Below are 72089 nucleotides of genomic sequence, written 5' to 3'. Positions count from 1 at the left end.
ATAGACAAAAAAAAGTATACCCACAAGCAAAAATCAAGAAAATATGTCCCATGCCCCCAGTCTTCTAGTCAATGACATCCTCGAAAGACTATTAGGGAGGGAACACATGGCAAAGAAATCATCATAGACAACACACAAAGTAGATAAAGATCAGCATAACTCAGTCGTTTAAGTGTTAAAGTGCGTGTGTGTAAGTCACTTGGCCATTTCTTCTAGACTTGATTCTGATAGTGAAAAATATTGCGACACCGGAGACTGTAGGTAAACTATCTGTAAAGTGTTGAAAAACACTTGATGTCAAAGTGGGTGGGGGTAGTGTTGAGAAACACTATTTTGTGAGTTGTCAAAGAAACCCTAATGCACAAGAATACCTTAATAGGCTAAGTAGTTGTGCCCCCAAAATGAGGACAAGAAACAATTCCAAGCTAGGAAATCTGTAGAAAAGTAGGTGATTGAGATTGATAGACATGGGTGCAAGGGTTTCAAGTAGTGCTTGTTTCCAAGTTTTCACCACTTGGTAGATTTTTTTAGGACTTTTTTTCAATTTTTTGTATTTTTGATTTTTTTGGTGATACAACAAAGCGCCTATTGCTAGGTTTTCACTAAGAAGATCTTTTTTCAGGACATTTTCTATTTTTTAGGATTTTTTTCAGGATCATATATGATTTTTTGGATTTTTTAGAAGGTTTTAAGAGATTACTAGTTCTCGAGCAAGATCACATCATTTTCTCCTAATGTCTAGCAAGGTATAGGACATGATGGAGCAACGAGCTAGTGGATAAGCAAAGATGGATGAAAAAAGAGTATGAAGCAAGTGAACGTAATCCTCAAGGATTGACTCCTCAAGAGTACCCAAGCTAGGGAAAGAAGTGAAATAGTCATATGAAGCATGTTTTGGATAAGCAATGGAAGTAATGAGAAAGAGAGCATGTAGGATAAGCGGTGAAGCCAACAAGTGTGATAGCATATAAGATAAGCGATGGAAGCCAATGAGTAAGATAGCATGTAGGATAAGCAGTGGAAGCCAATGAGAAAAATAGCATGAAAGTGTGCAATCCAAGAGAGAAAACATGTCAAGAGGCCTATGAGAACCATGTTTGATTTATTATGATCAAGACCAAGGGGTCAACTAGATAGGATAGCAATGGGATAGAGCAATAAAAATAAAGCTCAAGATGGAGGCTATGAGTGAATCAGAGAGCACAATAGAAAATCTCATGGATAAGATAGCCAATATGCAAAGATAGCTCAACATTGTCAAGATCAAAGAGAGAAGAGGGGATAGATGGATGATGGAAGAATTATGCATGATGCCTGTTTGCCAGGTTTTCATCATGGTACTTATCCAAGGTGCCACAAGAAGTAGTTTTCACCATAGGATAAATTTATTTCTCTTTACTTTTGCTACCAAAGTGCCACAAGAAGTGGTTTTCACCAAGGCACATTTTCATTTTTTCATTTTTTTTTGAATTTTTAGAAAGAGCTCAAGATTTTTGAATGTAGATAGTTCTCCTATAGGAAAGATAAGTCATGATAAGCCAAGACCATAGAAAGGTATGCTCAAAGATGTTGATAGGGTGATGAAAGAGAAATGGTAGTAGGAAGAGTATATGGAGGATAAGAGTTCATGTATAGAAAGTAAGTGTAAGCTTTAGAGGATTTCATGAGGGTAGTTGAAATATTGGACAAGATCAACATTGACACACACCTTGAAGGGTATTGGAACAATGGAGGAATCATGGATGAAGTAGCTTGAGGTTTAGATGTATGAGGTGGTAGAAGAGATTTGGAAAAAAGTGGAATGGAAGGCTTTGGAATAATTTTAGAAAGATTTTTGGAAGAAGATGGAATGGAAGCCTTTGGAAGCTTGAATGTCAACTTTGAAGTAGTTTCAATATTCAAGCCTTTTAAAAGAGACTTGGGAATCCATATAGCTTTAGATTTTCCTTTGGATACTTCAAAACACATTTCTTCAATAATGGGTTTAGGAACCCATATTTTCTTTGATTTAATTTTTTTAATAGTGGACCTTTGCAATCTCTTTTGTGCATTCTCCTTCTTAGCATTCACATGTCGATTAGATGGGACATAGTGATCTTCATTTTTAAATGGATTCTTATGTTTATTCTCACTTCCAAAGGACTTGGGATTTGTGGATGAATAAGGATGATATGACTGGTTTAGATGTATAGATGGGTGAAAAGTCATCAAGGATGAGTGTCTTTGTTGATCTTGAGGTATGATGGGAGAGCTCAGAGTGAATGTAGGAGATGGAGGAACATAAGGCCCCAAAATGGATAGAAGGTTTGAATGATGTAGCTTAGATGGATAAGGACCAAGGATAGATTTAGAAGATGCAAAGGGATAGTGGGAAGGGATATCAACATCTTTAGAGTGAGCAACATGGTCAAAGGCATCAATAGACTCATGAGTACCTTTGATAGGAACAACATTTTTAATAGAAGCACTTGAAGCTTGAGCACAATTTTGAAGTGGATTTGGAGAAGTAGAACATGAGGGGATGCTTTGATCTTGACAAGTAGCTTTGGATAGCATATGAAGAGACCTTTTCTCATAATTTTCAATAAGCTCAAGGGAGATAATGGAAGTGGTATATTCATCATACTTGGGGGGTGGACAAGATATAGGATATGGAGGGGAAAAATATTGAAAGAGATGAAAGTGTGCTTGATATTGATCTTTCTTGACATTTATATCTTTTTCTTTTTGAGATTCCTCTTGACATGGAGTCACTTCTAAGGACAAGGGAGAATGAAGAGTGAATGGAGTAGTGCTTGGATTAGGCATAGTAGTGCATGAAGGTTGAGGATGTTTAGGATTAGTAGCATGGAAAAGGTTTGTAGCCAAGTGAAGGTTAGCTTTAGTTTCTTTTAGAGGTAGCCCTTGAGGATACACATAGTCAATGTGGAAAGCATTAGGTTCTTTATTTGATGGAGGCATGTTGGAAAGATTTGAAGTGTTGGGAGATGCACGAGTGTTGGAAGAAGTGGAAGATGTAATAGAGCTGCTACTAGACATAGGTTCATTAATGTAATCTTGCTCATGAAAAGTATCCTCATTGCCATTAGAGGTATCAATAATTCTATTATCAATAAGATCTGGGATTTTATGTTTTAGCTCAATGTAATCTAAAGTAGCATGGTCATTAGATCGATGATGGGCACAATAGGTATCCAAGAATGGATTTCCATAGGAGCTAGACTTAGGAAACATGATGAGCTTGGTGCCAAGAAGTGTTCTCAAAATATCATCATAAGAATTCCCCAAGGGAGTAAAATTTCTCTCAAAAGTATGTCTAGAGTCCTTTGGTTGTTTCTCAAGTGAATAGAATGAATTCATGTCTTCATCATTATCTTTTTCAAAGATAGGTCCATCATGAAATTTTGGCATAGGCTCAGAGAAGGTATCACTTGCTTGTTCTCTAAAGAGGTCTTTAGATCTAGAAGATGAAGACATTTGATGTCTTGAAGTAGAGCATGTAGACCTAGAAGAAGAGGATGACCTAAAATAAGGTGACTCACATGCATATAAAGACCTTAAGGAAGATTCATGTAACAATGTAATCTTCTCCTCCAACCTTTTCTCAAGTTTAGACTTCATTTCCATCATGCGCTTAGAGAGATGAAGGTAAGAAAGATCATTTGTCTCTTCTAGTTCTTTGTATTGCACATATAGATCTTGGAACTCTTTAGTGACATGAAGGATATCATGATCATCTAGATTTGGTTGAGATTTGGTAGCACAAGCTTTGAATTCCATAGTCATAGATAGATAATCAAGCATGAAGGAGACTAGAGGAAGCTAATCAGGTGACACAAGATAACTTGATGTCCAAACTAGAGAGGTAGATTATTCACTTGCCAAGATAGTAGAGAGAGATTAGAGTGACTTGTTAAACAATATTTTCAAAAAACTTATGATATGAATGATTCAAGTCAATAGCTAGGCAAGATGCCCAAATAGCCAAATAGATAGAGCAAGCAGGGTGACAAGTGAACAACTTTCCCAACCCAAGAGTGTAGTCAAGAAATCAAGGTAACCATTTTAGCAAAAGGATAACTAGCAAGCATGCATAGACCATGAAGGAAAAAAAACCAAGAGCACTAAGACCAAAGAGCCACTTTAAGCATGTTTAAGCACTAGAGACATAACAAATCATAGCCAAATGATGAAATCCCCCTTAGTAAGTAACACAAGAAAATGTTTGCACTTGAAATTTTGACTTGGTTGACAAAGTTTGACAATAATTGATAGCATAGAAAATTTTGATGTTCAAAAGCAATTTCTTTCAAAGCAAGACAGTGACACATTTAGTATTCTTCAAACAATCAAGCAAGGGACAAAGCAACCTTCCATGATACAAGCATATGTGAGGTCTTAAAAGAAATTCCTAGAACTATCATCATGTGTATGTTCAAAATATTTTCATAGGTCTAGCACATTCGAGAATACATCAAGAAATATCTACCTAAAAGTCATGGTTCATTACTCAACAACTTGGCCCACACTTGATGCTCCTTTGCCTCACACCAAGTGGTTTCCCACAAGAGATATTGGCTTTATCATGGAAGTGCCATAAGTACAACCAAGGGAACACATATGGTGAGTGTAAATTCTTGGGGTGATCCGGGTAGTCCACTAGGATCGATCCTTGCACCAAGAAGTTGAGTGGCTAAAAAAAGTAGTTACTAACTTAAGGTCTTTAGATAGGGCTTCCGTTCATAGTGTTCCTCTTGCTCCCAATTACGAGACACCTCACCTTGCGATGAGTAATCAATCTCGCTACCACAAGAGTACCTTAAGCATTCTTGCCTAGTGATCTCCCTATGGTCAAAATCCCATAAGCGATCACACTAGGTGAAGATAAACACTATGTCTACCAAAGTTTTGTGTCCTTGATAGCTTTGAGTTTATAGTGGATTGGAAGAGCCAGGTAATTTTCTTGTCCCCACTTGGGTCATTCCTCTCAGGTTGTTCGAGAGCAGGGCCTCTAAAGGATTCTAACTACACAAAGTGGATCAACTTTTGAAAGTCAAGATTTCTGGTTCACCACAAGGGTGAATAGCATACTCTCCTATTGCAATTATTTTCTCCCAAACACACCAGGAAGATTCAGTTACCCCTTGCTTTTGAAACCAAATGGCAAGTCAAGATTTCTGATTCACCACGAGGGTGAAGAGCATACTCTCCTATTACCAAAAGACTCCAATCACAAGTTTTATGTGCCTATAAAAATGAAAAATTATTCAATTCTGCACATGGAAACAAAAATCAAGAAAGTTTGGGTTTTTATGCTTTGGGCAGCCCTGCAAACAATGTTAGTAGCCCTTGCGCATTTGAAGCTTTGACATGCATTCTTTTTATGCAATGTTTCAATTTTTTTCATAAAGATGGCAACCTGCAATCACAACTTGTTAGCACCACAAGTTAGTGTAAAATAACATAAAATGCTGCAATAAAAAGTGGTTAGTTGACTCAAAAATCCAATTTATCTTCCAACCAAGTGCATGCAAAGAAAGTGCAATTTAATCACAAATGCTCTCATTTTACTCTTTGATTTTGACCTAGTCAACAAGATTGGACTTTTTTGCTATTATTTCGGATCCAAAAAGAGAAATTCAAAGATTAAAGCCTTAATAAACACCAGAGAGCTTTTCAAAAATGCAAGAAATTTAAAAAAATCTCCTCATTTGTGCCCTAGAGACCCATTTTGTCAAAATAGGCCAAATTTATCAAATCGAGTTTTTGATCTTTAATAAAATCTCAAAAATCAAAACATAAATAAATTACCCCCCTTACAATTCAAAAATATTTTTGAAAATGTAAGTTTTTCCAAAAAAGACGCTGATTTGCGACCAAAAATGACTTTTTATGAAAAACAAAGAAAATATTATAACTCATGTAAATCACCTCAAAATTATTTGAAAATGATATTAAGAAATGTTGGACATATATTCAACTTGTTAAAAAAATTTCAGAACCAAACTCCAAACGGTTTAAAAGATATGATCAAATATTTAAACCAACTATATTTTTGGCCTTCAAACCAATCTACTTATGGGTTGGCCTTAAAACCCAAGTGATAATTCTACAAAAGCACTTGATTAGATCCAATATGCTACTGTAAAAAATTAGAGATGAAAAATAAAAGCAAATGGAGCTATAAACTTGATTCAAGCCCCATGGTGGGCACCAAGAATGTACACTCGAAAGTGTCCCACTCTAAACCCTTCTATCTAAACGATTCCATGAGTTTGGAATGTTCAAATGCTGGCTTAGAGATCCCTATCCACAGAGTGCAAGAGAGTATATTTCAAGAATAAGAAAGCTCTCAAATGAGCCTTAGAGATACTCTTCTTGCTAGTAAACCATGCAATGGGAGGTTCCAAAGACAAGATGCAAGAATGCAAATATCTTAAGGAATCCCTCAAGTATGTAATGCAAGATGGAAAATTAAACTAGAATGGAGATGCAAAATGCAGCTATGCTAAAACATTTATGAGAGTGTTACAATCCAACTACTAGACTATATGATTTAAGCTACATGTAAAAATAAAAGCTAAGCTAAGCTAGAATGCCATGGATGAGAGAATGTAGACAAGAAGGAGAAGTTCTCCACAAAGCTCCAAAAAAACTTGTTAGAAAACTTGCAGCATAACAATATTCAAAATATGGATTGATCCTTTGAGGGGGAAAGCTCTCTCCCTTTTAAATTCATACGGACGGTAGAGGTCAAGATGAAGATGGTGGATGATCAATGGTGGAATTCGAAAAGAGGAGTGATCTATGTGCACACACAAGTCAACCAATAGAATATAAGTTGACTTGTCACATAAGACAAAAGTCTCACAAGCCTTTTCTTTTAATTGTAAAATAGAAAAATGACTTTATGTGTGCACTTTAAGTGGGTTATAAGAATGGGGTGTTTTATTTAATTAAAAGGAGACATGTTCTTTTAATCAAATAATGAACTTAGGATAGCATAGTCACACTACAGGTTATAATCAAATAAATTGATTATTAGCAATTTGGTCTAGGTAAATGATTAAATTAACTTAGCCAAAATGTTGAAAAGGGGGCTAATAGTCTAGATGACCATTTTTAGGTGATTACACAAGCATGGTAAGTGTTTGAATTGATCACAAGATGTGTTGGGATAGAAATGGAAGAAAATTAGTTAAATTTGTAAGGATATTTTGAGTGGAATCTAGCCAAGCGAATTTTTCCCCAGGGAGTAATCCTTTCTTGTTTTTTCGAAACTGGATGAAAATGGAAAGGTAAGTCAATAATAAAGGAGAGTTATCATTGGGCCAACAAAAAGTATGAAATGACAAGGAGAAATCTGTTAGAACCCTTACATTTACTAATCCAATAGATTTGTCCTTAAATTCGCTCATGTGGCACATATTGTAGAATTTAACAGGCAGATTAAGGGTTTTCATATAAAGAAGAATCTAATAGAAATTCAAATCACTGCTTTGCTGTTATACTGTTATATTGAATAGTGCTTCCGAAAAACTTCAAAGTTTAGGGTTCATTTCTTTACATTATCAAAATTGTTGAATTTCTATCATTCTATATCAGGCAAGATGGCATCAAGATTCTCTGGTTTTGATGTGTTGGGTGGAATCAAGTCAACATGGCAGAGTATCTCTGATACTTCATTACATTTCTTTGATATGGAAGATTTTTAGAGAAGGCTTAGAACTGATCCGTTCACCCTATAATGGAGAAAATCCATGGAAGTGGACTAGTGGAAGTAGCCAAGTTTCTTGTCACAGTACAAGCTTTAGAGCTAATTGTGGAATGTATTAATCATTACAACCCAGACACCAAGTAGAACCTTTTGCCTAATCAAATGATATTGATTTCAATTGATAGGCAAGTGGTGGTGAACTGTTTGTGGATTTTGAAATAAGAGGAGTTCTCTGAGCTAACAATCGGAGGAGCCATGTTCAAATTCTCCCTGAGGAAGATGGTGTGGCAGAAGGAGATCATGAACTCTTGGTTCCAAAAGCCCAAGGGAGCAAAAAGTAAGGTCCCTAAAACCTTGTTTGGAATGGATCTTAAGCCCAAAATTGTGGATATTTTGGTCCTCTTGCATCGACTAAAAGGTGAGGTAGAAGCACTCAATTTTATACAACAATACTTCTTTATGGTGCAAATTATCTGCTGAGACACACAGTATACTGACTAGGTGTTTGAAGTTAGTGAACATCTTTCTAGGGCTCTCGGTGCAACCAAGTTTTATAATTCATTTTATATGTCATCTTTCTTGATATATATGTTGGCTTCCTTACAATTGTGTTTGGGACTCCCCAAAATAGAGAATTTTCCCAAAGACATAAAAAGCTATGAGTTTTACCCATGCTTGCAATTATAGAATAGCTATGTGGAGTATATCCAGGTTAATGATGCATTCACTATGAGAATCAACAGGGAACTCCAAGGGTGTTTGGAGTGGAGGTTCAACCTAGAGGCTAGCGGTCATCAACTAGTTTGGCTATTATTTTATTCAATTCTCATCTTTCTCTTATTTGCATCTTGCAGTGTTTGATGGATTTCCCCTAAATATGCCTAGATATCTAGATGATATGATCGTGCTCATCGAGATTGTTAGGCAAGCAATCCAAGTAAATGTGCCGAATGTCAGTTTGAAAAAGAAAGGGTATGAATTCCCCATAAAAGTTGGAGCATATAGTTGTGAATCCAGATCTGTTATAAAGAACATACTCAAAGAATTTGAGAACAAATACAAACTAGATGAGTATGAAGTGATAAGGCCCATGTTTGATCCAAATGGGTATGCTAGAGATGTGCTTCAAATTGGAAGCGTCATAAAACATGTAACTACTATAGAAGATTACTGGGCTGATTGCTGAGATGAGCTAGAGAACCGAGACCGTGCCTTTGCTAGACTCACAGTAGATCAAATAAAGACCTATGGCATTGAGTTGGATGTGGAAGGGCTAGAAGATGATGGCCAAAATATGTATAGTAATACATATTTGACCAAATTGAGAAACATCCCAATGAGCTCCAAGCTGTGTGTAAATATAGAAGAAGATATTGATGTTATGATGGCCTGGATCATAAAGAGAACTAGGAAATGGGTTGAGTGGATAGCAAAAAAGAGCTGGAGTAGGAGCAAGGCTACTCAAGCTTCTCTAGCTACTGCTACTCCCACTTCCTCTCAAAGTGCCACACCCAGTGTTACAACTTCAGCTACTCAAGGGCCAGCTCAATCTGTAGGAGGAGGTGATCAACCCTTAGAGAAGAATATTTTGATAGCTCCAACTTGCCAAGGAGGTTCTCTACCAGTCATTGAAGCTCAAGTTGGTACTGAAGAAAAAGGGACAGAAGAGCCAAAAGATGGAACCACCGCTCCACCCTCGCCTCCTCACACCACTTCAACTCCATCTCCACATGCTACTCCAATTCCATCCCCCTGTGTTACCCCAGTTTCATCACCTCATCATAGCCCAACTCCATTTGTAGGTGCTTCTCTTTTGAAGCCAACTGGTTCTCCCATCCAGATAGTAGAGATTGGAGATGAGAAGAATAGCAGCAGTGAGTCCACTAAATTTGATGAAGCTGCAAAGAGAACTCAAGAAGAAGAGAATGTCTCAGGTTCATCTCGGCTCCTCTCTCAACATCTGAAGAACCCCTTCTTTGCAACAATAGTAGCAATGACTCCAATAAAGAAAAAAATGTTTAGCATAGAGTCACTTGGAATGGCTTCTAAGGTGATTGATATAAAGTCTTGGCTTAAAGACACCTTAGAAAGAAAAAGAAAGAGGAAAGATGAAAGTGTTCCTATAAAGGATGTTGTGTCTCAAGCAGTACACTTTGGATCAACCATAGTAAAAGCTAAGAAGCAGAAAAATTTGTCCATACTTGGGTAGGATCTAGAAATTGAACATTTGATTATGGAGATTGCAAAACCAAATAAAATAGGGCGGATTGAGGAGATGACACCTGAAGAATTCACTCTACATTCAATTGATCTTGGAGAGGCCAGACATGATACAAAAGTTGGCTTATGGAGATGAGGCAAAGAGATAATAGAAGGTTAGTTAGAAAACCTCAAATTATCAAAGATTAAGATGAACGCTGAGATAGAAGAACTCAAAAGATTCATCAGGTAGCTAGTTGTTCCATTAGCAACCATTAATGGTGTGCCTACTACTGAAAATACTACAATAGAGGAAGTTCAAGCTTTCATCTCACAACTCTAGAATGATAGACATTTTGGTCCAATTGGGAAAGAGTGGATTAATAAACTCAATGCAGATGGAGTCGCTTTGATTGGTCAAATTGGGAATGTTATCCTTCAATTGGAGACTGAGAAAGATAATATCTCATCTAATCAACACACTTTGACCATAGAGAAAGCCAGATGTGATGAGTGTATTTCTCTCCTAAAAATGATTATCCAAATGAAGTCAAAGGAGGCAGTTGAAGTAAATATTTTGAAGAAAGGAACTAAACCCCTGTTTGTAGGGTATGCAATTCAAGCTAGAGATGATTCAAGAAGCTGAAAAAGGACTCAAGGAAATAGAAGATAAAGTGAAGAGAACTTAAGATAGGGCATTTGAACTGATGAAAGGATTACACACTGATCCACAAACTAGTAGTCAAGGGAGAGCCCTTATTGGAGTAGAGGTAATGAAGAAAAACTTCTCCATGTATTTAAGTAACCTATCAGGAATGGCTTCAAGTGTTCAAAATAGAGTGATAGAGCTATAGACACTAGGTAGATGCATACACATAGCTACTGAAGAATTGATAGGACATTTAAATTCTATGAAAGAGTTGGCTTGAGAACATTCCAAATGGCTCTTAAGATTCACTAATGTACATGTGCCTAGTCATGAGGAATTAGTTCCCATTATAGTTTCCGCTAAGGCATATAGGGAAAAAGTTGAAAAGGGAAAGAAGTCTAAATGATTTGATGATGCCTCCTTTTCACTTTCTTTTGTAGCTTCTACCAATTTTGTAAATTTTTTAATATGACAAATTGACATCTTGCCATTTGTCTCCTCAGAAGATGAACCAATTAAAATTCCTATTGTAACGGTCATCTCTCAAAATTTATATGTATGAAGTTGAAAGATTAATGAAGGGTCAGCAAAATTTTTGGTGTGAAGTACTATTTTTTGCAGAGACAATTGAATGGTATTTAATTTCAAATCATTTTCTATTCCAATACGTATTGTGATTAGTTAGTATTTCCTTTCTATATTGCAGAGAACTAAGGAAGAACAAAGTTTCATTCCCCTCATTTTCTAGAATACAAATGAATGTAATAAGCATTGTTATAATTCATTTGACAAAAGGATTTTGTTAGTTTTTCCTGATTCATCAGTTGTATTTCAAATTTGAGTTTGACTTAGTTTAGCATTAGTTGATTATGCAAATGGATTTATGGATTCATAAGATGTGTGGGTACATGAATCTATTTTAGTATTGAGAAGTTATTATCTGCCTAAGTTGGATTTAATCTAGGTCTAACTTGGTTATTCCTCTACTGTTCTCAGGTTAAGAACACACCACAAAGTAGTTTAGGAAGAAAACAAAATTCATTGCAAATTTGTTTTAGGGAGCTGTACCTATTAATTCAGAGGAAAGCTAAATTATTCACAAGAGGCTTTCCAATTATTTGTGATTAGATATTGTTCTTAATTGGGTAATAAAGTGTAATAATATTAAAGTACAAATATATTTACCAACACTTCAGTAGCGAGACCAATTCTTATGGGTAATATGATAACACCCTTGGAGAAGCATTCACCATCATCATAGGCTTTTATTGTGATTCTTTGAGTGTGATCCACATCTTCCTCAGAATAACCCAAACCTTTGACAACTTTAAGAGTACAAATGTTTAGTCCTGCTCCTCCATCTATTAAGACACATCTAACCTTCACATTATGGATAAAGACTTCAAGATGAGGTGTTAGGATTAAACCACGAACAAAAATAACAATTACATGCAAATATAACCAATAATAGAAAATAATACATCACATAGAAAAGAGCACAAAGCGCCAAGATTTAACGTGGTTCATCCAATCCTTGGGCTATGTCCACCAAATAGAAAGTCCAATATTTTTATGATCTAGTGATTACAACTTGATTACAATTTGTAATCCCTTATAGCTCAATACCACCACAAGAACCAATTTTGCATCACACCTTATGAAACAATCCCTAACCCTAAGCCTTTTTATACAAGTATTTTAACTATTTAGGGTTATAATTAATAATTACATGTCAGCCCAAAATCTTGATAAAATAGGGCCTGATAAAATAGGACCCAAATTTTGTTTTTCAGGGTGATGCCCCAAACCCCAAAGAATTTATGAAGTATGTACAATACTTTCCTGATTAGTCACCACAATCTAAGAATCTCCCACTTGGAGACTAATCAGGCTCCACATTAAACAAAAATCTCCCACTTGGAGACTGATCTTGTAGTAATACCATTACCACATGGGGCTCCCATTGGATCAAACCACCCTAGACTCTACTATTTTTTTATTCATATTTAGTCTAAAAGACCAACTGAAGCTGAAGAGGAGTACAACTTCTCCCTTGTTACTACCTTTTTCAACATATCTACTAGATTTTAATTGGTATGTATCTTCTCCAACTTTAACTATCCATCCTCCAAAATTGACCGAATGAAATGGTACCGCAATAGTATGTGTTTGGTCTTTGAATGCAGAGCTAAATTCTTTGCAAGATGAATGAAACTCTGACTATCTATGAACAAATAATTATCCTTCTACGGATGTCCCAATTCTTGAAAGAAGAACTAAAGCCATATCATCCCCTTGGCTACCTCTGTAGTAGCTACATACTTTGCCTTTGTAGTGGATAAAACATTAACCTTTTGTAACCTAGAATCCCAGCTTAGGGCTGCCCCACCAATAATAAAGATGTAACCTATAGTACTCTACCTGGTATCAATATCCCCTACCAAATTTGAGTCAACATAGCCCTATAAATTAGTAATAGAGCCCCCAAAGTGTAAACACTTATTGGATGTTCCTCTCAAATATCTAAGAATCCATTTGACTGCATTCTAATGCTCAATTCCTAGAGGACTCATATACCTATGAACAACTCCCATTGCATGTGCAATATTTGGCCTAGTACATACCATAGCATACATCAAGCTTCCTATAGTTGAAGCAAAGGGTACCTTGGACATCTTATCCTCCTCTTCTTGTGTCTTGGGACACATCTCCTTAGTCAATTTCAAATGACCAAGTAAAAGTGTGTTGATAGCTTTAACATTCTCCATAGAGAAACATTGCAACACCTTCTCAACATAATCAACCTGAGATAGCATCAAAGTTCTATTTTTCCTATCTCTACATAGAAAATGCATGTGCTAATTGGCATTTTGGCCCCTTAATGTGATCCATGTTAGACTCAGCTATAAGCATATCATCAACATATAAACATAAAATAATGTAGTTGTCATCATCCAACCTCTTAAAATAAACACAATGATCTGAATGACACCTACTATGACCATGCTTATGCATAAAACTGTCAAATCTCAGATACCATTGCCGAGGTGCTTGCTTCAAGCCATATAAAATTTTCTTCAATTTGCACACTAAGTTCTCCTTACCTTTGACCACAAATCCCTGTGGCTAAGCCATATATATCTCTTCATCCAAATCACCATGAAGGAAGGCTATTTTAACATCTAGTTGCTCTAAATACAAATCTTTAGTAGCCACTAGACTTAAAATAGTACGGATATAAGTTATTTTAACAAGAAGAGAAAATATCTCATCAAAATTAATTCCCTTTTTCTGTGTAAATCCTTTCCAACTAACCTAGATTTAAATCTTTTCTTACCTCCATCCTCTTCTTTTAACCTGTAAACCCACTTATTCTGTAAAGCCTTTTTACCTGTAGGAAACTTGCACAAATCCCATGTCTTATTCTTCAACAAAGAGTCCATTTCATCTTTCATTGCAGACTCCCACTGAATCTTAGTATCCACCTACATAGCTTCATCATAACTTTTAGGTTGACTAGCATTAGTAAGTAAAATAGAATACAAAGAGGGAGAAAATCTTTGTGGAGGTCTAATTTTCCTTGCTGACTGTCAAACATTCACTAGTGTGTGTGATATTTATTGTTGTGGTTGTTGCACATCATGAGAAATTGTTGGAACATCAGCTTTTGGAGTATCATCCAACACTAGATAATCATCTTCTTTCTTCTCATGTTGCTGCAATAGATCTTTGTACAACACTTTCTCATTGAATATGACATCCCTGTTTCTTACAATTTTATGATTTTCAAAATCCCAAAGCCTATAACCAAACTCATTAATGCAATATTCAAAAAATACACATTTCTTTGACTTAGCTTCTAGCTTGGTTCTATTTTCAGAATCTATGTGAGCAAATGCTTCACAACCGAAGGTTTTGAGAAAATAACAACTCACCTTCTTACCAGTCCATGCCTCCTTTGGAATACCATAGCCCAAAAGAGTAGAGGGATCTCTATTAATCAAATGTACACCAATATTGATAGCTTTTTCTCACATGTGTAAGGGCAACCAGGATGTAATGTCATGCTCCTTGCACGTTCCATTATAGTCCTATTCATGCATTCAACCACTCCATTTTCCTGTGGAGTTCTTGGAACAATTTTCTATCTATGAATACCATTACTGGAGCAATAATCTCCAAATTCATGACTGTAATACTCACCACCATTATCAGATCTGAGACATTGTAATTTTTTACCAGTCTCATTTTCAACCAAGCATTTCCATTTCTTAAAAGTTTGAAATACATCAGCTTTTTGTCTAAGGAAATAAACCCATACTTTTCTAGTTGCATCATCAAGAAATGTAACATAGTAATGAGAGCCACCAAGGGAAGATACCCGAGCCAGTCCCCATACATTGGTATGCACAAGTTCTAATTTCTCTCTTTTATTTTCCTTCCTAGTCTTTGCAAAACTCACTCTCTTTTATTTTCCATATGCACAATTTTCACAAAAATCCATATTAACACATTTCAAACCTACTAAAACTTTCTTTGAATGAAGCACTTTCATACCTTTCTCACTCATGTGCCCAATTTTGTTGTGCTGCAACACTATATCATAATCTATAACAACTATTTGTTCTCCTTGCTCAACTGTAGCAATTGTTCTTGAACATTCATTTTTCTCTAAAACAATTAAAGTAGAAGGAGCAATATGACCTGTACAAAGATATAAGGTGCCTACTTTCACACCTTTTTCTACTACAAGGGAACCTTTTGAAACCTTTCAATTTTTATCATTAAAAGTAACTACACAACCCTCATTACCAAGTTGCCCTGCTGAAATTAAATTCCTACTTAGCCTTGGAACATGTCTTACCTCATGTAGTAGCCAATGATTCCCATTCTACAACTTAATCTTAATTTTTCCCTTTCCAACAATTTGACAGGGTTCATTATCCCCCAAATAAACAAGCCCAAAATCCCCTTGAACATAATCAATGAAATAACCTCTATGAGGTGTAACATGAAATGAAGCACTAGAATCTAAAACCCATGAATCATCAACACTTTCTAAAGATAGAAGAAAAGCATCCTCTTTAGATTTATTACTTACCACATTTGCCTCCTTGTCTCCATTTGATTTATCTCCTTCATTTTTCTTTTGATTTCAGCAATCTTTCTTTTTGTGCCTTGATTTCCCATAGTAGTAGTAGTCATTCAATCCTCTTGATTGAGACCTCCTCCCCTTTGACTTTCCTCTTCATTTCTCACAATTTCCAGAATTACTTCCTCTCTCAGTCATTTTGATCCTACTTTGTGCATTCAAAGCACTTCCTAATGTAGATCCACCTAAAGTTTTCCTACAAGTTTCCTCACTCAAAATAACACCGATCACATCATCATATTTTAGGGTACTAGATCTAGGAATATAATTACTCATAGCCATTACCAAGCCATTCTAACTTTTAGGCAAAGAACACAAATTCAAGAGAGCCCTAATTTCTTCTTCAAAATTGATACCCATAGAAGATAACTAACTAGTAATAGAGTTAAACTCATTTAAATGATCTGTAATAGATCCACCTTCTACCATTTTCATATTAAATAAATGCTTCATGAGAAATACCTTGTTTGAAGTGGAGGGCTTTTCATACAGTGTCATTAGGGTTTTCATCAATTCTTCTATTGTCTTTGATTTTGTAATATTAAATTCTACCAATGGTGCTAAGCATAACCAAATGCTTCCAAGTGCCTTTTTGTCCAAAAGATCCCATTCATCATTTGACGTAGATCCCTGATTCTTGGCTTTGCCTTCCAACGGCTTCCATAAATCCTTCTAATATAGATAGTCTTCCATTTGCATCTTCTATAACTAGAAGTTATACCTATTAAACCTATAAACTCTCAACTTACCCTCATCTACCATTGCTCCCACTCAACTGTGAGACTCCCACTCAACCATGAAACTTTTCTGCAGAGGATAACTGAAAAACAACTAGGCTCTGATACCACTTGTTATGATTAAATCACAAACATAAATAACAATTACATGCAAATATAACCAATAATAAAAATTAATAGATCACATAAAAAAGAACACAAGACACCAAGATTTAATGTGGTTCACCCAATCCCTAGGCTACGTCCACCAAACAACAAGTCCAATATTTTTATGATCTAGTGATTACAACTTGATTACAATCTGTAATTCCTTAAAGCTCAATACCGTCAAAAGAACCAATTTTGCATCACACCTTATGAAATAATCCCTAATCCTAAGTCATTTTATACAAGTATTTTAACTACTTTAGGGTTATAATTAATAATTATAAGTACTTTCTTGACTAGTCACCACAATCTAACATGAAGGGGATCATTATGGTTAGGTCTATCCTTCGAAATATCCCAATGGGAAAAGGTGATATGTTGTGATGCAGATAGGTTCCCCATCATGGCTTGGAACTAGTCAACATCAATGTTATCTGGGACTACTTACTATTTAAGGGCTTGATTCAAGATCTTTTGATGTTGGGGAGATGTACGTAGTAGGTCCAAGATGGATATTTATGTAGGGGTCTTGCAAAGCTGTTCAACAAGGCTATAATTAGATGAAGTAGGAACAACAAGTCTACTAGGGGGTGCATGTCTAGTAGAAGTATTAGGTCTAGATGGAGCTCTAGGTAGGGTTATCTTAGTATGGCATGTAGTGATAGCATAATGAGGGTCTTCATCTTTTAAGGTGAATGTGGATATGCAAGAATTTGATTCATTGAAACAGTTGATGGTGTAGTCATATCCAGTGCATGTGTAATTCACATTACCTTGTGAGTTTGAGTTTGAACTAGAGGGTTTCTCTTTGTCATGATTATTGAAAGGATCTTTGAAGATACTGTGATCAACATTGGATGCTAGTAGTGACAGATCAACTATGATTGCACCATCATCAATAAGGTCTTGTATTGCATGCTTTAGCTAGAAACATGATGAGATTTTATGTCCTTTAGTGCGATGGTAATCACAAATTTTTTTATCATCCCACTAAGAAGCTTTAGTCAATGGCTCATCTTTGATTGTGGGTAACTGTAGGAAGTTATTACTAAGTAATTATTGAAGTGTAGTTTCAAGAGGTATCCTCAATGGTGTGAATTTTCTATCTTTTTTTCTAGGATGCCTTTGAGGTCCATCCTGTATGGAAGTCTCAATTTTTTGTTGTGGAGGTGGTATTTGATTGGGAGTTTGTGAGCTTGTAGGGTTTTGCACCTTTCAAAGTGAGTTGAGGTTGTGTTGTGTTAATTGTACGTGCATCCACAATGCCATTATTAGTCATATTCTTGTTTTTGGGGAAAATTTTTGCCTTGTCATTCAACAAATTGGCATTTGTGTTTTCCTTATTTGTCTTGAGGATTCCCTTAGGGATAAGAGCATCTTTAATGCTATCCCCTTTATTCATCAGTTTAGAAATGGTGCTTGGGCTCTTGATTTTGAGTTCATACATTAAGTTCGAGACTAATTTTTCAATGCACAAGTTAACTTGTTGTTCTTTAGGAATGTCTAGTGAGCATTGACTGACTAAGCTTCTCCAGCGTAGTAGGAATCTGATGAATGGTTCTCCCATCTTTTGTTTAGTTGAGCACAAATAAAAAAGTGTCACCTCATTCATAAAGTTAAAGGTAAAGTAGGAGATGAACTTGTTTGCTAGCTTTGACCAAGATTTGATAGTACTAAGAAGTTTGGAGTACCATTTGAGTGCGGACCCACCTAGAGAATGAGGGAACAATCTCATGAGGTAAGTGGGCTCATCATTGAGTTCAAGACAAGAGGCATAGTATTCTCAGATGTGATCAATGAGATTTCCTTTTCCTTAGTATTTTTCAAACCTTGGAGCATCAAAGTGTTTTGGGAATGGAGGCATATACAAACTTTTTTCAAATGGATTAGGACATAGGTCCCTTTCTGTATATAGAGCCTATTTCTTTTAGACTCCCAATGCCTCAACTTGTTTGGAAATATGTTTGAATTGTTCTAGTAATTTATCATTAGGGTTTTGTACGATAACTTTCCCTTCAAGTCTTTTGTGCCTATGACTAGACCATTTGCTATGGTGGTAGCTATGTCTACTCAGTTCTGACATTTTTGTATCTAATGAGTCTAGTGATGTGTCACTAGGTAGTGGAGGTATGTTAGTACCTCAAAGACAAAAGGGTCCCTATTGTGACACATGTTGGGGTATTTTATGTGGCACTTGTTGTGGTATCGACTATGATTGATGTACCATGTGTTGTTGTTGTGCCATTTTTTGTGGTTATTATTGGGATGCCTATGTTGGTTGCATGTGAGACCATGCTTGTGATTGTTGTTGTAGAGGTATCTGTTGGGGTTGTTGTGACATGTATTTTTGTTGTAATAGATGTTGCTAGTATGTAATTTTTTTCTCAAGGCATCTTTGGTATTCCAACTATTGTTTGAGTTTCTCTTGTTGTTTAGCAAACATGGGTTGTTGTTGTTGGAATTGTTGTTGATACATTGCATGGAAGTCAAGTGGGTTACATTGGATTGTGTCTTAGGGATGTTGGATGCTTGCACCACTTGAGGTTGTTGTTGTTGTGGTTGATGTTCTTGTTGATATGTCAATTGTGTGTTAGAAATGTTATTTCCTTGGATTACTATAGGTTGATGTTGTCGAGGTAGTTGGTTATTTCCTTGAGAATTGATCACCATGTTGGTATTTTTATTTTGGCACCTTTGTGTATTAGAGGTTTATCCTTGGGACATCATGTTGATTTGAAAATGAGGCATGTTCCTTTTGGGAATAGGTGTAACATCAATAAGACTTTTCCTTTGTGCATAAATAGGGATTGTTGCACTTGATGTTTCACATTGTTTACTCATGGGAGGCTCCATAACATTTGAAGTCATAAAACTTGGTAGAGTTAGGAGCAAAGGTGTCCTTTGTTGATTTTCCTCCAAAGGAGGTATGTTTGGCATTCCTAGAGTACCAGCCCCTTTAGGGATGTCTTATTGTTGCATCATGTGATTGAGATAAAGTCTCAACACCCTTTTGGGATACTTAGGAAGAGTCATGTTTCCCTTCATTGGTTGTGGTTCATCAAACAAGGGATTAATGTTGATGTGTTCAAATGTACTTTAGAGGATTTCTATGGTTGATTCTTGATGGGACCTTATAGGCACCATTATTATGTTTGAAAACTCCAAAGGTTATTTTCCCTTATCTAAGTCCAAATTGATCATGGGTTGTATGTTTTCAATTATTGTGTTGGTTTTATGTTTGGACTTAGGCCCCTCCAAGTTTGGGTTATATTTGATAATTTCTTGGGCTACCAAAAGTTTGAAGTTCTTGCAATTTTTTTTTGTCTTGATATGCCCTAGCCATTTCTTCATCAGTGATGCCATAATTAGTATCAGAGTCATCACTTAGGTGTATAAAATCTTGTTGTGTGTTTCATGCATTAGGGTTGAAGGTACTTGTGTTGGATTTGATGAATTCAAAGGAATGCATTTGTTCATCCTTGGGTGTGGTTGGTACACTTCCACCTCCGAGTGGTATAGACATGAATATAGGTTCAAAGTTAGGACTCCATTGAACCATCCCATGTGTAGGGGAAGTGTTTGGAGGAAACCTCATAGTAGGTGCATTTCTTAAGGTGTGTTGGATCATCTCTTGATTTTGGTGATCTTGTGGATACATGTTTAAGGGGTTTGCAAATAACGGTTGTGATGCCTTGATTTGGTCTTTGTCAAATTTTTGTTGGATTTTTTTGCTCTTCTTTTGTTTTGGATGAGGTTTTGGTTGTGTTGGCACCTCAAAAAATAAGGGTTGGTAATGTTCTTTAGGTCTCTAAGTTGATTGTGTCCTAGTGAGTTCTGGCATGATACCTAATAATGCAAGTGCAGTGGGGGAAAACCTAAATGGACTTTCTATCTCCCAAGTGCACACCTAAACTACCAAGTACACTTAGACAGTAACTAGTGCACCCTAGGTGCACTTGGGGCCTTGAAGGTAAGTAGTTGGTAAGTATAAGGTATGCAGTTGGTAAATAGAGGTGTCAGGGTGCCTAATGTGCAAAAAATGAACGAGATGAGTGATTTTGAGGATTTGCAAAGGTTTTGGGATGCTATGAAGGCTATGGAAGTGTAAATTAGGGTTCTAGAACCTAGAATGAAACCCCTAATTAACAAGTGTGCTCTAACACTACCAACTATTCTCTGAAACTACCAACTATGCACTTGAAGTGTGCTGTTGGTAAAATAGGGGTGCAATTGGTAAAACATGTCAAAACTTGATACTTAGGATATAAGTGTGCAAGATATGAGTTTTTTTTGGGATTTTTGGGTGTTTAATGATGTTATGCAACCTAGGAAAATGCCAAATGAAGTAGGGTTTTGATATGCAAGGTGCAAATGTCCCAGTGAAACTATGCAAATGCAAATGTGAATGAAGCTTTGAAGGTTGACAAAAGGAGATGGAAATGACCCTATGTTATGCAAGATGGCAATTAGGGTTGGACCTAGGAATTTCTAATGATGCTAGAGGTTGGTGTATGCAAGGTGGACTATGCAAGGGATGGTTTCCTAAGCTTGATAATGACATTTGGGATATGCAAAATGAGGGTAAGTTATCAAGAAGACAAGTTGGTTGATAGACAATTCTATAGGGTTTGATAGTGATAATGGTGCTAGGATTTTAAAAAATGCAAGATGAAGGGGATATACCACTAGGGTAAGTCAAAATGACATTTAGGGACACTAAGAATATACTAATGATAAGGGTATATGCAAGGTTTTGAACTTAGGTGAAATCTTTAGAAAGTATTTTGTCTAGGAGTTTAACCTTGTGATAATGGACTTTGGATCTTGACCAAAAGGTGATAAAAGACAAAAAAGATCAAATTGATAAAGATGAAAAGGTCAAATATATCAAGACATAGACAGAGTTTGACCAAAGAAAATGATAAGAAAAGATAAAAATTCTAGTCAAGATCCATCATCCATCAACATTAGGAGATACTCTAGGACTCATACTTTGTTCAGGTTTTTGACTAAATTCAAACGTTTTGGGTTCAAAATGATGTTTTAGGGGGCTAAAAATGATGATGATTTTGAGCGAATATGTAATATGCAAAGGTCCTAAGATGAAAAATGAGATTTTGCATGGAAGATTTCATTTTGGGTTAGATACAGAATGAGGACCTATAGTGGCATCTAAATGCAGTTTTAGGGTCCCAAAATGTAGTTTGGAGGCCCAAAATGGTCACATAGGTGCCCAACTACACTATGATAGCACCAAGTATGCTATAATAGTAAAAAATATTCCTATGGTGTAGTTGGGGCTCAGAAGGGCATAATTGGTAGTTTCAGGGAGTTGGGAGACTGGGTTGGAAGGTTGCTGATTCTAAGGGTGGTGGTTGTCAAGTTGCTATGCCAAGAAGCTAGGATGATAGGATTGATGTTATGATGTATGAGGAGATGTATAATGAAGGTTACAATGTAGGGAATGATGCCCTAAGTCAAGAAAAAGAAGGTTATGGGGTGCAAAATGCACATCAATGCATGCTAATGCAAGGGGACCTATCTAGGTACCTGTGAACACCTCTGAATCTTCAAAATGTTGTCTAGAAGCCAAAAATGGGTTCTAAGACTACCAAGTGCACTCAAATAGTACCAAATTTTCCTATGGTGCAATTGGGGCTAGTTTGGGTGCAGATGGTAGTTTTAGAGTGCAGTTGGGAAGCTAGGCTAAAACTAAGGCAATTTTAGGTGCTATAGTTTCCAGATTGATGTCACAGTGAGCTAGATAGCAGAGGACAATGCTAAGACTAGAATGAAGGTTTAGAATGATGTGTATGAAACCTATAATTCTGGTTAAAATGTTCAAGATGAGGGCTGGGAATGAAAAGATGCAAGATGGACAATGCAAAGTGCAAATTTAGGGGTTGAAATGCAAAGAATGTAGGTTAAACCCTAATGAATGCACTATGAAAGATGAGGAATAGTAAGAGAGGACTAAAAGATACAAGATTAAGCCTATATGATGCAAGTATAAGGCCTAGAATAGGGTGAATACAACTGGGTTCTATGCAAGGATGAAACCTATGTTATGCCAAGCACATTTAGGATCACAAGTTGCCAAGTTTTCTAAGCCTTGAATGTATTGGACCAAAGTTTAAAATGTTTAGACAAGAGTTGCAATATTTTGATAGTGTTTGATATTTTTACAAGGTGTAAATTTGAATGTTACCTTTTATCTTGATTAATGTTTTACACACACATGAGACACATTAAGACAAGAATAGCTGTTGTTAAAAGTGAACAAATACACCACAACCTAGGCTTTAGGATTGTATCCATTTAATTCCTACTTGAACCAAATTTTAGCCACACTTATCTAGAGTGGACAACCTAGGATCTTGGCACCATAGGCTTCCACTTATAGTGCACTCACTTCTCAGGGCTACCAAGATCCACTTCCTAAGGGGCATGACTTCCTAAGGGACTGTTGTCTCTACTAAGGACCACAAGAAAGTAGGATGTCTTCACGAGCATGGGTGATCCATTGAGCCTATGGATAGAAAGGATTGTGGCCACTAAAACATGGCTTTTATTAAGGGAATTATGTTCAACAAGTGAATGATAAACTTCCCTAGAAGGTCTCCCAACCTCGAGAATTAGGGTTTGATGCACCTCAAGGGTACTAGAGGAGAGCTACCACTCAGCAATACCACTGACACAACTTTCCCCATAATCAAGTTTTATATAGTAGCTAGAACATTGACCTAAATTTTGGCCCATCACCACTTTGAAGTCATCCCCTGGCATACCCAATATCAAGTGTCTTGGTCCAAGGTAGGCTTCTTATAGAAATCACATAGATTTCTCTTACACCCAAGAACCATGAATGGCAAGGGGAGAGGATATGTCCATGTAACCCCTAGGGTTTTAAATACCATAAAAATGCTAAGAAAAAAAGAAAAAGTTTATTTTATGCACTAAATGAAGTGTTATCTAATCTAGGAAATCCACACACATGGTTTTGATAGACACAAGGTCTTCGAAAAAGTCCTACAAACAAGCATTAGTAGTTTTCAATGATTAGTCTTTATCCAATGATTGCCACATGCTACAAATAGACCATCAGTAACACAAAAACATCTAATCTAGGTCCTAAAAGAAAATAGAAAGCATAAGTGTAGATTCTGATTGAAACAGGTGCTTTTTGTGAACCAAGTGTGCTTTGATAGAGCAGACTGCACCCCAGAAGGCCAGAATGGCTCAGAATGCACCCAAGTATGCTCAGACAGTGCTAACTATACCCATGGTGCACTTGGGGCTTAGAAGGGCACAGTTGGGAGCCTAGGTGTAGATTGAGGGGAATTGTGCCCTATATAATACCCAAAAACCAAATTTTTGAAAGCTACCTTCCCAAGTGTGCTTAGACAATGTAGACTACACCCATAGTGTAGTTGGGGCTGAAAAGTGTTGGGCCCATTTGTCGTTGCACCAAAAGCCATGACTGTTAGTGAACATGGAGCACCACATAATTAACCACCTGTAGGCAGGGGAGTGCATCGCATCACCCAACAATCTCCCCCTCGACACACATACCAGGTGCTTATGCGGGTCAGGAAGGCACCAGGGAGATTTGAACCCATGACTAGGCCAAAACTAGGCTCTGATACCAATTGTTGGGCCCATTTTTCGTGCTTACGCGGGTCAGGAAGGCACCAGGGAGATTTGAACCCATGACTAGGCCAAAACCAGGCTCTGATACCAATTGTTGGGCCCACTTGCCGTTGCACCAAAAGCCATGACTATTAGTGAACATGGAACACCACATAATTAACCACCTATGGGCAGGGGAGCACGTTGCATCACCCAACAAAAAGGGCACAATTGGTAATTTTTGGGCATAGTTGGTATGTTAGGAACAACAAATAGGGGTTATGGTGTCTCATAGGCCCCTAAAACTGCCTTCTAAGGGTCCCAAGCACTAGGATTGCAAGCTAACATAATGCATAAAATGAAAGCATATAACCATGTTACTAGAACCCCTAATTAGACTAGGTGTGATAAAGGAGAGAAAATAAGGATTATACCCCTCCAAGTGAGCTCTTTCCTTGCACCTACAAGCACAAACACAAGAAACCCAAGTTATTTAAGCATGTTCACGTAGGGTTCACCAATTGTAGGATCTAGAAAATGGGCTAATGTATAACATACTATGAGAAAATCACAAACTCAATAAACATTTGTTAGCACCCTCTAGTCTACCATGAAAGCCAAATAGACAAAAGAAGAAAACAAAGTTAAAACTCCCTCTTTCATTTGTAGCTCCCATGTCCTTCTTTCTTCTCCATATGATGTGGCTCCAAATTGCCTATAGTGCACATAATGTTGAAGCAAAAGTCTATGATAGGGATAATGCTATTAGAATACTAGAAGATGTGATTTTAGTGTGAGAGATGGAGTGAAAATACTCAAGAGCTAAGGACTAGAAATGAGAGAAAGAATGCTCATTTTATAATCAACACAGAGGATGAGAGCATTGGAATTGTCACCTAGGATATGTGACATGGAAAGAGATTCCTTGGAGAATCCATGATGCATATGACACAAGATGCCAAATGTTGGATTGTATGATGCTTGGAAGTCAAACTTGGCTGAAGATGGAAGAGAATCTATGACACGTTATACGATACCTCAAATCCACTTAAAGCCAAGAATCTATGAAAATGGAAGCCAAATATGGATGCACATAAGAGAATAAGATTATTTGATTATGAAATATCTTACCCAAGTGTCAAAGGAGAATCCACAAGGTGTCACACCCATGTGTCATGATGATGTCAATATTTTTTGGAATATTTGATTAAAAATCCCTTATTGCATATAAATAGAAATTAGTGAAAAATGGAATTAATAGTGGAAAATATGACTTAGGAAATTAAGAATTTCCATAATTTATGAATGATGAACCAATTAATTAATAAAATATCAATTAATTGAGAAGGTTAATTAAGAATAATAATTAGTAAACTGACATAGGATTAAATTATGGGTTATTTAATCCTATAGAGAGAGTTAGTAGATGAAGTATGATGATAATGGGGATTGACTAAGATGATGATGAATAGACCAAATCCATGGTAAAATTTATTGATTGATCAAAATTGATAACATTCCAAGGACACATGACATGAATTAAAGATACGTAACATTTAACTGACATTGTAAAATGCTATAGGATCAAGATTGGTTAATAGGGTTGATCATAATAACATCAATGGACACTGTCAATGTTATTAAATGGTTGAAAATGCTATGATCCAATACTAAGAGACTCAAAAATGTCAAAGAACAGATGACATGAATGATAGTTTGACATAGCACTGAGAGCCATGACAATACTAAGGTCAGATTGATAAGATTTGATAGATTGATAGGTTCCCAAGGCACTGAAAGCCACAAAAATGAATAGGATTGGACAAATGATGATAGATTTGGGATGTCTGACATGTTTTGGGTTGATTAGGATTGATTTTGGGTGATTCTAAGTTGATTTGATATGATTCTGAGTTGGTTTGATATGATTGCGAGTTGATCTGATATGATTTTGAGTTGATTTGAAATGGTTTCTAATAACATTGAAATGGTTCCAAAATGATGTGAAATTTATGTGAAAGAGGATATGAATGATGATAGACACTATTGAGATACAAACAAGTTGGCCAAAAGATAAAAGTTAATGGAATGAGAAAATGGGATGAATTAGTATGAAAAGTGATGTTGATTAAGGGGCTTGAGAGTATTTTCAAGGGTTACCACTCAAGATAGTGAAAAAATAATGAAAATGATATCTCAATTTTTTCACAACAAATATACAAATCCAAGGCAACCAACAGTTTGAAAATTAGAGTTGAAACGCAAAAGTTATGGCCTTCAAAGTGCAACATAGGGGCTCTAGGAGTAGTTCTAGGCATATTGCTGCCCCAAGTGTACCCAAAATGCACCCAAGTGCACCTAGTGTGTAGTTGTTAAGCCCAAGTGTGCTGTGATAGTACCAAGGCACCATGGTGCACTTGGGAAGCTCAAGTGCACTCTAAAAGTGCAGACTGTGCCCTAGAAGGCTCTAGGGGTCAAAAACAACCCGACTAGACTCAAAATGACCTAAAAATTTGTATGCATGTCCAAAATGATAGAAAGAGGTCATATCATGGGTGAAATTAGTAAAAAATGATCAAATATGGTCAAACAAAGGTCAGACTAAGGATGGACTAGGTGGAAAGCCCTAGAAGGTTGACAACCAATGTATGATGATGCATGAATGTAAGATGAAGATGATTTGGTGTATCAGAACACATGATCATGGTGGTGAATGAAGATATGAATGAAAGAAGACTAAAGAGATGAGATGAGGACTAGTTAGAATGAGGTGAAGATTTCTTCTTTCAAGAAGTGTGCTATGTGTCAAGTGGAGCTTCATTTTGAGGAAATTGTAGATGTGAACCATTTTTGGGCATCTAAAATTTGATTATAACCCACAATATGACCACTTTATCCCAAGTCCAGATTTAATTAAAAGAAGATGTCCCCCTTTTAATTAAAATAAAATTCGCTAGTCATCTCTTATCCTAAGTGTGCACACATAAAGCATTATTCCTATTTTAGAAATAAAATAAAAGGCATTTTTGCCAACACATAAATGCACCATTTCCTATGTGAGAGGAATCTTTTATTTTTAAAATATCTTTAATTCTCCTCCAAAAATTTCAAACCCTCTCAAAAGTCAACCATTACTTGTGATTGATTGAGATGCTTGTGCACATGGATCACTCCCACTTTCAAACTCCACCCTTGATTACATTCATCTTGCCTCTTAATCTCTATGGTATCTTTTTCTTTAAAAGGGAGGGCTCTCTCCTCATTCAAAAAAATCTAAGTCTCTCATGTTATTGTTATGCTGCACGTTTTCTTGGTGATTTTGGAGACTTGGAGCATTCTTGCATTTTTTGCATTTTAGCTTAGCTCTCATTCTACTTACATTATGGCATACTTTTTAGCTTAGTTTCATTTATGCTTTAGCTTAGCTATCTTTTTTAGCTGGCATTTGCATTGGATTTTACTCTAAATTATTAGATATTAGCACTCTTGCCTCTACTCTTTGAATCTCTCATTCTATGGTGCACCTTGCAAGGGTTGTATAGTTTGGTTCATTTGAGAGCCATCATCTGATAGCCTTTGCATGTCATATAGAGAGAGCTATAAGCTGACTCTTGAGACTCCCTCTTCCATGGGTTCTCTCAAGAATAATGGTTTATAAAAGTGTGACACTTTTATGCACATGTGTGTGCATAACTCAAAAGATCAATCATCTCTATCCTAGTGTTTAGAAAATAACTAGTACTGAACACTAGGATAGAGATGATATCAAAACTAAAGAAGAGTACTAAAACCAAGAAAAGAAGATAGATCAAGAGAAAATAGATAGTTTTAGAAGAAAGCACTTTGCAAAAATGATAGAAATCAAAATGAGATAGATGCATAAATAAGCTAGATTTGATTAATTTAGAACAAAGAAAAGTTCATGATGATAGATAAGAGATTAAGATGAATGAGTGACCACTAAGCAATGAAAATATGACCCATTTTGACTAACTTTGAACAAGAAAGATAAAGTATAAGAATTAGGTCAAAGAAAGAAGAAAGAAGAAATGAGATGAAATAGAAATGAAAGAAAAGAGTGGAAGAGAGTAGAAATGATGAAGAAATGAAGAAATGATGATTTCCCTAACAAGATTCAAAGATTAAACATCAATAGGTTAGCCAAATACATAGAAGAAAGAAGAAATTTTTGACTAGAAAGATGAAGCTTAATTTGGATTTCGATCCTGAAAATGGATTCAAGATGTTGAGATTAGAAAAGATAGGTCAAAAGCATAGATGAGATGGTAAGATAGAAAAGAAGAGATAATATAAGATCAAGAAGAGGTAAGAAAAAGATGTACATAGTTAGTTGACACATCCATGAAAGATAAAGAAGAGAGCTCTCTCAACACACAAAATGCAAAGATAAGCTAGAGTGAACCCTAGAATGCAAACTAGTATGAAAAGGTGCAATTGCAAGGGTTACATAAGAAGGTCCTAGTTTGTATCATTGAGTCTTATTAGGGACATCATAAGATCATACAATCATCACTAGCATAAACAATGATGATATGAATATGATCTATATCAGATAGGTATGTGGGAATCCAACCTATGCATCAAAGACATATAGATCAAGGTGACTATGCAGTTAGATTTCCTAAGTTTAATATAAAAATATTACATATGTATCAAGGCATAAGCACCAAGATAACCCCCAAGTGTGGTCTTGCAAAATAGTCAAGGATAATACATTTATAAGTCAAAGTGTCAAATAGGATAAGCATGAATGCTTAAAACACTATAGACAAATAAAGTATACCCACAAGTAGAAATCAAGAAAACATGCTCCATGCCCCCAGTCTTCTAGTCAATGACATCCTCAAAAGACTTACTAGGGAGGGAACACATAGCAAAGGAATCATCATAGATAACACACAAAAAAGATAAAGATGAACATAGCTTAGTCATTTAAGTGTTTAAGTGCATATGTGTAAGTTACTTGGCCATTTCTTCAAACTTTATTTTGATAGTGAGAAAGATTGCAACATTGGAGACCATAGGTAAAATTATCTGAAAAGTGTTGAGAAACACTTGAAGTCAAGTTGGGGGTAGTGTTGAGAAACACTATTTTATGAGTTGCTAAAGAAACCCTAATTCACAAAGAGATCTCAAATAGGCTAAGTAGTTATGACCCCAAGAGAAGGACAAAAAACAATCCCAAGCTAGGAAATGTTTTGCAAAGTGGGTGATTGAGACTAATAGACATAGGTGCAAGCATCTCAAGCAACACTTGTTTCCAGGTTTTCACCACTTGGTAGATTTTTTCAAGACTTTTTTCATTTTTTTTGTATTTTTGTATTTTTTAATGTTTTTTGTGATACATTAAAGCACCTATTGCTAGGTTTTCACTAATATGATCATTTTTTCATGACATTTTTCTCTTTTAAGGAATTTTTTAGCATCATATATGAGTTCTTTTGGATCTTTTAGAATGATTTAGAGATGATTAGTTCTCAAGAAAGATCACATCATTTTCTCTCAATGTATAGCAAGGTATAGGATATTATGGAGTAGAAAGCTGGTGGATAAGAAAAGAAGGATAAAAAAGGAGTATGAAGCAAGTGAAAATGATCCTCATAGATTGACTCCTCAAGAGTACCCAAGCTAGGAAAATATAGCCAAATGAATAAAGTTTTGGATAGCAATGGAAACAATGAGCAAGATAAAATATAGGATAAGCAATGGAAGCCACTAACTAAGATATCATATGGGATAAGTAATGGAAGCCAATAAGTGAGATATCATGAAGTGTGTAGTCTAAAAGAGTAGCCATATCAAGAGACCTATGAGAACCATGTTTTATTTATTGTCATTAAGAATAAGGGGTCAACTAGATAGGATAGTGATGGGATAGAGCAATAAGAATAAAGTTGGATATGAATGAATAAGCAAGCATAATAGAGAATCTCATGGATAAGATAGCCAATACATAAGGATAGCTCAACAATGTCAAAATCAAAGAGGAAGAGGGAAAAGGGGATAGATGGATGATGAAAGAATTATGCATAATGCTTGTTTACTAGGTTTTCATCATGGTACTTATCCAAGGTGCTAGAAGAAGTGGTTTTCACCATAGGATGAATTTATTTCTCTTTACTTTTGCTAACAAGGTGCCACAAAAGTGGTTTTCACCAAGGCACATTTGAATTTTTATCTTTTATGTTTTTGAATTTTTAGAAATAGCTCAAGTTGTCTGAATGTAGATAGTACTCCTAAAGAAAAGATAAGTCATGATTAGCCAAGACTATAGAAAGGTATGCTCAAAGATGCTGATAGGGTGATGAAAGAGAAATGGTAGTAGGAAGAGTATATGGAGGATAAGAGTTCATGTATAAAAAATAAGTGTAAGCTTTAGAGGATTTCATGAGGGTAGCTAAAATATTAGACAAGATCAATGTTGACACACACTTTGAAGGGTATTGGAATGATGGAGGAAATATTTTTAGGTTTAGATGTATGATGTAGCAAATAAATTTTGGAAGAAGATGGAGTGGAAGGCTTTGGAAGCTTTTTATGAAGATGTTTGGAAGAAGATGGAGTGGAGGCCTTCAGAAGCTTGAATGTAAACTTTGATGTATTCAAGTCTTTTAAGAGGGACTTGGGAATCCATAGAGCTTTAGATTTTTCTTTTTCTTTGAATACTTGAGAGTACATTTCTCCAATGATGGATTTAGGAACCCATATTTTCTTTGATTTAGCTCTTTGGGTGGTAGACCTTTACAGTCTCTTGAATGTTTTATCTTTCTTGGCATTCACATGTCAATTAGATAAAACATAGAGATCTTTATTTTTCAATGAATTCTTATGTTTATTCTTACTTCCAAAAGACTTGGGATTTGTGGATGAATAAGGATGATATGACTAGTTTAGATGGATAAATGGGTAATAACTCATCAAGGATGAGTGTCTTTGTTGATCTTGAGGTATGATGGGAGAGCTAGGAGCATAAAATGTAGGAGATGATGGAACATAAGATCCCAATATAGATGGAAGGTTTGAAGGCTTTAGCTTTGATGGATAAGGACCAAGGATAGACTTTGGATATGCAAATAGATAGTGAATGGGGATATCAACATCTTTAGAGTAAGCAACATAGTCAAAGCCATCAATAGACTCATGAGTAGCTTTGATAGGAACAACATTTTTAATAGGAGCACTTGAAGCTTGAGCACAATTTTGAAGTGGATATGAAGAAGTAGAACATGAGGGGACACTTTTTTTGATCTTAGATTGGTTTTGACAATTGAGTGTCAACACACTTAAGATTTTTACTAAGTTCATGCCAAGCCAGTAATACATGTCGAGTATAATATGTATAGATGCCAAGTTGTAATGAGTATCGAGTCACTCATGTGCTGAGTAGTTCAAGTACTGAGTGAATAGTTGATGTAGAGAAAGTTCAAGTGCCAACCAAGACAAAATTATAGTAAGTGCTGAACATTAGTATTATCAAGTGCCGAGTAACACAAAATTGACCTAGTTGTTTGTGATGGCACAAACAACTATGTAAACTATTTGAATTTCCTATGGCATCAACATGCAACCAATCAAAAAAATGGAAGGAATTGAGTGAGAAAATGAATGAATCTTAATCATAGATTCATACATAACCCTAAGCCACCAAAAGTCTTTTTAAAGGGAGATGAAGCCCCATAATTCAGTGAGTGAGAGAGTAAAATGTGTATGTGAGGAGGTGATGCTAGTGAAGATTTGAAGGAAATGAAAGGGGTGAATTGATTAGTATACATTCAAGGTGACTTAGAAGTGTGAAAGAATTGCAAAATCAATTTGCAAAAAAAAGGAGAAACTATACAACATTGCTACGATATATCAAGAGGATTAAGATGGACATAACTATGATCTAAAATCAACAAGGCAAAGTTGTAAGTGTATCAGATCAAACATTCAACTGTTACTTTCTAACAACTATATCAGCAGGGTGAAATCCTTTTGACTAAGGTTGATTTAATAGTTATTGTAAAATCCTTTAATAGGGTAACATTCCAAGTGAGTGTTCTAAAGTCCTTTAGCTAGACACACTTTTAGCAAGGTGTTAACAATATGTTTATGCATGTATTGTTTTGACTTAAAAAAGTTTTATTGGTTAAAGACTAATACTTCTAATTCACCCCCCTCTTAGAAGTATACATTTCTCATTTTTATTTCCAACAATTGGTATTAGAGGTGAGTTCTTATCAGGAGAAGCCTTATAGCTTGGAGACAAGATCTTAAAATGGAGGTTTACAAGTTGGGAAAGACCATTGAAAATCAGGAGATTGAGATACATCCCTTACTACAAAAATTGAACAAAGCCAGGGGTGCCTTGAGAAGTTTTTTGAAGAGAAGGAAAGAGATTTTTATGGCTAACAATGACACTCAATACAAAGAGATTGACACCAAAAAGTTATTTGCAGATGGTAACTCCTGTGAATTTGATGCAGTAATTGCAGATCTCATGAAAATAATATAGCACAAGCTAAGGAGATCGAAAATTTGGGATCTAATAATCCTCTATAAGCTTTAACAGGGCAGGCCTTTCATAGGGAAGATCATGAGAATTATGTAACCTTAATAGGTGAACTTCATTGCTATAGTAGTGAAGAATTGTGGGTGTCATCTCCATCCCAATTTTACCTTCTCATTGGAGGGTTTCTGAGTAATCATATCTAGTGTCAAGTGTTTATGTGGATGCATTTACTTTACATGTTGTTTCAATATGTTTATGCATGTATTGTTTTGAGTTAAAAAAGTTTTATTGGTAAAAACTAATACTTTTGATTCACCCCCCTCTTAGAAGTATACATTTCTCATTTGTATTTCCAACAATTGATATCAAAGATGAGTTCTCATCAGGAGAAGCCTTACAACTTGGAGAAAAGATCTTGAAATGGAGGTTTACAAGTTGGGAAAGACCATTGAAAATTGGGAGATTGAGATACATCCCTTACTATAACAATTGAATGAAGCTAGAGATGCCTTGAGAAGTTTGCTGAAGAGAAGGAAAGAGATTGCTGTGGCTAAAAATGACACTTAATACAAAGAGATTGACACCAACAAGTTATTTACAGATGGTAACTCTGGTGAATTTGATGCAAAAATTGTAGATATCTTTAAAAAGAATAGAACACAAGCTAAGGAGATAAAAACTCTCAAGTTGGAAAAAGAATCACAAGCTATATTGCTATGTGAGGTGACTGAGCAAAAGAAGAAAGCTATAGAAGACAAGGCAATGATTGAAGAAGATAAAACAATTTTGGCAAATAGTTTGGAAGAAAAATCAATAGAGCTATCTAGGATCTCAAACATGCAATTAGACATCCTAAGAAAAATGATGAATTTCCATCATGAGTTGAATGTCAAGGACATTAAGATAACTACATTGAAGTTGTAGAATGAACAACTGTAGAATGACCTGAAAAGAGGAAAGGAATTTGCTGAAAGTTTCAACAAGCCAAATGAAGCCATAAAGTACTTTGATCAACTACTAAAATCCCCTAGATCTAGTAAAGACACAACAAGATTGGGCTACATAAGCACTGAAGAAGGAGAATCATCCAAAGTTGTTAAGAAAAGAAACAATAAAAGTAAGAATTCTAAACCTACTTGTCATCACTATGAAAAGAAAGGGCATATAGCTAATGTTTGTAGGAACAATAATACTAGTCAAAATGCTAAGCCAAAGAACATGAATCATTATTAGAAGTACAAAAAACAAGGTCATTAGGCACATGAATGCAAAACTTGTTGAATACAATTGTTTAACTATGTGTTGTCTTTGATGTTACACAAATGTCATATCAGTTGGTAGATAGTGCTTACCGAGCTCACTTGGTTAGCAAGGCAATTTTTTTTGTCTGTCGAGTATTTCTGAAGATTACTCTACAAAAATAGTGTCTATAGAGCTCACTCAAGCATCGAAGGAGATTATGGAAGAGAGTAGTGTTAACTGAGCTCTCATGGTTAATGAAGGAAAGTTGATCAGAGTCAGTGTCTACTGAGTTCACTCAGTTGCCAAAGGATTTGTCAAGTTTGTAGTGTTAACCAAGCATTTTTTGGTTAACATAGGAAATCATTTCAGGATTAGTGTTTATCGAGTTGGGTCAGCCAATGAAGGATCTTGTTGATTTGAGAAATGAAGTTTAATTATTTCAAGTATTGATTCTAGCTGACTATGTTAATGTTTATTGGTCATTGTAACTTTTAATTGAGTCAACTTGATAATCTAAATGGTATAAATATAAAGTCAAGTTGATATTCTAAAGTAAGAGTGAATATGCAAGTGTATTGATTGTTTGGAGAGGAAAGTGTGAGGGAATTTAAAGGATGGTCAGATATCCTTGAGGAGTAGCAAAGTTATATTTGATCAAGAAGGATCTAGTGTGAAGAAGAACATAGATCTACAATCAGTAATTTAGTTGCATCTCATTCAGGTCATTTCATTGTTACTTTCTTACCATTGTAGCAGTGATTCCAAAATCTCTTAGTAGATTTGGTTTAATAGCCAATTGTAAATCCTCTAACAAGGTAAAAGTTCCATTGAATTTTTCTAAAGACCTCTTGCAAGGCCACTCCTAACAGGGTGATTAAATGCTAGTAACAAGGTCACACCTAACAGTGTGTTTTGTAACCTTTAACTAGGCTGGCTCCTAACAGGGCTCACTTTAGAAGAGTGAAAATTAGTAGCTAGTTACTTGGTGGTTTTTTCCATATTGAGTTTCCATGTTAAATATGGTGTCTCATGTGTTCATTTTATTTCTTTTATGCTTGCGTGTTAATCACTATGAATGTTTAAGATTAGTAATAAGTAACATACACTGCATTTACCAAGTTACAACATTTTTAGTATGTTTGCTGAGTGACAACAATGAATAGTTTTTGTTAGACATCTAAGGGATCTATGGATTTTTTTTGGGATAACTAATTCACCTCCCATCTTAATTACTCCATCTATATTTCCAACAATTGGTATCAGAGCTTTTGTTGCTTGCAGGAAAGGTTTCAAGGACCTACGCTAAAGATCAAGATGTCTTACAAGAGATAAATTCTAAGGCTTAATAGAGATAACTTTTCAGCACAATAGGGTCTCATGAGACTTCATCTAGCTTCCATTGGTAATTTAGGATGCAAATACCTTGATGAAGAATACACAACTCCTTCTAGTACATTATCTGTTGGTGACATTGTTGAGAAAAAGACTCATAACACCATGATGATAGACATTGCATTTGCTCTAAGCTATGAGGAATTTGATGATATAAAGCATGGAAAAATTTCCTTTGAAATGTGGAACAAGCTAAAAGATACCTATGGTGGTGATGACAATGTGAGGAGAGCCAAAGCTGAAAGCCTTAGAGGACAATTTGATCAGATGAGGATGAGAGAGGATGAAAACATTGCCAAGTATGTTGAAAAAGATCAAAGCAAGTGTCAATGCAATCAAAGCTTTTGGAGGAGAGATCAAGGAAGAAATATTTGTAAGTAAAGTTCTTAGAACATTGCTTCCCATTTATGCAATTAGAGTATCTACAATACAAGAAAGAAGGTGTGAGACAAATCACAAGATAACTTTGGATACCTTGGTAGGAAGATTGACAACCTTTAAGCTAGATAACTATAACAATTATGTTCCAACTTCCAAGAATATTTAATCTACATTTGTGGCCAAGCTTTTACTTAAGGAAAAGGCAAGAAAATAAAGGAAAATCATTAAAAAAATGAAGAAGAATTAGAGAAAAGTTCTAATAGTTTCTTGAAGTTGTTAAAGCTCTACTTACAAGGAAATATTTTAGAGGTAGAGGAAAATACAAAGGTAAAGTCCCTCTAATCTATTTTTCATGTATAGAAATTGGTCATATTACTACTAGGTGCCCAAAAAAAGGAAGTAAGAATGAGAAGAAAGGTCACAAGTGCAATGGCGAGAAGGATTTCAAATCATTCAAGGATAAAGGTAAGAAAACATGTTTTATGGCTAAGGATTCTGATAATAGTGAAGATGAAATAGTTTACATTGCTATGAAAGATGAATTTGATGATGATGAATATAAGATGAAACTTATCTCTCATGTGAGCAAAAATGATACATGGATCATAGACAGTGGATGTTCAAATCATATGATTGGTGACAAAATAAAGTTTGAACACTTTGAAGACTATGATGGTGGTAGTGTAAGGCTTTGAAACAATGAACCTTATTTCATAAAAGGAAAAGGTTGAATCTCATTAACCAAAGAACTTGTATGTGATAATGCCTATTGGGTTGAAAAACTAAAACATAATTTGTTGAGTGTGGCACAACTAATCAATATTGGATTCAAGGTGGAATTCGTGCATGGCAAGGCAAGATTGCTGGATGACAAAGGAAAACTAATTGGATTAGGCAAACAAGCTAAATGTAACTTGTTTTATCTTGATCTTGGTGAGTGCTCATGTTTTATTTCTCAAGTTCAAGAAAGTTGGTTATGGCACAGAAGGTTATGTCATGTAAATTTTGATAACGTGGTGAAGATAAGCAAATTTAGGAAAGTAAGAGGCATTTCTAGTTTGAAGAAACCTAATGTTGGTCTATGTAAGAATTGTCAAATTGGAAAAATAGGAAAGACTAGATTTAAAAGAAAAAACTATCAGTCTAAAGATATTTTAGAAATTATGCATACTGATTTGTGTGGGTCTATTAGAATTGAGAGCTATAGTGGAAAAAAGTCCTTCCTTTTGTTGATGACTACTCTAAAATGATGACTGTTATGTACTTAAGAGAGAAGTTAGAAGCATTTGAGAAATTCAAATGGTATTTTGCAAGAGTAGAGAAGGAAATAAGAAAAAGGCTGAAATGCTTAAGGTTAGATAGAGGTGGTGAATTCATCTCTAATGAATTCAATAACTTTTGCATTGAAAGAGGAATCAAAAGATAGGTATCAGCCCCTCGAACTCCCAAGTAGAATGGAATAGCTGAAAGGAGGAACATATCTATCATGGATTGTGCAAGGACTCTAATGATTGAAAAGAACATTGCTATCAAATACTGGAAGGAAGCTATTAGCATTATAGTTCATACCTTAAACTAAGTACAGTTGAAGAAGGACTCATTTAAAACCCCCTATGAGTTATGGTATGAATATAAACCCAATGTAAGTTACCTAAAAGTATTTGAAAGTAAATGTTATATCTTGAAAAATATAGAAAAGGAAAATTTGATGTAAAAGGTGATGAAGGTATATTTTTAGGATATTCTTGCAGAAGTAAGGCATATAGATGTTTGAATTTGTCTACTCACAAAATCATAGAAAGTGCAAATGTTGAGAATTGATGAGTTTGTAGAAAGGATTGAAGAAGAAAGTAGAAAGGAACCAAAGGATTACAAGAGATTTTTTTACATTGAACTTGATACATTGCTAGACACATCTGTCAATTAGGAGACTACAACTCTGGAGTCTTCCTCAGTCACTAAGTTGCAAGAAGTTCAAACATAGCCACAAGGACTCCAGTCACATTCCAAAGCTACTGAGCCAATTCTTACTGAGTCTGAGTAGCAAAAACTTGAAGTTGAAGTTCAAGAGGATGATAATGCAGTTCATTCAAAAGGAAAGGAACCTATATTGGCCAAGTACATCAGGAGGCATCATGCACCAAATCAGATTATTGGAGATAAATCAGAAGGTACTATGACAAGAACTAAGCTAAAAGGTACTTGTCTACTTGTTGATTTTGAACCTAGAAATGTCAAAGATGCATTGGAAAATGAAAGTTGGATTGAGGCTATGAATGAAGAGATAGAGAAAATAGAAAAGAACAAAACCTGGACTCTTGTACCTAGGCCTAAAGAAAAAAAATGTGATTGGAACAAAATGGATATTCAGGAATAAGTTGAATGAAAATGGTAAGGTATCAAGAAACAAAGCTAGATTGGTGTGTAAAGGATATTATCAAGAAGAAGGCATTGATTATGGTGAGACTTTTGCTCCTGTTGCAAGATTGGAAGGTGTCAGGACCTTACTTGCATATGTAGCACATAAAGGATTTAAGGTATATCAGATGGATGCTAAATATGCATTTCTCAATGGTATTCTTGATGAAGAAGTCTACATTGAACAATCTAAAGGTTTTGTTGATCCAAACAAAAAGGACATGGTTTGAAAATTACATAAAGCATTGTATGGTTTGAAACAAGCTTGTAGAGCATGGTATGAGAGGTTGCATAACTATCTTATTCAGATTGGCTTCCAGAGAACTAATGATAACAATAGTTTGTACATCAAGTAAGGACCAGATAAGAAAATTGTTTTGGTAGAAATATTTATGGATGATACTTTTTTTACACAGAATGATGATCTATGCAAAGAATTTTTAGAGCAAATGAACAAAGAATTTGAAATGTCTATGTTTGGTGAGATTAAGTTCTTTGTTGGTCTTCAGATATAGTAGAGCAAGAATGGTATCTACATCACTTAGTCTAAGTATATCAAGGAGATACTCAAGAAGTTTGGTATGGAAGATTCAAAACCAGTTGGAACCCCTATGTGTACTAGATTAAAGCTTATCAAAGATGATGATTCAAAAGAGGTAGATCAGATGTTATACAGATCAATAATTGGAAAATTATAGTATGTAGTTCATATAAGGCTTGATATTGCTTTTGCAGTTGGTATAGTGGCAAGATTTTTGGCAAAATCCAGAGAAAATCATATGATGGTAATCAAAAGAATCTTAAGATACTTGAAAGATACTAAAGATTATGGCTTATGGTATAAACTTGGAGGAAATTTGGACTTAAAAGTGTCCAGTGATGCTAATTGGGGTGGAAATCTAGATGAAAGAAAGAGTACAAGTGGTGGAGCATTCTTTCTTGGAAAAAGGTTGGTATTTTGGACAAGTAAAAAGAAAAATTGTGCATCCCAATCTACAATAGAGGCAGAATATGTTGCAATAATAGTTAATTGTTCTAATATTGTTTGGTTTAAATAGTTGTTAGAAGGCATGAAGGTTGAGATTAAAGAACCATTTGTCATGTTTTGTGATAATACAAGTGAAATTAACATATCTAAAAATCTAGTGATGCATTCCAAAACCAAGAATATTGCTATAAAATATCATTTTGTCAGAGAATTGGTGCACGAAAAAGAAATCAGATTGGAATATGTCCATACAAAAAAGTAGATTACAAACATATTTACCAAGCCATTACCTAAGGATGTGTTCTTGTATCTAAGAGGTAAGTTAGGGGTCATTCCCTTGTCTAAAGCTCACTAAAACAAAGTTTTAGTGATGCATCAATAGGAACCAAGTTGAAGATCTATCAGTTAATGCAACATAGTCAAGGGAACATTGCATATGAATCAGTACTCAAGGTACATTGATACTCATTTGGTATGTGTTGTCTTTGACATGTTTTGTTAAAGAGGGAGAGTTTACTGTCATATCTTTCTAAAATTTTTTTGAGGGAGAGTTTACTATTTAGAGAAGAAGCTATGTAATACCTTCATAGAGGGAGATTACTACATTAGAGAAGTTTGTGGCATAAAATCTAAGAGGGAGAAACTTTCTGTCAGGGAAAGTCTTGTTTTCAAATTTCATTGTGCTATGACATGTTGTGTTGCCATCAATGCCAAAGAGGGAGATTATTGAATACAATTATCTAAATGTGTGTTGTCTTTGATATTACACAAATGTCATATTAGTTGGCAGACAATGCTTACCAAGCTCACTTGGTCAACAAGGTGATTTTCCTTGTCTACTGAGCATTCCTGAAGATTACTCTATGAAAATAATGTCTATCGAGCTCACTCGGGTGTCAAAGGAGATTATGGTAGAAAGTAGTGTTAATCGAGCTCTCATGGTTAACAAAAGAAAGTTAGTCAAAGTTAGTGTCTACTGAGTTCACTCGATTTTCAAAGGATTTTGCAAGTTTTTAGTGTTAACCAAACATCTATTGGTTAACATAGGAAACCATTTCAAGATTAGTGTTTACCAAGCTGGGTCAACTAATGAAGGATTTTGTTGATTTGAGAAATGAAGTTTAATTATTTCAAGTATTGACTCTAGCCGACTGTGGTAATGTTTATTGGTCATTGTAACTTGTAATTGAGCTGACTTGATAATCTAAATGGTATAAATATAAAGTCAAGTTGAGATTCTAAAGTATGAGTGAATATGCAAGTGTATTGATTGTTTGGAGAGGAAAGTGTGAGTGAATTTGAAGGATGGTCAGATATCTTTGAGAAGTAGCAAAGTTATATTTGATCATGAAGGATCTAGTGTGAAGTAGAACATGGATCTGTAATCAGAAATTCAGTTGCATCTCATTCAGGTCATTTCATTGTCACTTTCTTACCATTGTAGCAGTGATTCCAAAATCTCTTAGCAGAGTTGGTTTAATAGCCAATTGTAAATCTTTTAACAAGGTGAAACTTCCATTGAATTGTTCTAAAGACCTCTTTCTAGGCCACTCCTAACAGGGTGATTAAATCCTCTAACAAGGTCACACCTAACAGTGTGTTTTGTAACCTTTAACTAGGTTGGCTTCTAATAGGGCTCACTTTAGAAGAGTGAAAATTAGTAGCTAGTTACTTGGTGGTTTTTCCCATATTGAGTTTCCATGTTAAATTTAGTGTCTCATGTGTTCATGTTATTTCTTTTATGCTTGCGTGTTAATCACTATGAATGTTTAAGATTAGTAATAAGTAACATACACTACATTTACCAAGTTACAACATTTTTAGTATGTTTGCCAAGTGACAGTAGTGAATAGTTTTTGTCAGACATCTAACGGATTTGTGGATTTGTTTTTGGATAATTGATTCACCCCCCCTCTCAGTTACTCCATCTATCTTTTCAATAGAACCAAAACCATGCATGCACCAAAATTTGAAGGACACTGCTACAATTCTCAGAAGTTTAGACACAGAGCCTTTGAATGTAGATCCAAGTCCACATGGTCATCAAACAAGTAAAAAAAAGGAAGAAGCTATGAAAATTCTTATTACTAAGATTACAATACAAGACATAGCTATCATTATTGTCAAGAGTATGGATACATCCCTAAGAATTGCATAAGAACACACTTCAGAGGTAACTACAACAGATGGTTGAGTCAAACTACATGCTTTAGTTGTTTAAAGATTGGTCATATCAGTAAGCATTTCCCAATAAGGATAGAGGCACTTAACTTTGAGTTCAAAAAAGGAAAAGGCAAGGTATATGTTGAGCACATAAGAGGAGAGATGAACAAAAAATGGAGGAAGAAAGCTGGATGCATCACATCAAATGAAGGGATCACTTCACTTGATAGGTCAAGTGGTCACATCTCATCAAACTAATAAAAATGAGGTATGTGGGACTGATATTTAAAATGCTTTATCATACATCAGTTCCAGAAGAAGTTATTACTAAAAAGGATGTATTAGATGAAGGAAGATGCAAGATAATAAGGAAAAACCAAGGTTAAATCTTTAAGTTTTTATCCTACTGTTGAGTGTGAAAAGTTCTCTTCAATTGCCAAGTAAAATCCTAGTATGAGCTGAGCTGTTAGCCAAAGCCAATTGAAGCCGAGTTACTAATAGCTGTCGAATGAAGAAAATTTCTATAGAAGTTGAGCAAGGGTAATTCATATAGCTGTCAAGTGATGGTGAAACCAATGAATGTCGAGTGAAACAAAATTTGCATTAAAGCCGAGTTTACAACTGTACATGTACCATGCAATAAATGCCATATTTTGAAAGGGTATAAAGGAATATTCTACATTTTTTTTTTCATTACAAACACAAAGAAAGAGGAAATAGATTAAAGAAGTGATTGACAAGAAAGAGCGAAGTATTTGCATAGATCATAGCAAAGATTGAGCATTAATTCATCAAATTTTAAGGTATTCTTCACCTACCAAGCTACACAATTTTATATTTATTAAACCCTAGCTTGCGTAATGACCTCAAGCTCTAAGAATCCAAAGGATAAGGAACCATTTGAAGTTCAATTAGTTAGTAACAAAGTGAAACAACCAGACTTTAGGGCCATACCAGAAGTTGCATACAAGAATGATCCAATAGGTCCATTATCAGTTATACCACCTAAGGTTGTTATGATCCAAGACATGAGGAAGTGTTATAACTGCAAGGTAGGAGGGATTGGAGATATGGAAATTAGAAAAGCATATGATAAATTATGTGAAAATGAGGAGTTGAAGGAAGAATTCAAAAATTGTAGAGAGGAAGGGCTTAACCCATGCCCTAGATTTTCCAACTATCTTCAAAACTAAGTGGATCAATATTGTTCTAAGTAGAATACATGATAGATGTATATGGCTAGAAGGTGGACCCATCAAACTTTCAAAGAGAATTGTACATAGGGTTACTGGTTACCCAACCCTAGATCAGTCTAAAACATTGAGGAGCAATTCAAAAGAAGTGATATAGTGAAATACAAGAGTGAAGTGGAACAAGAGAGAAATGAATATTGACACCATTATAGATCCACTTCTTGAATTTGTAGTGAGATTCATATCACAAAAATTCTATTAGTCAAGCTAACTGAATAGTCTTCCTTGTATAGTAGCTGATGTAGGCTACAAGATAGTCAAGAAAGATCATACTTATGATCCTGTAGAACTACAATTGCAACAAATAATGGAGAACCTAGGAGCAATAAGGAAGTCTAAGAGTGCTCAATGTAAGTTTGGTTCCATACTAATATGCATATTTTTCTATGTTCAAAATTAATTCCCATCTTTTGGTAGAATAGGATGGAAGACCAATAGGTCAGTTCCTATGCAAATAAATGAGTACATTGAACAAATGGGAGAGAATTTTGAACCAGTAATGACTAGTTACTTTGAAGACTTCAAGCAATCCATGAAATAGAGGTTGAGAATTCCTATTTCCCTAGTGGAGAAATACTACAATGATATTTTATTTCTTATGGATATTGACTACACCTTCATCTAGGCTGTAGTACCTAAAGTGAGATGGTTAAGGCATCTAGGTTATGAAATAAACATTGATGAAGCTTTAGTTGCTATCACTGCACTACTTGCTGAAGAAGTTGACAAGACTACTAAAATTTTTGGTAACTAACTAGGATGTTGTTAAATCAAAGGTTGAGATGGAACTGAAAACAACATCAACCTTGAAGAAGAAAGACAAAATTGTGAAGAAAATCAAAGCCAAGTTTGGAGAAGGAAATGATGGAGAAGATGATTGAAAAAGATGAAGAGGAAGAAAAGGAACAAGGTCAATAACCTCTTGCATTGACCCAAGGAATGGGTGAGGATCAAGAAGAAGAAGGTGTTAAGGGAGATGGTGTTGAGGAAGCACTAGCCAAGCCTCAAGCAAAGAAGAGAAAAGGAAAGACACAACCAATTGTGCAACGTAAGGCAAAGAAGATTGAAAAGCCAAGTGCAACAAAGCTCATAGCTCCAACAACAAGAGCCACTACAAGGGCAACCACTCAAAAGGCTAAGGAGAAAGCCAAAGAGAAGACTAAGGCAACTGAGAAAACTGGTTTCATGTAGAAGAAACTAAGAAGAAAATATGTAGTACAACTAGAGTCGAATGATGAGAAGATGGAGTCAGAGGACACAAGCCAATTTAGAATGGTAAGTCATGCTCCCAAATCTAATTTTTAAAAAATTTGTGATAATGTTAGAGATAATCCAAATTTGATTGGCTTGAAAAACATTAAATTTGGTAAATTGAGTAGAGAAGACCAAAACATGGTTGAAGAGTCTGTATATGCCATGATGGTAAAATTCAAGAACACCCCTCTTGAATTTGATAACATAATGCCCAAAGATTTATATACCATTGTTAAGAATAAATGGCATTATTACCTAAATATGGAGAAACAAATAAGAGAATCTACATTGGCACAAGTGATGCCAAAATTGTCAAAAGGACAGATAACCAAAGCTAATAAGAAATATGGTAGCATATTTGCACCAAAATATAGGGCATTTAGCATTTTGTAGAATAAAATTGATGATGTTGTGAAGAAGTCCACACAAATGTGGAAATTAATATATGGATTAAAAACTATAAAGGAAGGAGAAGTAGATACCTTTGAGGGAAGGAATAATAAGGAAGAAGGTGAGGAGAAGGAGGAAGGAACAACAAAAGAGAAAGAAGACACTACAGTGAAGGAGACAGAACAAAAGAAAGATGAGGTGGCAACAATTGAGGAGCAACAAACAAAATAGAGTATTGAAGACTCACAACTACCAACTATGAGCCCTCTACATGACAAAAACACAATTGCAAAGAACATTACAGTGAAAAATGTTCCTGAAAAATCACCTCAGAACATCAATCCATTAACTATAGAGGATTTGAAGAAAATACTTGACCAATCCACACTAGAGGAAAGGCTATGTGAAAATCCTATATTGTTCAATATGGATGAATTACAAAAGGATGTAGCTGACATAACAAGGGAAAAGGTGACTCTACAAGAACCACCTAGTGCTATCCCTATAGCTACCAGTGCTCAACCATTGACACAAATAGAGGATAAATCCATAAAGGTTGACACTGCTACAAAAGTTGATGAAGTTTAGACTGCAGAAGAAAAGGAGCCAACAAAGGAACAAGTAGGATAGATAGATGCTTCTATACCTATTGCATAAACACAAGGTGCACCACAATTAATCACAATTGATCAAGGCAGATCTAATGAAGAGAAGGACATACCCAAAGAGAAGGAGCAAGAAGCCATTTAGACTTTGGTAAACTTACCAACAACTAACACTCCTACTAAAGTCCTTCAGAGGCCTAGAACTGATGCAATACCATTGCAAATTTTAGCACCAAGCTCCAGCTCAAAAAAGGTTGCAAAGGTATTCCACTATGGTGATGCACTGTTAGATGAAGAAGTAGTGATACCAAAATATGATTATGTAATCATGAACTTAGAACAAATTAATATCATGCAAGAAGCATTAGAAAGAAAGAAGAATCAAGACATACTCAAGAAATAGTATAAACAAAGGCAACCACTTCAAGAGATCAAATACATCTTTTTAGATTCCTTTAGCTTGAAAACACCTAATTAATCAAAGCCCATATTAGAACAACTATCAGAAATTGTTGAATAGGTGAGAAATGAAGACCAAGAAACCAATGTAAAACTCATGGAATGGTCTGAAAAGAAATTTCAAGGAAAAGTAAATGAGAAGATATCTAGTGGAATAACACTATCACAAGTAGAGTTGGCTAACAAAATAGAGAAAGTGAAGAAATTACTTGAGAATATATTCTCATGTACACAAAACTGTGTGACTCCACACTCTTCATACAAGAAACAAGCCACAAAATTTTTAGTCTGGAAAGGAATTTGAAGATTTTAGGTATGCAAATACCCCAAAATCCAACTCAAGGTGAGAAGCACTTTCATTCAGTGCTTCATACACAAAATCAACTAGTTGTGTTAACAATAGAGGAGGCTAACATAAGAGCCAAGTTGATTAACCTACAAGCCTCCCTTACCCCCCATATGGAAATACTCTAGAAAGAACTAGCCTATACAGAAGTAGTATTAAAGAAAGACCTTGATTTTTCAACATTGGATGAACTAGTTCATCTTGCAGCATAGATAGCCATCCAGATTAAATCTTTAGATATTACATTATAAAAATGGGATGCTTCTTTAAAGATCATAATGGAAGTCCACAAGAACTTTTTGGACCAAAACACAATCAATACATAGACCCTTTGACATTAGTGTCAAAAAAGGGGGAGATATTAATAGATAAATGGGGAGAAGTATATCAAGAGGGGGAGATAATAAAGTAAGAAGCAACACCCAAATGGGGGAGAGCAAACAAAGGGGGAGCAACCAACCAAAGAAATAAACAAAGTATATTAGAAATTTTGGATACAAAATGGGCAAACTAACTCAAGGGGAGTTACAAAATTTTGAAGTATATGAATCTATTATAGAATTTTGAAAATTTTGAAGTTTTGTACACATGATGAACTATATGTATATTATACTCAAGGAAATTAGATTTGTTATGTAAAATTAATTTTTTTTTCCACTCATGTCAAAGGGGGAGATTGTTGATCCCAGATTGGTTTTGACAATTGAGTGTCAACACACTTAGATTTTTACTAAGTTCATGCCGAGCTAGTAATACATGCTGAGTATAATATGTATAGATGCTGAGTTGCAATGAGTACCGAGTCACTCATGTGCTGAGTAGTTCAAGTGCCGAGTGAACAATTGATGCCAAGAAAGTTCAAGTGTTGAGCAAGATAAAATTATAGTAAGTGCTGAGCATCAATATTATCAAGTGCTGAGTAACACATAATGAACCTAGTTTTTTGTGATGGCACAAACAACTATTTAAACCATTTTTGAGCTGACTTATGGATAGATCTCGAAGCTTTGAAGATAAGATCAAATTTGTTTGGATTTCCTACATAATCAACATGCAACCAATAAAAAAAATGGAAGTAATTGAGTGAGAAAATGAATGAATCTTAGTTGTAGATTCATACCTAGCCCTAAGCCACCAAAAGTCTTTTTAAAGGGAGATGAAGCCCCATAATTCGGTGAGTGAGAGAGTAAAATGTGTATGCAAGGAGATGATGCTAGCAAAGATTTGAAGGAAATGAAAGGGGTGAATTGATCAGTATACATTCAAGGTGGCTTAGAAGTCTGAAAGAATTGTAGAATCAGTTTTCAGAATAGAGGAGAAACTATACAACATTGCTACAATAGATCAAGAGGATTAAGATGGACAAAATTGTGATCTGAAATCGATAAGGCAATATTGTAAGTGTATCAGATCAAATATTCTATTGTTACTTTCTAACAATTGTATCAATAGGGTGAAATCCTTTGGACTAAAGTTGATTTAACAGTCATTGTAAAATCATTTAATAGGGTGACATTTTAAGTGAGTGTTCTAAATTACTTTAACCAGGCACACTTTTTGTAGGGTGTTAAAATCCTTTAATAGGGTGGGATCTAACAATTGTCTATAAGCCTTTAACAAGACAGATCATGAGAATGGTCAAATTATGTGACCTTAACAGGTGAACTTTATTACTACAGTAGTGAATAATTGTGAGTGTCATCCCCACCATAGTTTTAACTTCTTATTGGAGGGTTTCTGAGTAATCATATATGGTGTCAAGTGTTTATGTGGATGCATTTAATTTACATGTTATTTCAATATGTTTATGCATGTATTGTTTTGAGTTAAATAAATTTTATTGGTTAAAGACTAGTACTTCTGATTCACCCCCCCCCCCCCCCCCCCCCCCCCCCCGCCCAAAGAAGTATACATTTCCCATTTTTATTTCCAACAACTTTGATCTTGACAAGTAGATTTGGATAGCATAGGAAGAGACCTTTTCTCATAATTTTTAATAAGCTCAAGGGAGATAATGGAAGTGGTATCTTCATCATACTTGGGGGATGGAAAAGACATAGGATACAGAGGGGTGAAAATTTGAAGGAGATGAAAGGGTGCTTGATCTTGATCTTTCTTGACATTTATAGCTTTTTCTTTTTGAGAGTCCTCTTGAAATGGAGCCACTTATAAGGACATGGGAGAATGAAGATTGAATGGAGTAGTGCTTGGATCTTTAGGCTTAGTAGCATGGAAAAGGTTTGCAGCCAAGTGAAGGTTAGCTTGAGTTTCTTTTAGAGTTAGCCCTTGAGGATAGGAATAGTGTACATGAAAAGCATTATGTTCTTTATTTGATAGAGGCATGTTGAAAATGTTTGAAGTGTTGGAAGTTGCACGAGTGTTGGAAGAAGTGGAGGTATCAAGGAAACCATTACTAGAGATAGGTTTATTAATATGATCTTTCTCAAGAAAAGTATCCTCATCACATGAGTCATTAGATATCAATAATCCCATTATCAATAAGCTCTTGGATTTTATGTTTCAACTCAATGCAATCTAAAGTACTATGCTCATTATGTCTATGATAAGTACAATAGATATCTAAGAATGGGTTTCCATATTAGCTAGACTTAGGTAACATGATGAGCTTGGTGCCAAGAAGTGTTTGCAAAGTCTCATCATAAGAATCTTTAAAGGGAGAATTTTTTTTATCAAAAGTATATCATGAGTCCTTTTGTTGTTTCTCAAGTGAATGGTATGTATCCCTATCTTCATCATTGTCTTGATCAAAGACAGGTTCATCATGATAGCTTGGAATAGGCTCAAAGGAGGTATCACTTTCTTTCTCTCTAAGGAGGTCTTTAGATCTAGAAGATGGAGACATTTGATGTCTTGGAGTAGAATATGTAGACCTTGAAGAAGATGAACCATGTGTATGTAAAGATCTTAAGGGAGATTCATTTAAGCATGAAATCTTCCCCTCTAATATTTTCTCAAGTTTAGACTTCATTTCTATCATAAGCTTAGAGAGATGAAGGTAAGAAAGATCGTTTGTGCATAATATCACACTATGCAAGAAAGATCAATGCCTACATAATGCAAGGTAAGAAATATCATTTGAGTTCCCATCAAAGATTGCATCAGTGGAGTTGAGGAAGTGTTGCTCTTAATTTCATTGGTTTCCTCCCTAATTTTTTTAACAATTTAACTCATACACGTGTTGTTACCATAGTTTATGTCCATTAGGAATTTCTCTCTCAAGTTATTTTCTTTAATCTCCCATTACCTTATCTTTGTTATTTTCTTTGATAATACTTGGTTAAAATATGAATTATATAGTTGCATCGATAAATTGTATTAATCATAAAATAGAAAATATGAAAAAATATATATCTCTTTTGTGGTTATTTTTTCAAATAGTAATAGATCAAAAAAATTATCTAAAATTGTGTAGAACTAGCAAAGGCCTCCTTATGAACATACACATTTATCTTCAATTGGGTGGATTTCAATAAGTTGCAAGATTGCCTAGAACATTGGAGTTGATCCTTGATTAGCTTTTCAAAGAGGAGTTTGAAAGGATTCCTGCCATTCAACATCATGCAAAATGATAGCTCAACATAAGTGGTGTTAGAAGGAGGGCCACAAACCATTCAGAAAAGAAAAACAACATGTTATTTTGAAATTCTGCAATTTTTGGAAGTTCAAAAATTTTCCATCCAAAATTGTCAAAAGGTGCGCAAGTGCACTATTTTGAGAGGTGAGATTCTCTGAGGTGTACTTTCCTAGAAAAAACACAAACTAGAAGATCTTGATCCACCATCTCCATTTTAGCAATCTTTAAGGTCTTCACCCAATGCACACGAGTTCCTAGAACTTAGTCATTTTTGCAAGCCTTGCAATAATAAAGGGATACTTCGGCTTCACCATTCACATTAAAAATTATATCATCATTATCCATTCTACATTCTACTTCATGCATTCCTATTATTATGCAACATGAATTTCTTCAATGCCCAAAGTCCACTTGTCAACCTAGCTAGTCCATTATATGACTTGCCCAAAAATCCTAAAAGGTTTTGCCCACAGTTCATCTATGGAGAATCACAAACCATAGGAGATCATATTAAAATTTTCAAGGATATTTTTAATCAAAACCAGATTTAGCATATGGATGTGGTCTATCATCTTTTCCCTTACACTTTAGGGGAAATGACATTCAATTGGTACCTCAATTTGCCACCAGCATCAATAAGGGATTAGAAATATTTTGAGAGAAATTTTCTAGCATAATTAAAGGTCTATATTGATCCAACTATCCTACATCATGAGTTCATCTCAATTAAGATGGATCCCCACAAGACTATTTCATAGTTTAATCATTGCTTCTATAGGATGGAGTTCCCTTACACTATACCACAAGAGGTTGTCATCTAGATCTATTTGGGAATAATGCATTCATTAACTTCTTTTTTTTAAAGAAGGTTCCCACCCAGAGACATTGATATCATTGAAAAGATCTTCAAAGAGGCTGTTACATTCATGAAGCATGTAGATACCCATGGTGGAGGGAACTTTGTGTCTTCCTTCTCTTTGAATAATACAATACCCATACCACCCTTTCTTGCAAGAAAATCTACTATGCCCAATCAAATGCCCCTACTAAATCTAGTACCTTTACTACAATAGGTTATTGCACCTCCAATGCCAACAATTACATATTTAGGTATGAGCCCCAAAAGATTGTATTCTTTGAGAAAAAGACTTCTCCACATGCTAAACTCAAGAATAAGATGGTTAATGAGGTTAAGGCCATGAAGAAGATGATGTCTCTTTTATCCAATGAACTAATGAGAATAAAGTTGAATTCCTCAAGAAACCAAGGCAATTATCAAAGACAACTTGTTGCCCAAAACAATTATTCTCATAATTAGAAAAGAAATTATGGCCCCTATGATAACATCAACAATGAGAATAATGGTATTACAGGTATGGGTCCAAGTGAAAATGGATATGGGTACAATGATGTTTCAGATCAGCCCCAACAAATCATGGAGGAACAACCTTTGTAGTTTAGTACAATGGTATTTGAATCATATGATAAATCTATAGGAGGAAAAAATGACGAAGATGATCAAGAGGAGTTTGTGTTCCCATTCAATGAAGAGAAAGAGAATGGAAAATCTTTGATGCATGTTTATTGCAGCAATAATAAGAACACATGAAGTTTGAAAAGTAGAGAGGAATCTCTAATGGATGATGTCTCTCTATGGTTACATCCCACTCCTCTAGACATGCAGGTGTATAATATTCCAATTCATTATGAGGCTTTAACCAACATTACCCTGATAGTCCAAAAGGAATTACATGTAAAGGATGAGGTTTTGAAAGGTTTTATGGAAAACATAACAAGGAATTTGAAGTATCTTGGAGAAGATCATAATCCAAACAACCTTTTGCTTCCTAAAAATTGTCTCCTCCATCAAAGGATTCATTCAAAGTTGGAATGTTCTAGTTGTCAAGATGTAGTATCTAATGTGTTAGCACAGACAAATCAACTTGCTGAAATTGTTGAAATTAATGAAATTGCCTCAAGTTTTGATGTTGCAATAAGTGTGGATATCCCAATAAATCTTGAGGGTGCAATTTTTTTTGAAGTGCCAAAACTCTATGGAGTTGCAAAAATTCTCACAGTTGCAAAAGATGATGGAAATGTAGAAGATTCTAAAGTGGCTGAGATTTTTGAATCAAGAAGTCATCAAGACGAAGATGCCAATGTTTTCTATTGTAATATTGATTCCCCATTGGATAATGATAAGATACCTCCACCAAAACAAGATATGTCATTGGACAAGATGGATAGAATGCTTAATTTGGTCTCAAGCTTGACTAAGGAAATGCCTATTTGTGGGTATTCTACACATATATCAGATCATGCAATAACCAAGTCATGTAGAATCCATCCATTTGGGTTCCATTCAAAAGTAATTTATCTTGATTTCTTGTTAGCTTAGGAGATCACAATGGAGGGTAAGTATAATTTTGAACATGCTTCTTTTGGACACGAGGGAGGAAACACCTTGATTAATGATATTAATGAATCTTGTAATTCAAAAAGAAGTCTTATGATCAAGTTTTCTAGTCCCAAGGATCCTTAAGGTGACAATTCATGGTTTAAGGCTAATGATGGTGATAATAAGGACCATAAAAAAAATCTTCTATCTTTTGGGTCTTGGTCTCATAGCTATATCACATCATCGATACTAGTGTTTCCATGTACACATGGAGTTGTGTACCATGAGATAAGACCATGATAAGGAGAAATCACAATGTGTGAGTGTACCCCTATGGAAAGGGACTCACTAGATTAGGTGATATCATCCCATTATCCCTCTCAGTTTGATAATTTTAAATTTTAATATGATGCTAAAGGTAAGAGGACTTGTTTGTGGATTAATCATGGCCATGGAGTTTACCACAACTTCTAATTTTGTGTGATTTATACCTAGAATTTGAACCAAGATTGTGCAATTTTATTTTTCTGAATTCAAAGACAAGTCAACATTTTTTAGAACTATATAGGTCGGTTCACTACTATTGCACAAAATGAGAAATCTATTGACAACCACCCCACATTCTTATTTTTCAAAGTTTTATGTATATATGTTTTTTTTTTTGTTTATTTATTTAGTCATTTTAGTTAGGTGTTAGTTTTCTTTGTGTTGAGTCTATTTTGTTTGAGTTTTTTCACATTTTGCTTCTTTTTCTTTTTTAGTCTTTGAGTTAGGAAGTCAATGTGTTTTGTCAAGGCTATTCCCAACATTTAGTCCACCCCAACTAGTCTTAACTTTAGGGAAGAGGTATTTCTTTGTCAAACCATTCAAATGATTTTATTTCTTGTAGAAACTAAAAATAAGTGTTTCTTGTAGTTGTAGAAGACTTCTAGTCTTAAAATTAGAATTATAGATTGATAGCTCTCAACACTTTATAAATTAAAATTTTGATTATCTAGATGTTTTTCAAATCTAGATTGACAGTAGTGAGGGATAATTCAAAACTTACCAGTTCAAACAAAGGGTCTCTTCAAATGTCTACTAAGATTATTATATGGCATGAGAGTTTCTTAAAAGTTCATTAAAAGAGGAACACATGGGTTATCAAACTAAAGAGAAAATTTGGGAAACGACACCAATGCCTTGGCCACACAATCTAAGTGTGGTTAGGGTACAAAAGAAAGAAAAGTTCATTATAGGTGGTGTTAAATCTAAAGATCCCAGACATGTCAAAAGGGTAATTAGATAAAAAGGGATATGCATTCCAAAATGGTGATCCTATGTTATGAAAATTCTCCAAGGAAGAATCAAGTGGAAACACATGAGCTCTGTAAAGAAAGCTAAAGAAGACTACCAAAGACTCAAAAGGAAAGAATTGATAACTTGCCAAGAGCCCTCAAAAAAAATTCTCTCATGTGGTCATACAAGTTATTGATAGACATGTTTTATGAGGATTCCTAATGAATGGACTAGTGGAGCAAAATATTTTCTCAAAGTTGCTAGATACTCATGATAGATTACACCTCTAGATGTCAAAAGAAATGAATACACTAAGCACACATTGAGCTTGAAGATTCAATATTCTAAAGTTTTGAGTTCCAAAGGACTTGAAAATTGCTTGAAATATTTGAAATCTAGCTATCACTTGACACATGTTAGAAGAATGCTTGTTGATGAAGATATGCCTTTGTCATTTCTTTCCTTTTGTTGGGGCTATTTTTTGTGGTCTCACAATGTGCACCCCATTTTGAGTCACAAAATGGGGACCCCCTAGATTCAAAATTCCCTATAAGGAATCTAGTCTGAAGCCTCAGTCATTTTGGACCCTCCTTGGGCTTTAGGTCAAACCCCAGTCTCTAACTAAGAAGGATCAGGCATTTAGATAGAAGCAAAAATCAAGGAATAGACTTCATGTGCATGAAATGCACACTTCACCCCACTCCATTGATGTGCATGTGTGCACCCTTGAAGGTGCACACCTTCAAAGCTACACATTAAGATTCCCCCTTGAAGCTTATAAATTCCACCTTCTTTGCAAAAATGTGCTAATGCACATGTGCACAATTGCACACATGCACACCATGCACACATATTCAAGGTGTTCATGTGCACTAGTGCATGACTATGCACTTCATCACTTAAGAGGAAAACAAAGTGCACACTAGCACACCCTGCATAGGTGCACTAGTGCACAAAGCTGGATATTGGAGGGGAATTTCACTTTTTGGGTAGTTCCAGGGAATTCCTAAAATGTCACACACAAACCCATGACATTCAAGTTCTAGGGAATTCCTAAGAAGTCACACTTCATGATTTCCACAGGGAAGTGAGGGAAAATTTTGAAGCTTTAGACTAATTATCTCCTCAAGAAATCACCTTTGCTATCTAAAAATTCAAAGGGAAACATCCATACATAATTTTTATTTAAAGGGGAAGAAAAACTAGATGCTAGAAATCAAGTTTTATCACTTAGAAGATTTTTTGGATTTGTGGGTCTTGTCACCAAGGTGCACAGGAGCATAGGTGTGCTTTTCTTAGAGGTGCGTAAAATTTTTTCAAGAAGAAGCAGTGCACTAATAATTAATTGCCAATTACTATTTTAGAGCATTCCGCACAACCAAAATGCATCTTGACGCCAATTCAAATCCCAAAGACACCTAAAGAAGGTTGAACTTACATTTTTAGAGCTCCCAAAGACTCCTAGATCATCTCATGGCTTTTATCTTCTTATCTTTTCATTCTTTTATTCTTTTGTGTCATGTAAAGGCTCATGCACCCATTAATTGATATAAACAAGGGTGGAGACCTACTTAGAACCATTTAGAGAGTTAGTTTGTATATAATTAATTTAAAAAAAAAAAATTATTATGAGTTGCATTTTAAGAGCTCTCACTCCTAACACAAAGGGAGAAGATGATTACTTATAAATACATGGATGTAATATGTACTCCATGTTGGAAATATTATGACAAGCTAAGTTACTAAGAGGGGAGGGGTCAATCAGTAACTTTTAAAACTTTCATTAATTAGTAATTAATCATTTATATAAATTTTGATCTAATTTTATGCATGAGAAACTAAAACATGAAAACATACATAACACTTTGACACATAGATTTGGTGACCTAAAAACCTTCTAAATAGAAAGTAAAACTGGGGTGGGGATGATACCCACAAGCTTTAGTACTGTAGTATAAAGTTGGCTAGTTAAGGCTTGTTAGGAGCAATAAGGACTACTAGGTCCACCTTGTGAAAGGATTTACAAACATACAATGAAGTATGTGCTCGGTAAAGAGATTTACATAAGATTGTTATGTCTACCTTGTTAAAGGATTTGACTAATCCACTTGTTAGGATTAAGCAATAGCTAATCTCTGATCTGCAACTTGGTTTGTTGAATGAGATTCCTCTGAGTGTACAAATCACCTTACTGTGATAGATGAATCTTCGCTACTCCTTATACTGCTGTAGCCTTTTTAATTCACACTTTTTCTCTTTTCTAATGATTATATTACTTCCTTTTTGATTCTTTACATTCATTTGATGTGATACAACACATTACATACATATCAATCTAATTACATAATTAAAAAGTTGACCACAATACATGTTTACACACAATATTACAAAGTTAGCCAAAGTGTAGAAACTTGAGCTCTGAAGATTGACTCAGTGAGGTTCTGATACTTTGCATCCACTATCACTTCTTGGCATTGTCATGCACTCGGTAGACATAGAGGCTCAATCCATACTGATCACTTCCAAGTAGTTTTGAACTTGGTCTGCACTGGTGACTCAGTGAATACTGTGAAACTCATCATATAAACTAAATCACTTGGTTACCATTGCATAGCTTGATAAACACTATTACCTCAAGCTCAGTATAAACTAAGTCATTTGGTTAACACTGAGTAGTTTAGTCAACACTGAACTCACATCACATCAACTGTAAACTCAGTAACCACTACACAACTTGGTTTACACTGGTAAACTCGACATACACTAAGATACTCGGTTTACACTGTTGATCTTCACAATAGTTTTATCTACTTAGCATACACTAAACTTGTCCAAAGGACTCGGTAGCAACTGTAGAACTTAGTAGTTACTGTTAACTATGCAATAAGCTTAATTTGAACTCACAATCTGAATAAGTGTATGTCACTAATAACAAACATGACTAGAATGCCAACAATCTCCCCCATTGGCATTATGACAAAACACTTATTAGTTAAAACTAAATTATCCATCACCTTATATCTCCAACTATTTTTGAGATTTTTCAAAATTGTTTTTGTAAAGGATACATTTCTATACATGGTAATGCTACCTCCAAAGATAATATACAGTATACTATACATACAATATTTCTTTACATTTTCTTACAATTTTCTCCCCCTATCTTTTTACATCTTATATCTTTTCCTTTTTTATCTCCTTATGAATTCTCCAATATCTTCTCCTCCTTTTTGACATTAATGCCAAAGAATTATGCTATATGTATTTACATGGTCTTATGTGTAATGCCACTTGCACTTCTATTGAAAGTTCAATCATATGGTCTGCAATAGAGAAATTATTATCATGGATGAGAGTTTTTGAATGTTCAATGTGCTTCTGTAGTGCATCCATGTTGGGGAGTATCATATTTTGAATATCTACCAATGTAGATATGATTCTTGCCTCTTCTCTAAGAAATCAGCCTACATATCTATCAAAAATATGATATTCTTAAAATGTGTAGAGCTTGAACTTGGGTCAAGCTGCAATTGCTGATCACTTTCTTTGAAATATTCATCAATCTTGGACAATTTGTCCTTTATTTCTGTAGTAAAGCTTGGAATATCACATAGTTTGCCAAAAAGTAAAGTTACATTTGTACAAGAAGTTTCTAGAGAACCCAAAATAGTAGATAATTCTACCTGGTAAATGGAAAATTGTTGAGCAGTGTGCTCTATCACTTTATTTTCAAATGTTTTCTCTACTTTTTGTAGCAATTTATCTTATCCATCTTGATCTTCATTATACTTCTAGACTACTTCTGCCAACTAAAAGAAAACTGGCTGAGAAGAATCAATCTCTATGCCTATAGCCTCTACCAAAATATTCTTAGCATCCTCAATGATTTTAAACTCTCTATCTCTTTATTCTCTTAGTCTTTGCTACTTGGCTTTCTTTTGGAGTAATTCTCCAAAGGTTTGCATTTGATCAGGAGTAAGTTTTAAAATATCCAATTTGGAATCACAATTTCCTCATCTAGATCAACATCCTCCTACTTTTCTTTACCTTTGCTCAAAAATTTTGTGCTTGATTGAGGCTTGTTCTCAACTTTCCTTGAACTTATTGCTTGCATACTTGGAATGGAAACAATAGTAGAGATAGTGGGGCTTGCTGCGAGAATTGATATTGCACTTATTGTAGAAATACTTGTAGAAGTACCTATTAATGCCAAAATTGATGTATCCAAAACTGTTGTGTCCAAAATTGATGTCTTAATCATAGTTGAAGAGGGAAGAATCTGCAACTCAGTAGATGAAGTACTTGGTACTTTAATCAATGATGTGCTAAGCTGTATTGGTGCAAAGATTGATTTTTTGGTTGTGCTTGGAGTGCTGGATACAATCAATCTTGCAGAGGTTGTCTCTATGCATGATGTTGTCAATACTTTTCTTGGAGAATGAGGAAGTGAGGCTATAACCGCTGCAACAATCTTAACTATGTCAATTTCCTCTGTATCTTAAGTTTCTTCCTTGGTAGCCTCTTGCTATTATTCCTCTTCATTATCAGTGTTATCAAAATGTGTTGTCTCTTCATCATTTGCCTCTTCATCTTTTTCTTCTTTATCATCATCATCATCTTTATCGCTTATGGTGACTGGAAAATCACCCAGTTCATGAAGATGATATACATTCTTCTATGTATTTGTTGCAGTCTTCACAACATGCTCTATGTTTTTCATCAATACAAGACAAGTGTTTAATTTCAAGGTTAGTTTTTCTTCATTCTTCTTCATGGATTCCTTCACCTCCTTATTAGTTAGACTTGGCATAAGCTACCTCAGGGTTTCCTCATATATATCTTTAACAATTTTCTTTGCACATTCCCATTTTGGCTTGATCTTATCCATCAAAACACTAGGAATCTAAAGTTTAATCTGATCAGGTGAGTATTTCCACTTACCCATTTTATCCATCACCATATCTTCAATCTGCTTCTATTCTACATTATTCCTAATCTCATACTTTAATGCCTTGAAGTTGGTTATGCCGACCCTTGACTGCAAATCTCTTGGTGAACACAATTGTGGATGGCTTAGTAGGCTTGGTAATGATTACCTTGCCCTTTTTTTTAGTAGCTCTTCCTCCTGTGATTTTTCCTCATCCTTTACTTCTTCATCCTCACCTTTTCCCTCAATTAACAAAAGAGTTGAACTTGTTTTCAATTTGGCAATTCTCTTTTTGCCTTTATTTACCGCCCGAAGGAGTTTGATCTCTAGTTCTATCCTAGCCTTGGCTTCATCATATGTACCAAAAAATAGGCTACCTTAGGATCAACTAGTTCATTAATTAGTGTCTCAATAATATCTTTCATTTCATCAATATTAACCTCATATCCAAGAGGTTTCACCCATGCAATTCTAGGCCTAACTACCTGAATGTATACTTTATCACTATCTACCATAAAACATATATCATTCTTATAATATTCAACTAGTTTCTTGAGAATTCAAAATCTATTATTCATTTTCTCCTTGAATGCATCAAAATAATTATTCCATAATACTATTATAATTTTCACCCATCTCAGTAGTGCACTCATTAATTTTATAGAGTATAGGCACATCTTTTCTCCATACAATAGTGCCTTTTGAAGGAAAAAATTTATGAACATAAAAGAATAAGCATGTCAAAAAAGAGCCAAACTTACATGGATTGTTCTTTGATGTTCTGATGCTCTCCATGTTCTATTCAACCTACTTGAACTATAGATCTTGTGTGCAATGATATGGATGCCAGAATTCAATTCCATATAAGTTATGCTGCTTTTTTTCATACCTTTTCCAGCCTAGGGTTTTGGTCATCTTGGATTTTGCTAGCATGGGGAGACCAGTGATCTTATGAATCATCTTTTTTGTGATCAAAATTGGTTGATCCAACCATAGCTATCCATTATGCATTTGACTGAGAATAAATCTAATCCATTTCACTTGGAATTCATGGGGCATGTGAAGAATATGGGTTAATCCTTTTTCCTCAAGATGTTGATGTTCGGGTTTCAAAATGCCATTCACACATAATCTTTCTAGGGTTTCATCCATTTCTAGTCCAATTTCTTGAATCACACATTTGAAATGAGAATGAATGTCATTAATTAACAATACCTTGGAAGGGATTTGAGACTGCACTCCACTCAGATCTAGGGTTTTAGGGATTATAGGAGTGAGCTTGAAGTCTAATGCCTATCATTCTACTCCACAAACTAGCATATCTGATCCTCACTTTTCCTTGCTATTGCTAGATGCCATCTTCACTTGGTAGGGTTTGAGAGTATTCAAAATCTTTTTGGTGACAATTCACTCAGATCGCTTGAATGCTCTTGAAGATCACACTATGCAATAGCTCTTGAAAATTCATGGTGAAAATGACTTTGATTTCATTCCTTTTATCAAATTCTATCATAAATTCTTGGTACGAATATTAGATCAAATTGATAGACTATCATCCACTTCCTTTTATTGAACACTTGATGAAGTCTTCATGACTCGGTAACAATACGCATCTTGATTACTCATGACCTTGCTCAATAGAGCCTATAACCCATCCTTTCTTAGTAAGATAGTAACCTAGCCTTTCTTGGTGATAACTTTCATTTGTTACTTGATGATCCCTTTTTCATCTTGAATGCTAGTTTGGTCTTTCATCCTGCTGACTGGAATTGATATCTAATTTCTCATTTAGTATCACAATTCCAACACTCCTTTGAGAGATCAAGTAGAAATGGTGGAGTCACCCAATTCTTGAGTAACTTGATCATCATTACTCAGACTTGTATTCATGATAGACTTTAGAACCAATTGTTGTCTCATTTATTTTCTGATGTTATTAGCCTTTACCTTCTTTTCATCTTCAATTCTTTCAGTATTCATGCAATTCTCGGCAAGATGACCAATTTCAGTAGAAATGAGACATCTTTTAGTAGTATCTCTTTTCCTCAAATGATTCCTTACATAATTCATTCCAATGTGTCCAAATTCTCCATAGTAATGACATATGCACTAGGTGTTGTAGTCCCAACTAAATATAGCTTTTACAATCTGTTCCGTTGGATTCAATATCTTGGTTTTGCATTCTAATGACTTGTGTCCATATTTCTTACATTTGTGACATTTTCCTTCAAATCTTGGTCTCTCTTTGTGTTCATTAGCCTTATGACCATGCTGATTGTAATTGTAGCACTTTCCATTGAATTTTGGCTTCCCATTGCTCCAATATTTGTTTGATGTATGACCTATCTTACCATAGTGATTGCAAGTAGGTCATTGATTCTTATGAGCTCATTTCTTGGATGATTCTCCTTCTTCTATATATCCAGTTCCTTCTTTTCCTTTTTATCTATAGATATTTTTCTCATTCAATTGATTCATATCTACTTGGGATTTCATCATTCTTTCATTGGTTTTCCTTTCAGAGTTTAGATCATTCTGCAGTCTTTCATTTTCTGACCTTAGATGTAAGATTTCTTCATTTGCATTGGTGAACTAGAAGTCTGCTTGCTGAAGGGATAGGTGCTAGATTCATTGTTCTTTCCTTCTATCTCTTCTCTTTTCTTGTTTTTCTCTTCCATTACTTCACATAATCTTACTGACTACATTTCTTATTCTCTTCTTATTTTTCTTACTTCTTCTTGTAGTGGACCATTCTTTTCTACGAGTTCCTTGATTGTTGTATTAGCTTCATCTGGACTACTTGAATGAAGGTATTCAATTCTTTCTTTAATGTAGAGTGAATCATTCATTTAAATTGCAAAATATTTTCTTCTTTTCAAGGATTGAGAGAGTTGCTCCTTTTCTTTCTTGAGTTGGGAAATAGCCATTTCCAAATCTAGCTTCTCATTGTTAATAGCATTCTGAATATCTCCATGGCCTTTGATCTTTGCTTAAGCTGCTAAAGTTTTCTTTGAGAACCACAAAACTCTGATACAAATTCTTGGAATTATTATGAAAAGATAAGTTACTGAGAGGGGAGGGGTGAATCAGTAACTTCTAAAACTTTCATCAATTAGCAATTAATCCTTTATATGAATTTTGATCTAATTTTATGCATGAGAAACTAAAACATGAAAGCATACATAACACTTTGACACATAGATTTTGTGACCAAGAAACCTTCCAAATAGAAAGTAAAACTAGGCTGGGGATGATACCCACAAGCTTTAGTACTACAATATAAAGTTGGCCGATTAAGGCTTACATTGATAACTTTTGATGATCTACCCTATTAGGAGCAATAAGTACTGCTAGGTCCACCTTGTGAAAGGATTTACAAATATACAATGAAGTATGTACTCGATAAAGAGATTTACATAAGATTGTTAGGTCTGCCTTTTTAAAATATTTGATTGATCCACTTGTTAGGATGAAGCAATAGCTGATATCTAATCTACAACTTGGTTTGCTAAATGAGATTCCTCTAAGTGTACAAATCACCTTGCTATGATAGATGAATCATTGCTGCTCCTTATACTATTGTAGCCTTTATAATTCATTCTTCTGATCTTTTCTAATGATTACATTACTTCCTTTTTGATTCCCTACATTGATTGGATGTGATACAAAAAATTACATATATATCAATCCAATTACATAATTACAAAGTTGGCCACAATACAAGTTTACACAAAATATTACAAAGTTAGCCAAATTGTAAAAACTCGAGCTCTGAAGACTGACTCAATAAGGTTTTGATACTCAACATCCACCATCACTGCTCAAAATCATCATGCACTTGGTAGACATAGAGGTTTAGTCCATACTAATCACTTCCAAGTAGTCTTGAACTTAGTCTACACTGGTAACTCGACGAATACTGTGAAACTCATCATATAAACTGAATCACTTGGTTACCACTGCATAGCTCAGTAAATACTATTACCTCAAGCTTTGTATAAATTGAGTCACTTGGTTAATGTTGAGTAGCTCGGTTAACACTAGGCTCACATCACATCAACTACAAACTTGATAACCACTGCACAACTTGGTTTGCACTGGTAAGCTCGGCATACACGGAGATGCTTGATTTATACTGCTGATCTTCAAAATAGTTATATCTGCTTGACATACATTGGAACTTGTCCAAAGGACTCTATAGAAATTGTAGAACTAAATAATCACTATTAACTATATAATAAGCTTGGTTTGAACTCATAATCTGAATAAATTTATGTCACTAATAACAAACATGACTAGAATGTCAACACTCTAGACCATTATTTTGACACAATAATATATGATATTGGTGTTCTCATTTTGAGTATAGTTATTCTTGTTAGACTGTGTTATTTTTGTGAATGCATGTTCATGAATAATAATGGAGCCAATGGTTTTATTGTGTTTTTATGATTGTGTGACCTTTTAGTTCTGGTGTTTTCCTCGTGTTAACGAATTCCATTGACATAATGAATTGGGGAAAAGATCACCTATTGTTCTTGCATAGTGTCTTGTCTCACATGAGCACACCTTCTGTGGCCTTGCAATTTGATGAAACATGAAACATCTTTTAGTTATTATTGAGTTCCCATTGATGATTGAATCAGTGGAGTTGAGGAAGCGCTACTCCTAATTTCATTAGTTTCCTACTTGATCTTTTCGACAATTTAACTCGGAGACATGTTGTTACCATGGTTTATGTCCATTAGGAATTTCCCTTTCAAGTTATTTTCCTTAATCTCTCATTACTTTATATTTTTTATTTGCTTTGATAACACTTGGTTAAAATAGAAATTCATATGGTTGCATCGATAAATTGCATTCATCATAAAATAGAAAATACCAAAAAATATATCTCTTTTGTGGTTACTTTTTCAAACAACAACAAATCAAACAAATTATCCAAAATTGTTCAAAACCAACGAAGGCCTCCTCGTGAACATACACATTTATCTTCAATTGAGTAGATTTTAGTAGGTTGCAAGATCACCTAGAACCTTGGAGTTAATCCTCGATTAGCTTTTCAAGAGAAGAGTTTGAAAGGATTCTTGTCATTTTGCATCATGCAAAATGATAGCTCAACAATATTAAAAAAAAATTATCTACACTAAGAACACCACAATATAATGGTATCGCTGAAAGAAGGAATAGATCAATTATGGATTATGCAAGGACATTGATGATTGAGAAGGAAGTTTCTCATATATTACAAAGAGAAGCTATCAATAATGTTGTTTATACTCTCAATTGAGTTTAATTGAAGAAAAAAACAAACAAGACACCCTATTAACTTTGTTATGGTCATACACCAAATGTAAGTTATTTCAACATATTTACAAGTAGATGTTATATTCAAAAAGATACAAGGAATGCTAAACTTGATGTTAAAGGAGATGAAGGTATATTCCTTGGATATTCATCTAAGTGAAAAGCTTATAAATTTTAAACAAAGCCACTAATAAGATGATTGAAAGGGAAAATGTAAGATTTGATGAGTTTGCAGTGATGGAACTCCAAAAAATTTGAGTGTTGTTACTTAAGTTGCACAAAATTAGAACCCAATCATGCACAACCTTCTAATTTTGTGATTTTGATAGGGGAGATGTTCCTTGTCTCCAATTTTTCTATTTTGATGCAAACAATTCAATAAAATTTCATGATTTTGAGGGTTGTGAAAGAGCATTTATTTCATTAATTATCTGGTAGATGAGGTTATGTTGAGAATTTATTTCATTTGTCCAGGTTTCTTTCAGTTATGACATTGATTGAGGATAACTCATACAAGGGATTTGAAGTAAATATGGTCATTAAATGCATTTTTCTATGATCATTGATATAAGGGCATTTGCTAAGATTATTCTTTTATAGAAGGAAGATTCTTGTACAATTTTTTGTGTTTGTTTTGTAGGGAATAAGATATGGGTTTTCCAGTACAATCATGTGACCAGGATGGAGTACCTTGATCAATCATGCAACTTGGATTGGCATCAACTAAGGAGTAACAATTTGATGTCATCAACAACATGTATGCAACTCCATAGAATTTGTAGACAATGTATGTTTGGTACCAGAGTGACTTCCATGAGATCTTGATGGAGGAGGAAAATGGTGAAGCTTTGAACATGCCCATTGGGGTACTGGATGAAGAGGTGGCCAAATAGTTGGAAGTAATTCTTGATATGATGAGAGATATATAAAACTCTTTTGAGATTTTTGATTGAAATTAATTCATAACAAGCTATAGATAGTTTTTAGTTAGTTAGGATGAATAGGCCTAGAGCTTTTTTTGCATCCTTTCATGTTCTATAAGAAAGGATACCAGGGCCTGGATATAGATATAAAATGATATAGAAAATATATGAACATGGTGGATACAACCATACATAGTGGATGTTAGATACTGCAACTTGTTACAACCTAGTTGTGCCTTATTTTTAAAATTAATAAAATATACAGTGTTCCATTTTAAAAGATAGGGAATTGGTCTTTGATGTTGATGAACTTAAATTCCTCTTGGATTTATACTATTTGTAGAAGAAAATTGAGGCAAACTATTGGAAACAAAATTCATATGCTTATGTATATTTTGTTCAATTGGTCTTCAGCTTGAAGTTAAATTCAATTGCCTAGGGTTTGTTATAATCTCTCAATTTGGCCATTCGTTAGTTGATGGTGGTGCACCTATCTCCAAGACTTAAGGTTAATTCAATAATTATTAAAGTTGGCTATCTTCTCCAATTTGGAATACACTAGTCATATCAAAATATGAAAATTAACAAAAACTTTGTGGAAGGTAAACAATCAGCATCAACTCACTTTCATGCACTATTGCATCTTGTTTTAACACTCTTCCCCTTAATTATTTATTATTTAGTCAATTTCTCCTTGAGAACTTTTGCTAACTCAAGAGTATTGTTAAGTCTGCATTCACAACCATCCATTATTTCCATTTAAGGTACAACCACCTCGGTCTTATAGAGCCTAAAGTGTGGAGATTAAACAAGGTTAGGTTTTAATCTTCTTCATTGGCTAAAGTTGTGTTGAGTTTCCCAACATCGAGTAGGCAAGCTTGTAGGAAGTCAACCAAAATTTTTGTACACCAATAGATTGGAAAATCTATTGGGGAGAGTTGCACACAATTCATATTGTGCAGTTATCCAAAGATTTTCAATTTCATAGAGTAGTAAAGAGAAAGTGCAAGTTTACTAGAGCAAGAACCCAACAAACTTGGTAAATGGTGTTTTCAACATAATCTTTTTGCACTTTATTAGAGTATGAAATTGTGATTTTGGAAACTCTACTATTTTTTGTGTATTTGATAAAAGAAGTAACAAACTTTCATCCTTAAAGTTTATGTGGGGTAGAAGATTTGTGCATTTAGGAAAACATTTATAATAAATTCTAGAAAAAAGAAGAAGAAAAGATAAGCAATTAGTGGATATGTCATTGACTAGATATAAAAAGTTTATAAATAGAGAAAAACATTTAGGTAACAATGATCAGATAGATACTCAACAAGAAGAAAATCTACTTTTTGAATGGGACTTGAGACACTTTGGAGCCTACCAAATTGTTGATAAATCATCTGAAGAAGAATATGAGGAAGAAACAAATGAGGATTCCACAAAGATTATAGAGGCATTAGAAATTTTACAATCTTCAAAAAGGACTACAAAGGCGTTAAGATGAGTTCACAAAGAATTACTATTAAAGGCTCGTTTGAACAAAGATGCTATTACTACACCAAAGTGTGTTGAAGAAAGGGTGAATAAGGACAAAGGTTAGTCATCTAAATACACTCTTCATAAAAATAAAAATTCCTCTTTCAATATTGTGCATGAAAATCCATTGTATAATAATGAAGAAAGGAATAATTGTGCTAGCTAAAATAAAAACTAGGGAGATAGAATGGGGAAAAATTGGAAAAATATTAATAATCAAAACAATAAAAATAAATGAGGAGGTGTAACTTTAATCAAAATAACCTACAAGTGAGAGCTCATATGAACATATAATGATATAAGAAACTAGATTTTACAAGAATAAAAGGCTATCCCAATGCTATATCCAATGATCTCAAAAATTCTATACCTAAGTTTTCTAGGGAGGGAGACCAATCTATAGAAATACATGTCACTAATCTTAAAAGTACCATTGAAGAATTGGAAGAACATAATGAAGATGTGTTCATTAAATTATTTTTTCGATTGCTAACCAATGATGCTGCATAATGGTACAGAGGGACACCTACAAATTATATAGCTAGTTGGCAAGATTTTGTGGACTTGTTCCTTGATAAGTTTGGGAATCATACTGACACTTCATTCACATCTCATGAATTAACAATTATGAAGAATAATTCTAATGAGACTATTTTTAAGTTTAATAAGAGATTCGATAAAGTTTTGAACATAATACCCTAATACATTAGGCCTATAGAATCTTTCCTCATAAATTTTTATTGAAGCCCCTTTGAAAGAAAAAAATTATGAGATAAGGCCCCACACACCTAATACATTGCAAGAAGTCTTCAAGGTGGCCATGACTATTGAAAATGATAAAAGAGACATAAGTAGGATTGAAAGAAGGGAATATCCTAGATTGTTTAGTCCTAAAGCACCTAAACAAAATAAGGAAGAAGATAAGATTGAAAAAATCTTTGAAATGATTAAGGATTTTCATTTGAAAGCTAAGAATGAAAGAAATAGAAACCATAAACCTTACAAGAAGGAAAGATATAGGATGCAAGACATGCCATATACCACATCTTGGAAGGAGGGTAAAATACTGATACTCCCGATCCACTTCAAAAAAAATCAATATGTTGAAGATAGTCCATGGTGTGAAGTGTGTAGTATGCCACATTGTCCAAAAAAATATTTAGTGGCCAAGAATTTATGAGGATAACTCTCATCTTGGTCACAAAAAAAACTAAATGCTTTATACTCATAACCCTCTTGAGTTGAAGGTTCTTCAGAAGATGAATATATGTCAGATGTTGATACATGAAGGATGAGATACTCATGTCAACCAGTCCTTTTAGATAAAGAATGAACTAGAAGGATTACACCAATTGAAGAAAGAAAAAATCTTACAATTGCAATGATTGAGAGGGAAAAGAGTAACTATAGATTGAGGAATAGGGTTTTTAATCTAGACCCAAAAGGATATGTAACCCCACTATGAACAAGGAGCTTGCATTAGGTAAACCTTCATTGGAAACCTTACAACAAACACTATAAACAAATCAATTGGCACTAGGTAAGAAACAAGTGAGTAATTCTTTTATTTCTAATGCTTTATCTCAATTAAAAGTTTCTGTCCCATTCTTAGAAATAATGAAAATTCCAATATATTAAAGAAGTTCTAAATATCATATTAGAAACTAATAAAATTCATGAGAAGAATCATGTTGAAGGAATCTCACTAGTTATTTACTTGGGGACAAATGTGAATGAGCTAATTCCTCAAGTCAATCCCTTTTTCCTAACTCTTATTATAAGTAATAAGCTGGTTAGAAATTGTATGATAGACTCAGGAGTTGCTATGCATATTATGCCTACTGAATTTATGACTGAGTTAGGATTAGAATTAGGCATACCTTATGGGAAGTGTTATGTAATGGATAATAGGCATGTCTCAATAACCAAGGTTATTAAGAATGACAACTTTAGGTTCCCTTATTGTCCTAATGTTTCATATAAGATGGATATAATTGTGGTAGATGTCCCAACTTCCTACTGTATGTTTCTCTCTAGACAACGATCAAATTTAGGTGGGGTTTTATACAATTGGATTTATCCTATGCAAAAATTCCTATAAATGGTAAGAATACAATAATTAATAAAGAACCTAGATTTGATTATATCATTGAGCATTTTTACTTTGACATAAAAATATTTTTTTGTCAAATGGATATAGATTATTTTCAAATAAATGTTAATAAACATATCTAGAACATAGAGCATTTTAGTATGCAGGAGGAAAGTGAAGGAGTATGGCTTTTGCATTTTGATGGAGCATGTCATAAAGAAGGAAATGAGGCCATAATAATTTTGACATTCCCTCTAGGTAAAATTTTTAGGTATGCATTCTTGCTTAACTTTGAATGTACCAATAATGTTGTAGCATTAATTTTAGGAATTGACATTACAAAACATCTTAAAATTAAATTGTTGTTAGTATTGGGAAATTCTGAGCTAATTGTATACGAAATAAGGAACAAATTTGTAACCAAATATTCTAGATTGAAAAGACATAGAAATTATGTATAGGATTTAATTGAATATTTTGATGCTTTTTTCAATTAATTGGCTAACTTGATGGGAAACATAACCACTAAAAAAATTGATATGCCTATAAAATATTTGGTCTAGGTAGAAATAAAAAATAGGCCATCTACTAGATAATGTTCATAATTGACAAGTCTTTGAAGATGACAACAATATTTTAAAGCTTTTGACATGTCAAGATGATTATCAAGACACTAAAATTGATTGGAATGGACTAGTAGAAAGTTAGGATGGAAAGGACACTATTTTGGGTATTGAAATTGTTCAACTTAAATCTAACAAAATACCTAAAGAGTTGGTCACATTAGAAAGAGTTTTCAATGAGCAAGAAGTGACCAAAACACAAACCTCTACTATGGTAGAAGATCAAGTTGAGAAGATCAATCTATGGGATGAATGTTCATCAAGAGAGGTGTTTATTGGTAAGAAGTTATGAAAAGAAGTTAGAATGGATTTGACTAATTTATTAAGAAAATATAGGCATATTTTTACTTGGACACATGATGACCTTAAAGCATACAAATTAGATCTCTTTCAACATGAAATTCTTCTAAAACCAGATGCAAAACCATTCAGACAAAAGCAATGTCCCTTAAATCCAATAATAGCCCCAAAAATGAAAGAATAATTGATTAAAATAAGGGATGCTGGGATAATAAAACCAATAAGGTACTCTACATGGGTCTCCAATTTGGTCCTAGTCAGAAAAAAGAATGGTGATATTAGATTATGTGTTGATTTGAGGAATTTGAATATATCATCATTAAAAGATAATTATACCTTCCCAAATATGGAGGCTTTGTTACAAAAGGTTAAATGAAATGAATTTCTTTCCATGATGGATGGTTTTTTGGTTATAACCAGGTAAAAGTTAAAGAAACTGAATAATATAAAACTACATTTACTACTCCATGGCTGACATATGTATATGCTAGGATGCATTTTGGCTTAACCAATGTTGGGGCAACATTTTAGAGGGCTATGGATGTTGCATTTGATGGTTTGATTAATCACATTTTGGCCATTTATTAGGATGGCCTGACAACTTACTCAAATAAAGCATAAGATCATTGTAATCATTTGGAAAAAAATCTTCAAGAGAGCTCTTGAATATGGAGTATCTCTTAATCCAAAGAAGTGTCAATTTGAAGTAACAAAGGGATAATTATTAGGCCATATAGTTTCCAAGGAAGGTGTTAAAATAGACCTTGATAGATTAAAGTCCATTGATAATATACAATTTCTAAAGACAATAAAATCAATACAATCATTCTTTGGTTTGATCAATTTTTTTAGAAGATCTGTATCCAATTTTCCTAAAATTATTAAGCCAATGTCAAAAATGCTAGAAAAAGAGGCTGATTTGGTTTTGGATGATGAAGCTTTCCAAGCCTTTTCAAATATAAAGAGAGCTATTAAAGAAGCACTTGTGCTTAAAGCCCCAGACTTCAATAAACCCTTTTAGGTTTTTTCTTTTGCATCTTATTATACCATTGCCGTTGTGATGCTCCAAAAGAATGAGGAAGGGCATGAGAAACCTATAGCTTTCTTTAGTAGGATTTTGCAAAATTCAAAGTTGAATTATGATATAAAATGAAAATCAAGCTCATGCTTTGGTTAAAGTTGTCAAAGCATTCTACCCATATTTAGTAGGTGCTAGCATTATTGCTTATGTTCTCAATGTGTTTGTTAAAGACATATTCAGACAAACTAAAACCATAGGAAGAAGGTATAGGTGGATTAATCAAAACCAAGAATTTAACATTGATATTCAAATAACCAGGCTAGTCCAAGGTCAAGGATTGGAAAAGCTTATGGAAGATGTTAATCTGGAAGCATCACAAATCAATCAAGTAGAAGAAAATTATGATATAGTTAGCATTGAAAGTTTTCCTTGGCACACTGATGTTGTTTATTATTTGAGAACCATGAAAACCCATGATAATTGGAGTGAAAATTAAAAAAGAACAATTAAATTGCATACAACTAAATAAGTTCTTATTGAAGGAGATATATACTAGAAGAATAGATATGACATATTAAATTTTTTCCTTGATATGCATCAAGCACCTATTATTTTGAAATAATTGCATGAAGAAGTTTGTGGAGGGAATTTTTGTGCTCAAACAACTACCAACAAGATTTTGAGAGCAGGATTTTATTGGCCTCATCTCTTAAGAGATTGTTGTAACTATGTGAGAAAATGTGATGTATGCGAAAGGTTTTTAGGCAAATTAAAATATGATGGGGATTTCCCCCTTAAGACACTACAAGCACAAGAACCATTTTAGATGTGGGGAATAGACTTCATAGGTGAGATTAGTACTAAGTCGAGCAGTGGATTCAACTAGATTTTAGTTGCTACACACTATTTCACTAAATGGGTTAAAGCCATCCCAACCAAGTGATCTACTAGTACTATTATTATAGATTTTTTGATGAATAATATATTAACAAGATTTTATGTCCCAAGAAAGATCATCATTGATAATGGGATGTGTTCTAGATCAGAAGAAGTCACAAAATTTTGCACTAAATATGGGATAACAGTGTCATATTCGCCCTCTTACCATCCATAGAGAAATGGTCATGCATAATAAGAAAATAAGAGTATCCTCAAGATCATAAAAAGGATGTTAGATAATAATAAGAGGGTTTGGGATTCAAAGTTGCATTTAGTTGTCTAGGTAGATAGTGTAGAACAAGATTTAGTATGCAAAGAACATTAACAAATAAAGTAAACATTCACAAACCAAAAACTAAATTCACATATATGCTTAGACAAAGAAAGAAAACAAGAAGTGCAAACCTCACAAGAGAAAACACTCCATGCTTTCTTGATTCTGTAGATGTGTCCTTTTGCTATGGATGTATGCTCAAGATGCTCAAAAGCTGCTTCAATGGAGATGGGTAATGGCAAATTGGTAGCTTTGTGAGCTCTCAATTTGGCATTATAAGGGTATGGTTGATGGTTTTGGTTCTCAAAATAGCATGGTAACTTTAGCTCAAAGATTGTTGATGAATTGGCTTGGGATGGGATTCAATTTATAGGCTAAGGGGTAGAGGGATGGAGGGCTTAGATGCAAGGATGGATGAAGGCTTAAGGAGGGCTAGGATGCACTCAAAGGAGAGCACATGGATTGTGCTTGTTTAGCACCAATGGAAAGGTGACACTTGTCACAAGGAGGATGAGTGTGAGAGGGTAGGGTAAAGGGTTGGTTAAGGGCATGATGAGTGGGGTTGAGTATGTAGGAGGGATGTAAGAGGAATGAGTGTGGAAGAGGGAAGAGTGTGGAAGATGGGTGTAAGAGTCATGAGTGGGCTTGTAAGAGTCTTTTATGTTTTGTAAGAGCACTCATGACTTAGTGGTTGGGTTTTTTTGAGGGGAGACTTTGGTTTGGATTAGGAAAGTCTTAAACTTGTTTAAGGAATGTGACAACATTAGGGGGTGGATTAGGCTTGGGTTTAGGATTAGATTAAGGATGTTAGAGATGTGCAAGTGGATGGAATTAATGAGGGTGGGTGAGTTAGTGGCTAAGCTTGGTTAGTATGGGTGGATGGGGTGGATTAGGCTAAATGGAGGATTAGAGATAGGTTAGGGGTTTTTGAATTTGAAGATTTCATTTATCAAATAGATTTATTTAATATATGGGGATTTTTGGAATTAGATAGGAGAAAATGATTTAATTGATAAATAATAGATTATTTGATTTATCAATTAGGACTATAGATGATTAATTAAATGAATCAACTAGGGATGGCAAAGGATTAATTAAATAAAAATTTAACTAATGATGCCTTTAGAGATGGCTAAATTAGATTAACAAAGTAGTGTAATCAAATTTAGGTGTCTACATTTTGCCCCTCTTTGACATAGTGTTGAGACAACACTATTTCAAAGAAGTTCGAATGAAGACGACACGAGGA

Source organism: Cupressus sempervirens, chromosome 10 (genome assembly GCF_028749045.1).
Source record: "Cupressus sempervirens isolate cs-2001-9-10 chromosome 10, ASM2874904v1, whole genome shotgun sequence".
Lineage (NCBI taxonomy): Eukaryota > Viridiplantae > Streptophyta > Pinopsida > Cupressales > Cupressaceae > Cupressus > Cupressus sempervirens.
This window is presented reverse-complemented; position numbering follows the sequence as displayed.